Source organism: Lycium ferocissimum, chromosome 2, assembly GCF_029784015.1.
Source record: "Lycium ferocissimum isolate CSIRO_LF1 chromosome 2, AGI_CSIRO_Lferr_CH_V1, whole genome shotgun sequence".
Classification (NCBI taxonomy): domain Eukaryota; kingdom Viridiplantae; phylum Streptophyta; class Magnoliopsida; order Solanales; family Solanaceae; genus Lycium; species Lycium ferocissimum.
The window spans coordinates 54,121,210-54,193,298 of record NC_081343.1 but is presented as its reverse complement, the minus strand read 5'-3'; the positions used below and the strand labels follow the sequence as shown (position 1 = coordinate 54,193,298).

Genomic DNA, 72,089 nt, shown 5'->3' with positions numbered 1-72,089 from the left:
TGAACGTGAATATTCCCCGTGTTTTTCGAGGAGGTATGATTAAACTCACCAAACGAGCCAAAAAAGCTCCCTTTTCCAGTCTTGATGAAGATAGAGACCGAGGCTGGCAGGGCAGATTTGTCCGAGTCAGAACAGGGGATCTAATTCCAGCTTAAAAGTTATCATTCCCCGAGAAATGGAACCCAATCCGTAATTAGCTTTACTTTGGTATGGTATGGTCATATGTCCGAACCCACACTGGCCCTTTGATTTTACTCGTATGTTCATAACACTTGTTCGAACCCTCAGTGCGGTTTCAAACATTGATGAATAGATCGGGAAGATCTGTTCCCAACTTACCTAGGCAGACCGCAACAGGCAACATTTGTCTCGGTCCAGGTGGGAGGCCAGAAATCACGATAAGTCCTTCCACCAGAGTGTTGCTCCGTCTTCTTTATGTGCTATACCGCGCTTGATAAGTTTAAACTGTTCTTCTTTCCTTTACAGGTCTTTCAAAGGCCACCAAAATTCGGGGACAAGAGGTTGCTGAGGCCTCAGCCGATGAACAAAACATCGAAGCTCCTGACCAAGGAGACAAGGCCGAGAGGAGGAAAAGACGGTCCTCCGAGTCTTCTCGAGCTCCTTCCGAGACCAGGAAAAGATCGAGGCTCACAACCAGAGAGACCTCTTCGGAATATATCTCGGCCCGGGCCCTGGACGTCGATGTTGTTGGTCAACTAACAGATCATTCCGATGATGAAGACCAGGCGTTGGCCAGGTGCCGGCTTACCGATGAGGGCCTCGATCGGGCGCCGGGCTGCACAGAGATTACTCCACTCTTTGGTGGAAAGCTCAAGTCCGATGCCGGTGGGCTCGAGGGATATCCCGAGATCGACGGATGTGAGGAGCGTCAGGTTGAAGATCGGGACGTCCAAAGATGCTACTATCGAGCCCGCACCCACTCGAGGCACGGGACGGCTCCCAACCGTAGGATCGAAGACAGCTTCCTCCGTACCGAGTTCAAAGGTACTTAATATTTCGCCTTTGTATGGTATTGGTTCTGTCCTCCCGATACAAGCTGTGGTTCGGCTGAGATAATTATTTGTATACAGACTCACCCCCTCGATTGGTAGGTATTCTCACCGACGATGTTAAAGCCAAAAACAAAATGACCAGGGTCTACGAGCCGCGGGAAGAGACAACCAGTTATGGGAATTATGAGATACCCGCACCTGGCATGTCGGGCTTTGAACATTTATCTATCCTCGTGGCCAACCATTTCGGGGTGAATTCGGGTCCCAGATTGGAGAAAATCTTTCCTGCCCCAGCGCCGTCCTTAATCGGAAGAGGTTGATCTTTTTTAAGGTACCAACCGATATGAACATATTGTCGGGGCCGGTCGGGGTGGCCACCATTCGTACCTCGGTAGTGTCCCAGAGGACGGAAGAAGATGGCTGAAGTCAGCGAATCCTGCCTTTCAACGAGGCTCAGTAGGCTTTGAACCGAGTATGTCCTGTTCCTTCATTTTTTTCACTTAGCTTTATTTTCTTGCCTCATCTTAATAACTGCTCCTCTTTTCCTTACAGGCCTCTGTGCTTCATCATGAAGGCTTTCACCGATTTAGGTCAGAAGTGGATCGGCTCAAATAGGAGCTCAAAAGAAAAACTCAGGAGGTGGACGAGCTCATGGATCTTTTTGGGCAGAAATTGAAATATATCTCGACTCTCCCTGATCTCTCTACCCTTAAATCAGATTTGGCAGCTGCTCGAAATGAGGCTACCGAGGCCAAGCGGGAACATGACCAGCTGGCAGAGAAGGTAAGGGCTTTTGAAGTTTATAATAAACCTTTAATAGCCGATGCTAATGCCCCTCCCTCTCAGGCCCGGGCTTACGTTAGCCAGATTGATCAACTTCGGACGGAGCTTGATGGGATCAAACCCGAGCTCAATACCCTCCAAGAAATGACAATTGGTGCTATTACCGAGCGGGATGCTCTTAAAGAGCAGCTTCGGGTGATGGTGGAGCAAGTTAACGAACTTGGGTCGTCACTTGCTGCGGCCGAGGCAGAGCGGGATAGACTGGGCCGGGATATCACCGATCTGCGGGCTGAACATAAAAGAGCCCTTGGCTAAATCTCGAGCTATGATGATATGTTGGACCAGTATAAAGCCGACGTGACCGCTGCCGAGAAGGCTAGTGATCTTCGAGCCGGGTATGTGCGGTGTTTATCTCGAAAAGAGGCCCTCGAAGAAATTCAAGCTACCGAAGTGGATTTATCAGATCTTATTGAGGAGGCCAAGAGGCTCGAGGCAGAGGCAAAGGCTGTATTCGACCCTGAGGATTCGGATATTGACCTCGAGTTAGCCGAGGAAGAGACCGAAGGCTCAAGTGAAGATTAGGCTTAGGGGCCTTATGTTTCTTTTTGTTTTAAGGCCATTTGTTTGAGCCTTTGTAAATCCTCTATGTGTATAATATATATATATATAAAGAAAAGATTTTGATTCGACTTATTCATCGCTTTTCATTGCCTTTTATAAAGTGTTCCTCGGTTTGTCGTTGTCCGATTCATGCCATTGCTTTGGCTTGCATTATTATTTCAGCCAGAATAAAATTTAAGTGGTCATGATTCGTGATCAGATTTTTAGTCCATGTTGACTTTGATCATTGTTTTATTTATAAATGGCAAGATAGACCGGATCACAATATTTTTTGTGTTTTTAGACCGTAGTCTTTAACTGTAGACCGTAGTCTTTAACTGTAGACCGTAATCTTTAACCGTTTAGACCATAGTCTTTTAAGTTTGCGTAAGTTTTTTAGACCGTAGTCTTTAACCGTTTAGACCATAGTCTTTTAAGTTTACGTAGTTCGCATACTTAGGAGTCTGGTCCGGCGAAATGCAATATTGGCAATACTAGATTATCTTGATCGAGACAAGATTTTTATGGATGAATCGACCGGAGATGTAACTATAATCATTACCCATTGCCGTGGCAAGAACAAACTGGACACGATTTAATCGATCGTTTGGTCCTTGCATCTGGTCCTATCGTTCAAGCCTTGACTTTACATAGTTATCACTTAGCCCATTGCCGTGGCAAGAACAAATTAATTGGACACGATTTAATCGATCCTTTAGTCCTTACATCTGGTCCTATCGTTCAAGCCTTGGCTTTACATAGTTATCACTTAGCCCAGGGTATAGTAGTCCCCTAGTATTCGAGTCCGAAATGTGAGGCTCGTATACTATTAGGCTGATATGTGCAATCTCTAGTCCCCGATCTTTGATCGGTCTGCTCTATTCGCGTAGCACGCTGTTCGGCGCTGCCTCATTAATAATCTTGTCAAACGCCCACTTCGGGACAAAATGGTTGAAGGGAAAAAGAGTGCAGCACGTGCTTTCAGTCTTAAGTCTATGACTCTCCAGTTTCCATTGTGCTGCTCCCGATGCCCCTAAGGTTGTATCCCTGCGTGGTTAGATTGTGAGAGAAGAAAATCAAAAAAAAAAAAAGTTATTCGTGGCTTTAACAATAATACCTCTTTAGGTGTGCCACGTTCCAGTTATTTTTCAACTGTTTTCGTTTTTGTTCTCGAGTTGATAGGAACCTTTCCCGGTTATTTCGGTGACTCGATATGGCCCTTCCCAATTAAGGGCTAGTTTTCCTTCGTGGGGGTTCTTGGTTTGGAGTGTGACTTTCCTCAGTACTAAGTCCCCAATCTGAAAGTGCCTGAAGTTAGCCCTTCGGTTATAATATCTTTGCATCCTTTATTTTTGTGCGACTATCCGGATATGAGCAGCTTCCTTCTTTTCGTCCACGAGATTCAGACTAGCATACATTGCTTCACGATTCGATTGCTCAGTGACATATTGGAATCTTAAGATTGGTTCACTAACTTCGATCGGTATTAGAGCCTCGGCTCCGTATACCAGGGAGAACGGAGTTTCCCGGGTGCTTGATCTTACCGTTGTGCGATAGGCCCAAAACCTTAGGCGAACCTCCTTCCACCTGTCTTGAAAGCCTGCTAGTCTTTTCTTTAGATTCTGCAGTATAATTTTATTGGTAGATTCAGCCTGGCCGTTCGCGCTTAGGTGATATGAGGTGGACAAGATCTTCTTGATAATGTATTCTTCAAAAAAGTTGTTGACCTTGCTGCTTATGAACTGCTTCCTGTTATCGCATGCGATTTTTGCAGGTACCCCGAATTGACAGATTATATGGTCATAAATGAAATCAATAGCTTCTTTCTCCCTGAATTTCTCGAGTGCCTGTGCTTCAACCTATTTGGAGAAATAATCAGTCATAAGTAAAATAAATTGTGTCTTACCTGGGGCCCATGGCAAAGGCCCCACTATGTCCATACCCCATTTCATGAATGGCCATGGAGAAAGGACTGGATGAAGTTCTTCCCGGGGTTGGTGTATTGATGGAGCGTGCCTTTGGCATTCGTTGCACTTTCGAGCGAAGGCTTTGGCATCTTCCTCTATCTCGTTCCAATAGTAACCCGCTCTGATCAGCCTGTGAACCAGCGAGTCGGCTCCCGAATGGTTTCCGCAAGTCCCCTCGTGTCTCGCAAAGGGGCCGTGGAATGACCTTCGGTATAACTGGCTATCGACCAAACAAAATCTAGCTGCTTTGGTTCGAAGGGCCCTTGATTCCTTGGCATCGGACGATAGATTTCCTGTTTGAAGATAGTCTATGTATTTGTTCCTCCAATCCCAGGTGAGGCTGGTTGAGTTTATCTCGGCGTGACCGGTCTCTATGACCGATCGCATCAACTGCACCACAGCTCCAGAATTGAACCCATCCAATTCTACCGATGATCCCAAATTTGCAAGGGTATCTTCCTTATTATTTTGATCCCGAGGCACGTGTTCCAACATCCATTCCTTGAATCGGCGAAGAAAAACTTGCAGTTTTTCTCGGTATCTTCGTATTCGGTCGTCCTTGACTTCGAATGTTCCATTCGGTCTCTATGATTTCGGCTCCCAAGCCTTTAGCCAGTTCTAAACCTGCAATCATAGCCTTATACTCGGCTTCGTTGTTAGTCAAATCAGTAGATATAATATATTGTCTTATTATGTCACCCGAGGGAGGTTTGAGAACGATCCCTAACCCGGACCCTTTTATATTAGAAGCATCATCTATGTAAAGGGTCCAGATTCTCGAACTAGTCCCCGAGGCAAAAAGCATTTCTTTATCAACCTCAGGGATTATGGCCGGTGCAAAATCGGCTATGAAGTCCGCCAGTATTTGGGATTTAATAGCAGTTCGTGGTTTATATTCAATATCATATCCGCTAATCTCCACAACCCATTTTGCTAATCGGCCTGAGAGTTTGGGTTTATGCATGGCATTCCTTAAGGGTATAATGTTACGACGCATATGGGATGACATTGAATGTAAGGTTTTTAATTTTGTAGATGCGCTCAATAAAGCCAAAGCAGGTTTTTCTAAACACGGTAGTTCGGTTTCGGTCGTCACCTAGGGTTCGCTTACATAATAAACCGGGTAGCTGCGTACCTTCCTCCTCTCGAACCACAGGGACATCACTTACCGCTATCTTACACAGCACAAGTACGTATATAACCGGCCGTTCGCTTTTGGGCGCGCGGGGATAAAGTGCGCTTGATAAGCACTTCGAGTTCGCTGGGCGTCATCCGACATTCCTAGGGTCCAAGCAAAGTTGATTTTTTTCTTTAGCAACGAGAAAATTGATGAATTTTATCCGAGGATCTGGAGATGAATCGGCTTAGGGCAGCCTATCCGGCCTTGGGCAATAACAGAATTTTCGACGTCGTTTATCGCGGCGATGTCTTCAATTGCCTTTATCTTATCCTGATAGATTTCGATCCTTTGATTCGATGTACTACGAATCCGAGAAACTTACCCAAACTAACACCGAAGGCACACTTTTTCGGTTCAAATTTTCCATGTTGTACTTTCTTAATATACTGAAAGTTTCCTGCAAATACTTTAAATGGTCCTCTGCTCGCAGGGACTTAACGAACATGTCATCTATATAAACTTACATTGATTTCCTTATTTGGTGCTCAAACATGCGGTTGACTAGCCGTTGATAGGTGGCACCGGCATTTTTTAGGCCGAAGGGCATTGCATTATAACAATACGTGTCAGACCTAGTTATGAAAGAGGTTTTTTCTCAATCCTCCGGGTCCATTTGTATTTGGTTGTACCCGGAGTAGGCATCGAGGAAACTCAGTTTATTGTGACCTGCGGTTGCGTCGATCATGCGATTGATGCTGGGTAAAGGAAATGAATCCTTCGACAAGCCTTGTTTAAATCTTTATAGGAAAAATTTAATTCTTTGAATCCTTCGATTTAACAATGGATCCTTGTGTTAAATCTTTATAGTCTACGCACATTCTAAATTTAATTCCCTTTTTAGTATATCCCGCTTTTTCGCATAATCGGAAAATTCGAAACAATTGTGATTTATGAGAAAGGAGGCCATGTTTGAATTTTTCTTAGTAAGTGTATGGCAATTATGGAGATTTGTATGTGAAAACGCCGGAGAAGGCCTAAGGGGCAAAATTGGAATTTTGGAAATTTGTTTCGGAAATTTTGAAATAAGAATTCTAGCTTATTGGGCCAAGAAGACAATAAGCAAATGAGGCCCAAAATTTGAAGGGTGGCCGGCCAACCTAAGGCCCAAGCCCACCCCAATTAATAAATTTTTCCATGTGCCAAATATGTGGCCACTTAAGGGGATAAATATATAGGAATCCCTCTCTAGAATTTTCAAGAGAAGTCAAAAGAAATCAAGAGAAAAAAAAGAAGGCCCTTCGGCCTAGAAGAGAAAGAAGAGAAGAGAAAAGAAAAAATTCTAGGAACTTGGGTGTTGGTTCAAAAATTGTGTCTTCTTGAATTCTTGCTAAGTTCAAGGCGCTTAACAACGTGGCATAATTAGCTAAGCAAAAGAACTACGTTTGCGGAAGATTGGAATTTGGAAGAAAGGTAAGGAATTCATGCTTATGTTATATTATGCTATGGAAGTTTATGTGTATGTTATTATGTGTGGAATTGAATGGAAATCATGGAGTGGTGATTGGTAGTGTGCAAGCCGTGCATGTGTGTGAGTGTGTTGTAGGCCGTGTGTATATATATATAGATTTGGCCGTGTATGTGCATGGTTGTGTATGGAAGATGTGTTGGATTTTATGTTGTATTTTAGTTGTGGCTATGATGTAATTCATGTTGGAAAGGGAAGTTGAATGAATTAGGTTGAAGGTAAGAAAGTGGAGGTTGGCCGTGAGCCATGGTGAATTGGAAATAATGATGAATTGTTTTATTTGATATGTTAGATGTGTTGTTATGATTCTTATAATCTAAACGAAGGAAAATGATGTAAGTTTGTATTGATTTGGAAATGTTGGAAGAATTATGGCCTTATGTTGGAAAGTTGTATATTTTGTATATTTTGTGAATATTTCGTAATATGTTATGGAATGTTTCCGAAGTGATCTTGTTGGGTTGATGAATATGGAAATGTCAATGTTGGATTGAAAGTGTGAAGTTAGAACGGAAATTATTATGTTATGTAGGAAAATGGCTAGTGGTGCCATATTGTGCTTTTTGCAATACTTGTTGTTGTTGTTGGATTGTTAGGTTGTTGTTGTTGATGTATTAAGCCGAGCTACGTCTCGGGGGTGTTGGATTCATAGGGGAAGTGCTGCCGAAATTTCGGTAGCCAAGCATAACCCCAAGTTGAAATATTAGCTTGCATGAATAGTAATTGGTAAGAATGACCATTTGCAGATTTCTGACGAAATCGGAAGTGAAGCCAAGCGAGCATAAGGCGTAATTGAGGTATGTAAAGCCTTGCCCTTATTCTTTGGCATGTTCCGAGTCTAGCAGTTTTGAAAGCGAGCCTCGGTTATGCTTCTCGCTTCTCGGAATTCAAGATTGAAAATAGCGCCAAATCTTTCAAAAGAAGATTGAACCAAATTCTTCTAAACTGACCTATAAGTATGCAACTTCCATAAATGGAGTCGAAACACTCAAAGATGATTATGGACGACTCCCTAAGGTTCATTATCTATAATTTACGTACTTTATTATGGTTGGGTCCGAGGTGGGCCCACAATACCCTGATACTCCCGGTAGGGTTCAAATCGATCTGTTTCTGTCTGATTTTCATAAGTAACTCTTAATTATGTTCTGTCCGCTAACTAATAAGTATTATGACTGTCTTCCTGAATCTGAATATTATTCCGATCTCTGGAACGATTCTGGATACTCTGTTCTGATACGATCTGCTTACTCTGATTTGACTTATCTTCGAACTACTTCGCTTTGATTACGTACGTATGTCGGTCCGTATGTGTATGGTTTCTCATGGATCTGTTCGTGGATGTCTCAATGCTTCCTTCACTGCGCCCGGGCCAGGTTCTGTGATTCGTGCACTTCGCTGCATTGTTCACCGCGTCCCTCGGATGTGCGGGCCGGGATCTGTCTGTATCTGATCCGGATCCGATTATGATTTGATTATGATCTGATTATGTGATATTATGGGGATGGCGGCCAGGATGGCATTTGATCTGATTCTGTCTGTCCACCGCGTCCCGTACTACGAGGGCCGGGTTCTGTTACCGCGTCCCTTATGAAAGGGCCGGGATCTGTCTGTATGTGATTGGGATCCGATTTTTGATATGTCTGTCTGCATATGATTATGACTCTGCATGCATGATTCTGTCTGTTACAGTTCTGTATGTCCGATTTGGAATATGACTCTGTCTGTCACATTTCTGGAAATCTGATTCGGACTCTGATTCGGTCTGTCATACCTTTGAGTTCTGGTTCTGTCTGAGAGTCTGTCTGTACGCTCTGTAAGTCCGATTCCGCTTATGATTCTGTACTACTCTGCTTACGATTCTTCCGTATGCTAAAGTCCGACTCTCGCCCCCCCCTCGTCCGTACGCTCCGTAAGTCCGACTCCGCTACGAATCCGATTCTCGTCCGCCCTATTTCGTATTTCCGTCTGTTATGATTTTATATATCTGATTCTGGTTACTTTGATTATGTATGCTATGTTCCGCTTTACATACTCGGTACACTTCCGCATCGACCCCTCGCTTCTCGGGGCCGTGTTACATGCCCGCGTGCACGGACGCGCCACACGGTACGCCGCCGCTTAGGTTATCGGTCTCGTCGTCCGGAGAGCTCCTTTCGATCCGAGCCGATACTTTTGGTATATATCTTCCGTTGTCCGTTTGTTCTGTATATATGATCATCTGGGTACGGCGGGGCCCTGTCCCGTCTTTTGATTCTGTTCTGTATGTTAGAGGTCTGCAGACATGTTTGTGGGATATGGGTTGTCACTGTTCGGTAAGTTGTGCGAGTTTGTGACTTTGTCTAATATCCACCGGCGGCTTCTTGTCGTACGTATATATATGTATATATGTGTATGTATGTTCGAGCGGTGCACCTTATATCCGTATGGATTTAAATATGTCGAAAAACGCATTAGCTATTTTTTTCTATATATGGATCCGTTAGGTAGGTACGTACGGGTGTCCGGTAGGACACCGTCACGGCCCACGGGCCGGGTCGTGACAAAAGTGGTATCGAGCGGTCGGTTCTCGGAATGTCTCGCAGCCGTGTCTAGTAGAGTCTTGTTTATCGGTGTGTTGGGCCCCACATCTATAAACAGAGGCTACGGACATCTAGGATGTTATGTTACCCTTTCTTTGAATCTTAGATCGTGCGTTAGAGCGTGGAATAAGGATGGGTCCTTCTAACGAATTTTTCGCCGATGCCTCTCCGATATACGCGAGGCTCGGGCAAAAGAGCGACAACGGGAGAGACATTTTGGGAAATTACTTCGACCCTCCCGGACCCATGCCCGTGTGATTGTAGGTTGATAAAGATGAAGAGGGCAGGCCCCTCGACGAGGGGGGATGGGGGTGCCAAGAAGGCCCCCAGATGTCACCGGGGACCAAGTAGACGGAGCCCCGACCTATTCGATTGAGATGATGACGATCCTTCGAGGATCCGGCGACGATCCCTCCCGGACGAGGACCCGCGACCTCGGCGAGGAGGATCCCCAGAGAGCCGACTACGACACGGATCCGTCCGAGTATGGAGCGGGGGCACCGGAGAGGAGCTCCCCGACACGCGTGCCGCTCCTGGCCTTGGTGGAGCACTATGTTCCGCCGCCTTCTTCGGCGAGCGTTACGCCATATTCCGGTACCCTTTATCCCGGTCATCGGTGAACCCGAGAGTCGTCGGACCACCTATACCCCTCGATATTCGGACGAGGTGGGTGACGAGGAGGAGCACCCCTCGCTCTATAGCTTACTAGATCGGATGCCGGGAGGCGGGCTCGTCCACGGTATACGAGTATTTATTGAAATTTGTTCTATATATGTGCGTGTATTTGTTGCATAATTGTGTAGTTTGGACCGGTGGGACCCGCTACAGAAATTTCTGAAAAATTTATTAAGGCGCTGAACTGCCCTAAATTACGTGGCAAAGATCGTGTGGGGCATTTGACGCAAGGATATTATCGATAACGCGCCAGAATGCATAAAAGTTTTGAAGTTAAGCGTGCAAATAGACCGGAGCCACTCGGGATGGGTGACCTCCCTGGGAAGTACGTCAAGAATTTTTCACAATTATGGATATGGAGACTAAATGTGAATTTGGGGTAACTTAAGTTGAATTTGAGTATATGGAGTGATTAGAGATTCTAAAAATACGGCCGCTCGACTATGGTCGCAAATATGGACGTACGCAATTAATCTCTTTTTTGCAAAATATGTGCATCGGTGAAGCCGTGTTGCTACTATATTCTCGTATCCGATCGTGATCGTACGCTAACGTCCGATTACGTATCTCGTTTAATATGTCTCTGTACGTCCAACTCCGATCATGATTCTGTCCGAAAAACTTCGGTACGTCTGATTCTGATTTCAAATCTGTCTGATAAATTTCTGTACATCTGACTCTGATACGAATCTATTTGATATATTTCTGTATGTCTGCCCCGGATCACGGATCTGTCTGACACACGTCTGTACGTCTGACCTCAGCTGTGAATCTGTCTGGTGTATGTGTCTACATGTCTGACTCTGATTTCGAAATCTGTCCGATAAATCTCAATACGTCTGACTCTGATTATAGATCCGTCTGATGAACTTTTATACGTTTGGCTCTAATTTTAAAACCGCTTAAGACACGTCGGGTTATGCTTCTGTCTGTTGCACTTTCGTGCTTCTGACTCCGAATATGACCCCGTCTGACGTCCGTTTGCTCTTCTGGTTCTGGTTAAGATTCTGTCCGCCGTATATCCGATCTAAGACGGTACGAACAACTCTAATACGGCGATATCGAAGAAAGGTGGATGAAGTTGGGAAATGAAGGCCGTTACTGGCTCTTCGATCAAGTGCAAGTATGTAAATGGCAAGTAGACCTCCCCGACTGATTTTGATCTACCATGAGGTTGAATTAACATTCGAGGACGAATGTTTTAAAGGGGGGGAGAATGTTATATCCCGCTTTTTCGCATAATCGGAAAATTCGAAACAATTGTGATTTATGAGAAAGGAGGCCATGTTTGAATTTTTCTTAGTAAGTGTATGGCAATTATGGAGATTTGTATGTGAAAACGCCGGAGAAGGCCTAAGGGCAAAATTGGAATTTTGGAAATTTGTTTCGGAAATTTTGAAATAAGAATTCTAGCTTATTGGGCCAAGAAGACAATAAGCAAATGAGGCCCAAAATTTGAAGGGGTGGCCGGCCAACCTAAGGCCCAAGCCCACCCCAATTAATAAATTTTTCCATGTGCCAAATATGTGGCCACTTAAGGGGATAAATATATAGGAATCCCTCTCTAGAATTTTCAAGAGAAGTCAAAAGAAATCAAGAGAAAAAAAGAAGGCCCTTCGGCCTAGAAGAGAAAGAAGAGAAGAGAAAAGAAAAAAATTCTAGGAACTTGGGTGTTGGTTCAAAAATTGTGTCTTCTTGAATTCTTGCTAAGTTCAAGGCGCTTAACAACGTGGCATAATTAGCTAAGCAAAAGAACTACGTTTGCGGAAGATTGGAATTTGGAAGAAAGGTAAGGAATTCATGCTTATGTTATATTATGCTATGGAAGTTTATGTGTATGTTATTATGTGTGGAATTGAATGGAAATCATGGAGTGGTGATTGGTAGTGTGCAAGCCGTGCATGTGTGTGAGTGTGTTGTAGGCCGTGTGTATATATATATATAGATTGGCCGTGTATGTGCATGGTTGTGTATGGAAGATGTGTTGGATTTTATGTTGTATTTTAGTTGTGGCTATGATGTAATTCATGTTGGAAAGGGAAGTTGAATGAATTAGGTTGAAGGTAAGAAAGTGGAGGTTGGCCGTGAGCCATGGTGAATTGGAAATAATGATGAATTGTTTTATTTGATATGTTAGATGTGTTGTTATGATTCTTATAATCTAAACGAAGGAAAATGATGTAAGTTTGTATTGATTTGGAAATGTTGGAAGAATTATGGCCTTATGTTGGAAAGTTGTATATTTTGTATATTTTGTGAATATTTCGTAATATGTTATGGAATGTTTCCGAAGTGATCTTGTTGGGTTGATGAATATGGAAATGTCAATGTTGGATTGAAAGTGTGAAGTTAGAACGGAAATTATTATGTTATGTAGGAAAATGGCTAGTGGTGCCATATTGTGCTTTTTGCAATACTTGTTGTTGTTGTTGGATTGTTAGGTTGTTGTTGTTGATGTATTAAGCCGAGCTACGTCTCGGGGGTGTTGGATTCATAGGGGGAAGTGCTTTGCCGAAATTTCGGTAGCCAAGCATAACCCCAAGTTGAAATATTAGCTTGCATGAATAGTAATTGGTAAGAATGACCATTTGCGATTTCTCGACGAAATCGAAGTGAAGCCAAGCGAGCATAAGGCGTAATTGAGGTATGTAAAGCCTTGCCCTTTATTCTTTGGCATGTTCTGAGTCTAGCAGGCTTGAAAGCGAGCCTCGGTTATGCTTCTGCTTCTCGGAATTCAAGATTGAAAATAGCGCCAAATCTTTCAGTAAGATTGAACCAAATTCTTCTAAACTGACCTATAAGTATGCAACTTCCATAAATGGAGTCGAAACACTCTAAGATGATTATGGACGACTCCCTAAGGTTCATTATCTATAATTTACGTACTTTATTATGGTTGGGTCCGAGGTGGGCCCACAATACCCTGATACTCCCGGTAGGGTTCAAATCGATCTGTTTCTGTCTGATTTTCATAAGTAACTCTTAATTATGTTCTGTCCGCCAACTAATAAGTATTATGACTGTCTTCCTGAATCTGAATATTATTCCGATCTCTGGAACGATTCTGGATACTCTGTTCTGATACGATCTGCTTACTCTGATTTGACTTATCTTCTGAACTACTTCAGTTTGATTACGTCTGTATGTCGGTCTGTATGTGTATGGTTTCTCATGGATCTGTTCGTGGATGTCTCAATGCTTCCTTCACTGCGCCCGGGCCAGGTTCTGTGATTCGTGCACTTCGCTGCATTGTTCACCGCGTCCCTCGGATGTGCGGGCCGGGATCTGTCTGTATCTGATCCGGATCCGATTATGATTTGATTATGATCTCGATTATGTGATATTATGGGGATGGCGGCCGTGATGGCATTTGATCCGATTCTCGTTCGTCCACCGCGTCCCGTACTACGAGGGCCGGGTTCGTTACCGCGTCCCTTATGAAAGGGCGGGATCCGTCCGTATGTGATTGGGATCCGATTTTTGATATGTCTCGTTCGCATATGATTATGACTCGCATGCATGATTCATTCGTTACGCTTCGTATGTCCGATTTGGAATATGACTCGTCACATTTCGGAAATCGATTCGGACTCGATTCCGTCCGTCATACCTTTGAGTTCACAGAGTCCGTCCGTACGCTCCGTAAGTCCGATTCCGCTTATGATTCGTACTACTCGCTACGATTCTCCGTCCGTATGCTCCGTAAGTCCGACTCTCGCTATGACTCGTCCGTACGCTCTCGTAAGTCTGACTCCGCTACGAATCCGATTCTGTCCGCCCTATTTCTGTATTTCCGTCTGTTATGATTTTATATATCTGATTCTGGTTACTTTGATTATGTATGCTATGTTCCGCTTTACATACTCGGTACACTTCCGTACTGACCCCCTGCTTCTCGGGGGCTGTGTTACATGCCCACGTGCGTACGCGCCACACGGTACGCCGCCGCTTAGGTTATCGGTCCGTCCGTCGTCCGGAGAGCTCCTTTCGATCCGAGCCGATACTTTTGGTATATATCTTCTCGTTGTCCGTTTGTTCGTATATATGATCATCCGGGTACGACGGGCCCCGTCCCGTCTTTTGATTCTCGTTCGTATGTTAGAGGTCCGTACACATGTTTGTGGGATATGGGTTGTCACCGTTCGGTAAGTTGTGCGAGTTTGTGACTTTGTCTAATATAACGCCTTAACGGCTTCTCGTACAGTGTTTTAGTATGTATATATGTGTATGTATGTTCGAGCGGTGCACCTTATATCCGTATGGATTTAAATATGTTAGACGCATTAGCTATTTGGTATATTGATCCGTTAGGTTAACAGATTTTTCAACCGCGAACATTTTCTTTGGGCCGTTTTTCACTACGAATGGTCGTGATCCCTCCGGGGTCGGGAATTTCAACGCCCGATGCATAGTCGGGGACAAGCTTTTCACGAGGGCGAATCCACTCGTCTTCCCAACAATGCATTGTATCCCATGTCTCCCTCTATCACATAAAATTTGGTCTGCTGTGTAGTTCATGTAGTGTTGATCGATAAAGTGATTTCACTCTTTGTCGTCTCGCAAGCCATGTTGAATTTGTTAAGGACTCGTATTGCTGGTACGATCTGATCTAATAGTCCCAGCTGCTCGATAACTCTCCATCGGATGATATTAGCCGAGCTACCTAGATCAATTAACACACATTTAATTCTAAGTTTATTGACAAGGACAGATATTACCAGTGCGTCGTTATGAGGCTGAATGATGCCTTCCATGTCGTCGTCACTGAACGAGATGGGACCGTCGGGGTCATCATTCTGAATATGCTTTTCTCTTGTTATGGAAACTTTGGTGCGTTTCACTACCATCCCTAGGGGAATGTCCGTTCCTCCCATGATCATGTGTATCACTTACTGAGGCTCTTCCGGTCTATCTTGCTTGTTGGCGTCCACGTTCTTGAAGTGAGTTTTTGCTCGTTCACTTAGAAATTCTTGAAGGTGTCCCAAGTTAAACAGACGGGCAACCTCCTCTCTCAGCTGCCGACAATCTTTGATTCGATGGCCGTGAGTGTGATGGCATTTGCAAATAAGGCTTTTATCTCGCTTTTCTGGATCAGATTGGATTGGCCTTGGGTGCCTCGTTTCTTTGTTACGGATAACGGCCGCTGCTATGGTCGCTATATCGATGCAGAAATTATACTCGGATAACCTGGGAATTTCTCTATTTCCTGAGGTTCTATTGACAACATTCTTGTTCATCAATCCACGATTACTTGGGCCTCGATCGCTCCTTCGACTATTTCTTTTATCGTTCTTGCTCGATTCACTGTTGTGCCCGTTATCCCTTCGATCAGGTGGATAAAGTTGATACCTATCATATGATGGTCTTGAGTCTCGATACGTCGTTCTCTTCGATCGATCATTCCCTTTACCGGAATACCATGATACTAAGGCAGCTCTCAATCTTATCATCTTCGACCCTAATTTTCGATTGATACCTGTTGTGTACATCAGCCCAGGCGATTGCCGGGTATTCTATCAGATTTTGCTTTAGCTCCATAGATGTGATCGAGCTTCTTGAGTTGAGCCCTTAAGTGAAAGCCTGAACGGCCTAATCGTCAGTGACCGGAGGTAAGTCCATAAGTTCCATTTCAAATCGGGCCATAAACTCGCGGAGGGTTTCGTCATCTCGCTACTTAACGTTGAACAAGTCCGACTTTCGGGTTTCGACCTTGATGGCTCCGGCGAGAGCTTTGACAAAAGCATCCGCGAGCATGGCAAATGAATCAATCGAATGCTCGGGCAAGTTGTGATACCATATCGTTGCTCCCTTGGACAGGGTTTCCCCGAATTTCTTAAGCAGCACCGATTCCCTTTTATTGTCAGCGAGATCGTTGCCTTTAATAGCACACGTGTATGCAGTCACATATTCGTTTGGGTCCGTTGTCCCGTTATACTTCGGGATATCGGGCATGCGAAATCTCTTCGGGATTTTCATCGGTGCCGCACTTGGCGAAAAAGGCATTTGGACGAATTTTTTCGAATCCTGTCCCTTCAACACCGGAGGTGCCCCAGGAATCTGGTCGACCCTCGAGTTGTAGTTCTCTACCTTCTTATTGTTCGCCTCTATCTTCTTTTCTCTAGATTCGACTCGTTTCGTCAATTCTTCGAGCATCCTTACTAGCTCACCACTCCGCCCGAGATGATTCTCGTTATTCTGAGTAGCGTGCCTTTCTTCCATTTTTCACCGTCTAATTGTTACGAGCAACATCGGTGCTTGATTTCGCCCGAATTGTGCTATGATCTCGACAAGTACGAAGTGGGCCATAGCCATGTCCAACTACTAAGTCGTCAGCAAAGATGGCTCCATTATCCCCGTTCTACCGCACGTTGCCCACCGATGACCCGACTTGATCAAGATTAACTAGGGGTACGTTGTTGTTAGGTATGCCTCATCGTTATGCTAGTGATGGCTTGACTCAACTTGAAAATTGACAGAATGGGAGTCCAAAGATGTTTGGTAGACCTGAAATCAAACCTTAAAGAACAAGTGTAAAATATCGAGTGTAATCAAAACTTTGTATTAAACCACCACTATTATCCCTGGCCCCACAGTTGGCGCCAAACTGTTTACCCTAAAAATGGATAACAATTGAATTTATAGACGAAGCCAAGGATATGTAGTTTAATTTAATACAAAATCAGACTACAAATCTAGTTATGGAGGGCACCGGTTGACGTCGAATACCGGGGTCGAGGTTAATGCATGGGGCCGAATGGCTAATTCTGAAAAGTGAAATAAGTAAGACGAACAATGCTGATAATATTATTGCGTGTTTGAAATATGAATATGTTGCTCTCTTTGTGGGGGGAAAAACCTAGGCAAAATAAAGGGGGGTCTCTTCTTTATATAGTAGAAGAGTCCCAACCCTAGTACAAAACTAAATAAGGAATAAAATCGAATAACATCTGTTGACAACTGTTGGCGTAATCGGTGCCGAAATATCCGCCATCAGCCGGATATTTTGATTTTCTTATCATGATGACTAACTGCCTCTTCAACCTACCTCAATGCTTTGATTCTGCTCGATCCCCGATTAGATTGGTCTCATATCGATCGAGCATAGTTTTCTTGTTGGGAAACCGGGTATATCAGTTACCTCGGTTTAACCCGTGTATAAATGTAATATCAAAACTAATTTTTTTTTAGTTTTAGTTAACATGTGAAAAGACTTAATTGAGTAACGCGACATCTGCAAGTGATATATCCTACAAAAGAATTGCATTGGTGAGTGTTGGGTTAAATCAGTCAAAGATATTCCTAATTTTCTGAAAATGTCTCACACATCGTCTGAATATTGTGTGCGTCTCTAAGCTCATAAGAAGTAGTAAATCGAGCCCCAAGCTATCATCTACCTTCGTCATACTTGTCCCGCTGAATCTGGGCTGGTCTCTAATACCAATTGTTGGGCTAAATCAGCCAAAGATATTTTTAACATGGTATGGTATTGATATTTTTAACATGGTCCGCTTTGGACCAAACCCGCACGATTTTGCTCGAAAGACCTCATGCCATTAAGAGATTCTACACTTTATATGTAGCTTCCCATCCAAAAAATGAGCTCTTCATTTAAAAAATTCTCTTTTAAAGAATATTCTCATACCAAAGATTAGACATTTCACTAGCATTTTAATATTTAATCCAATTTTTTTTTTTTTTTAATAACTCAAAATCTCATCCGTACCTACTATTCATTCACTTGATAATGTGAAATCATTAAATTCATTCGAAATTACCGTGAGCCATATTTGGCAAAAACCTAGCTTTCACAGTGTATTCCCGTGTTATGAAAAATAACTCTGATTTTATCCAATGTTTAAGGAAAGACTACAAAGTTGAATCCATGTCATAAAAACTTTACCTTAATTGAAAATAGGACCCATACAGCATGAAAGTTCATGCTAATAAATTGTGGCATTCCCACCATTATTGCAGCAGAAAATGAATTAACTAAATTCTGCATCATTAATTCAAAAATGTTTAGACAATTATTCGGAAGTACTAGCATACTATTCCCATCCCATGTAAGATAAAACCCAGATTTTTGTTCAATAACAAAAAGGAAAAACAAGCAAACAAAAAAAAGAAAATTAAAGCACACAATCATTTCCACATTCCAAAAATATTTTAAAAAAGGACAGAGTCCATCTCCATATAGTTCACTCTATATATAATAATTACTTAAAACCAAATACACTATAAATGTCTCTCTCGAAAAACAAACAACCTGTCTTAGTCAGCTTTTACTACTTCCTTTTCCCAAAAAGAAATTTTCAGTCTTTCCTTTCTTCTTCTTCTTTCTTGATCCTCAGACCATTCTTTTGAAAAAAGCAAGAACCAAAAATGACACTTTCAATTTCAATAATGTTTCTTCAAATCTTAGTTACCCTTTTGTTGCCAACTTCAATTTTCTCACTTAACCAAGAGGGTCTCTATTTACACAATGTAAAACTCGGATTTGATGACCCTGATAATGTTCTTTCAAACTGGAACGAACATGATGATACACCATGTAACTGGTTTGGTATATCATGTGACCAAATAACTCGTTCTGTTACATCCTTTGACCTTTCGAACGCCAACATTGCTGGTCCTTTTCCGACACTTGTTTGTCGGTTAAAGAAACTTCGTTACATTTCATTGTACAACAATGAAATTAACTCCACTTTACCTGAATCTTTTTCTGGGTGTGAATCAGTTGAACATCTTGATTTAGCTCAGAATTACTTAGTTGGTACACTTCCAGCAAGTTTAACTGAACTCCCAAAGTTGAAATACCTTGATTTGTCGGGTAATAACTTTACCGGTGATATTCCGGTGAGTTTCGGGTATTTTAAGCAACTTGAAGTTCTTGGGTTAGTTGGAAACTTGCTTGACGGGACTATACCAGCGTTTCTTGGAAATATTTCAACGTTAAAGCAGTTGAATCTGAGCTACAACCCGTTTTCACCGGGTCGGGTCCCGCCTGAGTTGGGAAATCTGACAAATCTTGAGGTTTTATGGCTTTCGGATTGTAATTTGATTGGTGAAGTTCCTCACACATTGGGCCAGTTGAAGAATATTGTGGATTTGGACCTTGCTGTGAACTACTTGGATGGGCCGATTCCGGGTTGGTTGACTGAGTTGACTAATGTTGAGCAAATTGAGCTGTATAACAACTCGTTTACCGGTGAGTTACCGGTGAATGGGTGGTTGGAAATGAAGGCGTTGAGGCGAATCGATGTGTCGATGAATCGGGTTGGTGGTGTGATTCCCAGGGAGTTGTGTGAGTTGCCACTTGAGTCACTTAATCTTTATGAGAACCAGATGTTTGGTGAATTGCCAAAAGGCATTGCGAATTCGCCCAATTTGTATGAGTTGAGGCTTTTTCACAATAGTTTTAATGGTAGTTTGCCTAAAGATCTTGGAAAGAATTCACCTTTGTTGTGGATTGATGTGTCAGAGAACAAATTTTCTGGTGAAATTCCGGAAAATTTGTGTGGGAAAGGGTTGTTGGAGGAGCTTTTGATGTTAAATAACTTGCTTTCTGGTGAAATTCCGGCGAGTTTGAGTGAATGCCGGAGTTTATTGCGAGTGAGGTTGGCTCACAATCAGTTATCCGGTGATGTTCCGGTGGGGTTCTGGGGTTTGCCACACCTTTCCCTGTTGGAGCTCGCGGATAATTCACTCTCTGGTGATATCGCGAAAACTATAGCCAGTGCTTCAAATTTATCAGCTCTGATTTTGTCAAAGAACAAATTTTCAGGTTCCATTCCTGAAGAGATTGGTTCTCTGGAAAATCTTCTTGATTTTGTGGGGAATGATAACCAGTTTTCTGGGCCTTTACCTGCAAGTGTAGTGATTCTTGGACAATTGGGAAGGCTGGATCTTCACAACAATGAGTTAACTGGTAAGCTTCCAAGTGGGATTCATTCTTTGAAGAAATTGAATGAATTGAACTTGGCAAACAATGATCTTTCTGGAGATATCCCCAAGGAAATTGGGAGCTTGTCTGTTTTGAATTATCTTGATCTGTCAGGTAACAAGTTTTCAGGGAAAATCCCAGTGGAGTTACAGAATTTGAAGCTCAATCAGCTTAACTTGTCGAACAATGACCTTTCGGGTGATATTCCCCCTGTTTATGCAAAGGAAATGTATAAGAGTAGTTTTTTGGGGAATGCTGGTCTATGTGGAGACATTGAGGGGTTGTGTGAAGGAACAGCTGAAGGTAAAACTGCTGGTTATGTTTGGTTATTGAGGTTACTCTTTACCCTCGCTGGATTGGTGTTTGTAATTGGGGTTTTTTGGTTCTACTGGAGGTACAAGAATTTTCAGAAAGCTAAAAGGGCTATTGATAAGTCTAAATGGACTTTGATGTCGTTTCATAAATTGGGTTTCAATGAGTATGAAATCTTGGATGCTCTTGATGAGGACAACTTAATTGGCAGTGGCTCTTCTGGGAAGGTTTACAAGGTTGTTCTGAGCAAGGGTGACACTGTTGCGGTGAAGAAGATTTTGAGAAATACGAAAATAATGGATGAAAATAGTGATATAGAGAAAGGTTCTAGCATTCAAGAAGATGGATTTGAAGCGGAGGTTGAGACTTTAGGGAAGATTCGGCACAAGAATATTGTTAAGCTATGGTGTTGTTGTACAACTAGGGATTGCAAACTTCTGGTCTATGAGTATATGCCTAATGGAAGCTTGGGTGATTTGCTACACAGCAGCAAAAGTGGGCTTCTAGACTGGCCTATGAGATATAAGATAGCTATGGATGCAGCTGAGGGACTCTCTTACTTGCATCATGACTGTGCTCCACCGATTGTTCACAGAGATGTTAAGTCAAACAACATCTTGCTGGATGGTGATTTTGGAGCTCGAGTTGCTGATTTTGGTGTAGCAAAGGCGGTCGATGCCAATGCTAATGCCAAGGGAATCAAGTCCATGTCTGTTATTGCAGGGTCTTGTGGTTACATTGCTCCAGGTCAGTGGATTAATTTTTCACTTTGCAGCTTCAGTTTCATGAGTTTGTTCATATTGATATCATGTTGAGTTATACTTACAAATTGTTATGCCTTTAATTTCTGAATTCTTGCCTTTCAAAAATGAGATCTAGTAGTATTACTTTAGTAGTGTTGCATCTATTGAGTAGAAGGCTAGATCTATGTACTGCAATATTTCCTAGATATCCCACATTTTGGTAAGTAATAAACCTCTGATAGAAATCGGCTCATATCTGGACTACCCTAATATAGTAACAGGCTAACAGCGCATCGTTGCTCTGGATAATAGCTTTTGAATAGTCAAGTAGGCTCCACAAGTTTGTGTATCCAAGTTATAAACGGCTTTGATGATGTTGTTCTTAGAATAAAAGACTGTATTAAGACTCTAGAAAAAGTCAACTTATGATGTTTGAAATCTTAATAGCTAGCTATATTGGGGGGCAGCTGTTAAGGTTAATTATCAACTACCCATATTTTGGGTTTCTTGTGGTCATTCTTTGTTTAGATTTGCATTGTGGTTTCCTTGTAACTGCTGAGTGGATTGAATTCTTTTTTTACATTGCAGAATATGCATACACACTGCGGGTGAATGAGAAGAGTGATATATACAGCTTCGGTGTGGTCATCCTAGAGCTTGTGACTGGGAAACGCCCCGTGGATCCCGAGTTCGGGGAAAAGGACTTGGTGAAGTGGGTTTGCAGTACATTGGACCAGAAGGGCATAGATCATGTAATTGACCCTAAACTTGATTCTTGTTTCAAGGAGGAGATATGCAAGGCCCTAAATATTGGCCTACTCTGCACTAGCCCTCTCCCGATTAACCGACCCTCGATGAGACGGGTCGTTAAAATGTTGCAAGAAGCGGGTGGTGGGAACCAGCCCAAGGCTGCTTCAAAGGACGGGAAATTGACACCTTATTACTATGAAGAAGCATCAGATCATGGAAGTGTAGCTTAAGGATGGCTTAACAAATTTTGTCACGAAGGATGAAGTTGAAAAGTGAGATTCATTAACTTCGTTGTTCATCTGCTAACTACTCAATTCTTTGTCCACTCAAGTACCCACTAGATGTTTGCTGTTATTTTGGGTTGAGGGGGAGAAAGAATTGAAATTAAATGAAAAAAGGAGAACAAAAGAATATTAGGAGAAGAAGTAAGTTGGAAGAAGTTCGTTTCTCATTGTAAATTTCATCCAACTACCAAAATTATTGCAGTAATTACTACTATCTGGCATTAAAAGATCTTTAATATGCTACCTGTACTCCATTTTCTTGACAGTGTTTTTTCTTCAATCCCCAGCATCTTTCTGGTGAATTCTCAGTCTAATCAAGCAATTTTTAAAGTTGGTTGTTGCAATTGAGCTACTGCTTTTAATGGTAACTAATAGAGCATGTACCAGATTTTTACCAAAAGAAGGGGAATATTTCACCTTCCTCTAGGCTTATTCTTGAAAGATGTTAATACTATTTTGAAATTGTTTACTGTGTAAACGTTAGAGACTGTGATACCAATTATTATGATGTGCTAGAGTTTGGTGAGTTATTTATGGTCCTCTTCTCATTAACCTTAATGGGTCCCTTGGCTTCATTTCTACCTCATATTGCATTAGTACATACTGAAATATTTCACCAGAACTATGGCCAAGGGAAGGAGAACAGGTCATAAATAGTCCTTTATCTAAATTTACACATCAAACCAAACCAATTAACTATACACTTTTCGATCTCAGTTTTTCCTTTTTCCGCTATTCAAAAAACTTATCAAATTTAGTTTCCGTTTATTTTATATAAACAACAAGATAAACCCATAAACCTCCGTGAGATTCTTAAGTTAAACCATTCCTCAAAATGTTCTCTCTCTCTCTTTACTCTTTTCCCTCAAGTTCATAAAATCTTTAAAATCAATTTTTTTTCCTAATTAACAAGCCATAAACCGAAAAGTTATCGATTTTGTAAAAAAGTGCGGCTAAAAATAAAATAATAATAATTAAAAAACTTACTGACCCCCGTTTTTTTTTTTTTCTTGAAAATTAAAGAATGAAATATAGGAATTTGAATAGAACCCGGTATGTTCTAACATTAAAGGCTTTACCATCAGACCACCGATATTCTTTTGTTCATATGTTGACAGGTTTAATTTATACTTTTTTTCGTTCTAAAAACCGAAGGATATAAAAAAAAAAAAAAAAAAAAAAAATAATATGATAATAGATTAAAAATAATATAAAAAATAATTATATTTTTATTTTTACATTACAAATAAATATTTTTATGTATAAATATTATAAAAATTGAATACATGTAATGTCTTTTCAATTTCGTAGGTTGAGTTTGACTTTTTTTTTTTTTTAAACAAGCAACTAAAAAGATTAGAGAGAGAGAGAGACAGGTTTGAAGAATGGTTTAACCATTAATCGAGTTTTTATAGATTTGTACAAAAATTTATCCAAATCGTTTGGTGCCGATTTGTCAGAGTTTACTTCATTTTAGTATCTATTCCTCTAACCAAAACTATGGCCAAGGGAAGAGACAATCCAGAAGGACAGTAGAGTATTTGATAGCCAACATGTGAGACTTCTTCCACGTGTGCTTGTTTGTTTCCTGATTTATTTATTTGAAATATTAGAAAACGACTAGCAAAGAAAAAAAAAAAGAAGAAGAAGAAGAAGAAGAAGAAGACCAAGAGATAAAATACTGGGATTAAGAAAGTGAAAGGGATTTAGACAGTTGGATCAACTTTATCAAATCTGGAACACGCCTCATTTGTGTAAAACATGCACTGACCACATAGATAGAAAATTAAAAAAAAGGGAAAAAGGTTAAAAATACTCCTCTAATTTGAAAATAGGGGTAAAAAATATCATTGAACTTATTTTTGATTAAAAATATCTTTCATCCTAAAATTTTCAAATATACCCATTGTCTTGATGGAATTATCATAAAAGCAATCCAAAATCATTTTTTAAACACATTTCCCCATCATTTAAACCCCGACAGTAAATAATAACCCATAAGATCCCCTTATTCCCCAATATGTAGGTTTGAAGTTTGAGGGAATTGGGGGAATAAGGAATCTTATGGGTTATTATTTAGTTGGATCGGATTTAAATAATGAATGTTTAAAAATGATTTGAGATTATTTTGGGGATAATTTCTATTATGATAGGGTATATTTGAAAACTTTAAGGATGAGAGGGGTATTTGACCCAAAATAAGTTCGGAGGATATTTTTAGCCCTTTTTCCAAAGTAGAGGGATATTTTTGACCCTGTTCCCTAAAAAAATGGGTGTGTATTTGGACAGACATTTGGCGGGTAAAAAGTTCCAAGGAGGGATATGTAAAATGTAAAAGGGATTTGGCTACAGAACTGAAGAGGTAATCTACTCTACTTCAAAGTATCTAAGCTTACCTTTTTTGTTAAATCATCGGCTCCACCAATAACGAAAAGTCTAGAATTGAAACATCGGAATGAAAAATCTATTTATTTTTCTTGGTTTATCAAGCGCAAATTCGGATTAGTTAGACAAGTGATTTCACATATTTTTCCTAATTTTAAATTTGGGGATTGAATCACTCCATTAACGTTACACATTTGATGCAAGACACGTAGAATCAAATCTAAAGGCTTGAAATTTTCTTAGGGCATTCTCCAATAGACTTTTGTCCTTTGTCAAAGGGCATGGTGGTTGGAACAACAATTCCTAATATTCATATCTGTTGTCTTTTGGAAGAGTAACTATTTTTGTTTCTTCTCTACTTTTTTCTCTTCCCTATTTCTAGCTAAGTACAAATATTCTTCAAGGTGGTCACTATATGGAACTTCTCATCCTTCAAAATGAAAGCATACAATAATATCTGAGGTGGGTAAAGTTTGGGCCTTCATAATAAATTGGAATAATCTTGGGTATTAGAAATTGAGAAAATTCAGATACAATTAATGTGGCATATTAAAGGGGGATATCTTTTAAGAAAGACAAATAAATGTACAAGAATTAGGGGTGAAGTGGGTAATATGAACTTATGAAATACTAGTACTTGAACTTTATCCAATATGTTTGTCTATTGGTGAAGGAATGGTGGTTGGAAAAATAATTCCCAATTCATTACTATCATTCAATTCAGTGCCCCACCTTTACTAGTGGGTGAGCTTAGCTATCATCTCTTGACCCTCAAAAGAGTAAATAAGTTAAAAAGAAGAGAGGAATAAGCTTCTTTAGTACAAATTAAAAAAAAAGAAAAAAGTGTCTCACATAAAATGAGATAGAAGGAGGTACTAGGAGTGTGCAATATATAAATAGAGGCATCAAGGTAGAGAGCACTTACTTTTTAATAAGTCATACAAAATGTGAAATACAACTATTAGACTAAGTTTTAAATACCGAATGATAAATAAAAATAGTATACAAACGGAAGGCTAGAAGAGAAAGAAGGATTTTGAGCGAAAATCGTCATCTTATATATGTTCTAATCAAATAATTTAAAGTATATAAATTGATCAATCCAAGAGTTAAGCGTACACGATTTCCTTAACACAGTTTTTCTTTTTTTTTTTTTTTTTTTTAAAGAAGAAATTGCACGAATTTCCCTTGAAATAGGCTGGTCTTCAATTTTTCCCCTTTAGTATGCCCAGTGGGGCATCAGTTTGTTAGTTACGTTGGGCATAACTTGTGAGATATTATAATGTGAAAGTATAAATTCATGCCCCGTGAAAAAAATATTTGTTATGAGGGACAAAATAGCCCATTAGTGCCAATGACCCTCTTAGGAAAGCAACCACAGAAAAGACATTTTTTTGCACGGATTGCCCTTCAGAGGCGCTGGTCTTCAATACTTGCCCCTCAAATTGCTGGTTTTTAACTTTTACCCATCGCTTAAAAAAGTGGCCGAAAATACCCCGAGGTTTTAGATTCAATCCCCGCTCAGTAAAAAAAAAAAAAACAACAATTTCGCAAGGCAAGGCTTTGCTAAAAATTCTGCCGTAAGGCAAAAGTTTGCCTTGACAATTTTTTTTTTTACTTTGCTGGAATTCTATAAAAGTTAGGCCTCTGAATAAGCCTACTTTTGCTCCAAATTCTGTCTTGTGAATTTGTTTTTTTTTTTTTTAATTGAGCCGGGATTCGAACCCAGAACCTCGAGATATTTTAGGCGAAATGACAAAATTTAAAGACCAAAGAATTTGAGGGACAAAAATTAAACACCACCCCCGGATAATGGCAATCGTGCAAATTGTCCTTTCAACAAGAATGCCATGTAAAACCTGTGAATTGGGATCACATTCCATCTCTTTAGGCCCAAGCACGTGTGCGCATTGACGAGGAAACAGGCCCAAAATATCTTTTTTTTTGCGCGGATTATCCTTCATTTGGGGTGCTCTTCAATTTTTACCCTTCAAATTGGTGGTCTTTAAGTTTTTCCTTCGCTCTACAATAGTTGTGAACTTCAAACCCTTCTCGAAGAAAAATAAAAATAAAATCTGCGAGGCGTGGTTGCGGGTGCACAAATCTGTCCATGCGAGAGCGGGGCCTTAATTTGCGGTGGCAAAAATTTGCGGCATTCTACCTGTAAGGCCCAAATTCTGCCTTGCATGGGAGAATTTTGCCTTAAGGCAGCTGAAATTCTGCCTGAAGGACAAAAGTTAGAGACCACCATTATGAGGGACAAAAATTAAAGACCACCCCCAGCGAAGGGCAATCCTGCAAATTGCCCCCAAAATATAAATCCGCTTTTTTTTGGTGGGTCGTTTCTTCACATATATGTATGATGGTCTTTAATTTTTGGCCTTCACCTAAAAAAGCAATCAAAAATATCACGAGATTTTGAGTTCGAACCCAGCTCATTCAAAAAAAAAAAAAAATCGCAAGGCAAGGTTTCGCTAAAGTTATGTCTTATAAGGCAGAATTTAGTTATGCCTTAAGACAAAATTTATGCCTTAAGACAACTTACCGTTCGGACATGGTTTGAAACCACGTTTGAACATGCAATTTGAATTTTTTAAGTTGTATTTTTTGTTATAGAACTCCCACAAGTTGTGAAAACTATCAAAATATTCTCAATTCTTATACAATCTTACTAAATGAGCAAGTCATAGTTCATAACAAAATTAATACGCTACTAGAAAGCCTTTCTAATAAATACAACATCAATTAATCAAACTTTAGTTGAATAAAAAAGAAAATTTAACATGAATAGTAATGTAACTACTCTTTAATATAATTTTTTCACATGGTAGACATAAATAAAGATTGGTGGGAGTAATTGTTAAAAATATCTACCAACTGATGGGTCATTTTTTTTTTTTTTACAAAATATAAAATTATGGGTCAAGTTTTATATTTAAAAAATTTGAAACAATGGTTTGAAATCCCAAATCATGTCTTTTTGGATGATTTAGGATTTCAAATCATGGTTTGAAACCATGAGATGAAATGCATGTCCTAACGCTAATTTCATCTCATAATTTCAAATCGCATGTCCAAACGCCTACTTATGTAGTTCTAAGTTATGCCTTAAGGCATAACATGTCAAACTTTTGCGAAAACTTTCCCTTACAATTTTTTTTTTATTGAGTTGAAATTCGAACCCAGAACCTCAAAATATTTTCGGCCAATTTAAGACCAGCGCCTTTGAAGGACAATCCCGGCAAAAAAATGTTGTACATGTGTCGGCACTTAGGCTTTATTATAATAAATGAAGTGGCCCATCCTCAATTTCCATTTTGTTACTTGCACGACTCCCTTCAAAGGCACTGGTCTTTAATTTTTATCCCTCAAATTTGTGATCTTTAATTTTTGCATTTCGCCTAATACTATGAGATTTGGGGTTTGAACTTCGGCTCAGTCAAAACTCTGCCTTGAGAGTTTGCATTTAAAACTCTGTCTTACGAACTTTTTTTTTTTTTTTTTTTTTTTTTTTTTTACTGAGCTGGGGTTCAAACCCAAAACCTCCGAGTATTAGGCGAAGGACAAAAATTAAAGATCACCGATTTGAGGGACAAAATTAAAGACCAGTGATTTTGAAGGGCAATCCACACAAAAAAATGATTTCCATTTCCTTTCATTTTCAGCTTTTAAAATTTACTCAGAGACTACAGACTTTTGGTGCCTCTTTAATTCTTTCCATTATTATTGCTTGAAGAGCCTAACTTTTTTTTTTTTTTTTTTTTTTTTTTATTTTTTTTTTAATATCAAGTCAACGCAAAAACTTTTAATGATTTGCTCTTTCTTCTCCTTTGTGGCTGTTCCTTTCATCCTATTCATTCATCAATTATCTTTCATAATTGAACGAAATGAGTTTCTCTCTTTCTATTTCGTAACTTAATATGTAAACTCACGTCGAGCTAGTAATTTTTTTTTGTAAATTTACTTGGTTCATGGAAAAAGAATTTTATAATGAAAATCATTATACCCCATGAGGGGATAGTCTACAAATAGTACGATTCTTATTTGTTCTCTCCATCTCATTTCATGTGTCCGTTTTTAATCCAAGATGGATATTTATGAATGAATTAAAAGTTGTTAGTTAAAAGTGGGATAGAGCTTTAAAGATACGTGACTTGAGATGGATAACAGTTATGGATAGGGGTGGGGTGCGGTATATCAAACTTCGGTTCGGTAATACTATATTGACGTCGAAATTCACTGTATTACGTCACAAGAACTTCACTGCTTAAGGTATCAAAACAAGAAATTGATTAGGTTGAAGCCTTCATATACACACATTTTAGTCCAGAAAGTAAAATGTGAACTTAGTTGTGCAAAAACAGAACCAGCCTAATCGAGAACTTAGTTTCTTTCATTCCATGGTACAAAAAGTGTCTCTTAGTGTATCGAGAAACAGATTTCATAATGCAGCAGCTTCCAAACAGTAGCTACTTATCAATACTTAGCCCAAGATCTCAATCTCATAATGCAGCTTCGGAACTTTGCGGTAGTCGACTGTGGATTTGTGTTGGTGGGAGAGAGATGACAAATGTTCTAATTGCTAATTGCTAATTGCTATTGACGGCAGCTGAACTGATGGGGGTGGTCCACTCTGGATTTTTAGACCAATTGATTGAAAGTAATAAAATGAGGTGGAGGAAGAAGATTACAAAATATTCTTTATGTAAAGGGAAAATTATATATATATATATATATATATATATATATATATATATATACATACATTTTAAGGAGAAATATTTACGGCTTTAAACGTGTGTTAGTTTTTATTTACAAAACATAACGATATTTTACTTTAAACATGACGGATTTTCATATATTTTTGTTTTTTATTTTATTTTCAGAAAATAAATTATTTTTTTTAAAAATAATTTTTATATTTTTTAAAAAGAAAATTTAATTTTTTTTTTGTTCAAAGGCTTAAAGAATTACCTCAAATTTTTGTGTATGAAAGCTGTATGAAAAATGTATGAAATATGTATGTGTGAGCGAAATTTTTAATATAATTTTTATACACAAAATTATGAGCGAAAACTTTAAGCCTTGAATATTGTATGAAAGTTGTTACAATGTTGTTGTAGTTGTATTAATTTTTTAGAAACCTAATATGAACTTTAGATACTAAAAATGTGAATGAAATTCTAAGTCTTGAGCGAGATATACACATTTCATACCATTCTCATGCAGGAGATATACACATTTCATACCATTCTCATGCATAAAATTTTGAGCATAATATTTAAGCCTTGATTGAGATATACACATTTCATACGTTCTTCATACATAAAATTTGAGCGAACTTTTTAAGCCTTGAGCAAGATATACACATTTCATACACAAAAGTTGAGCGATTATTTTAAGTCATGAAAGTTGTATCAAAATTGTATACAATATAATGTTGTTGTAGTTGTATTAATTTTACAGAAATCTAACATGAACTTTATACACGAAAATGTGAGCGGAATTTTAAGACTTGAGCGAGATACAAACTTCATATTTTTTTCATACACACAATTTTGAGCGGATTTTTTAAGCCTTGAACAAGATTTACACATTTCATAATTTTTTCATAAACTAAATTTTGAGCGAATTTTTTAAGCCTTGAGCGAGATATACACATTTCATACAACTTTTATACATAATTTTTTTTTTTTTTTTTTTAAAAAAAGCATGTTTTGTGTAGGGTTTGTCATGCTTTGTTTTGTAAATATAAAACTATCGTCACGTTTCGTAAATATTTCTCCTTAAGATGTATATATACATAGTTGTCCCGTAATGTAAATTACCTTGTAATAACCTCCATGAAATCCCTTTCATAGACTTGAAAATACGCACACCACAATTTTGTGGACTGCAGAACTTTCTGTTGTGTTGGAGTAGGGAGTGAAAGATTAGGGATTTTAGGTAAGGGCCAAAAACATATATGTACATGATAAGGGGTATATTTATAGAACGTGATGATATTTTTCAGTTTACAAAATATATCAATAGACTTGTTATAAAATCTATACGAATTAGGTAAATTAAAAAGAAGCAAATAAAACACATTAAATAAGGTAAGGAAATCGTTTTACTTATTTTATCCCGTTTTCTCTCTCCATTCAAAATTTAGAGATATAGTTTCCTGATTTTCTCCAACTTTTGCTTCCTTATTTCATCCACTTTTCTCTCCCATTCAAAATTAGAGATATTGTATTTACCTAATTTTCTCCAACTTTACTCAAAAAGTCCATTATAATCGGTAATTTATGTACAAAGTTCATACACCAAAAAACATATATGTATAATATTCGTATGCAATATGTATAACTGTATAGATTCTTATAATTTTTATATATGAAATATGTTTAATATGTATAAAAATTATATGAGTATTTTGATTATTATAAAGTACATATAAATTGTATAAAATCTAATCAAAGATGTATAAATTTTGAGAAAAATATGTATAATAAACTTGTAATTGATACAAACCAGATTCCATACAAAGTTCATACACCAGAAAATAAATATCTATTAATTTTTGTATGCAATATGTATAAATGTATAAATTCGTTATAATTTCTACGTGTGAAATGTGTATGAAAGTTGTATGTATTTTGTGATTATGATAAAGTACATATAAATTGTATAAAATCTGATCAAAGTATGTATAGATTATGAGAAAGTATATACGTATAATAAGTTTTCTGATTGATACAAATCAAATTCCATCCACTTTTCATACACATATCCGTTTCCAATATTTTTAAGACTAATTGAAATCAAATTTGTTTGCATTTCATACACATTGTGCCACATATATCTAAAAAATGACATATAGCAAACTCCATACACATTTCATTCACATATTAGTTTTCAACGTTTTTTAAAGCTACAGTTTATATAATTTATATAGATTTTCAAAACACACAATGATCATATATATCTCAAAACGATACAAATCAATTTTTATATGCAATTAATACACAAGTTAGTAATCAAAAATACTTTGTAATATTGGTTTGAAAATTTATACTAAGAGAGAAGATGGACTTTAGGTATGAAAATTGTGTCTATCATAGAGGGAGAGGGAGGGAGAGAGAGAAATATTTTTAAAAAGAAGAAGAAGCTGAATGGTAACTATACTAGAATCAAGTCCACATTTAAAATCAGATTTTCTTCCTTAAAAAAAGGCTAAAATCGTGGGTATTCCGTTAAGCCCAAATTTGGTATACTTTGTAATTTTGTTGTATGTTTTGTAAATAAGGAAAATCATCTTTATGTTTTGTAATATATATAGAGTCTTAAATAGGTATTATTAGGTCATTTTCCCTTTAGGTAATGTGTTGAACCGATGGCAATGGGTAATTGCTAATGGGCAATTTGCAGGATTGTCTTGGGGTGGTTTTTAATTTTTGTCCCTCAAATTGGTGGTCTTTAACTTTTGCCCTTTGCTAAAAATTCCTTAGTTTTGGATAGGAACCCTCGCTCAGTCAAAAATTTACTGAGCTTTTTTACTGAGTTGGGGTTCGAACCCACAACCTTGGGTTATTAGGCGAAGGTCAAAACTTAAAGACCACCAGTTTGAAGGGCAAAAATTAAAGACCACCCTAAATGAAGGGCAATCCGCACAAAAAAATGATTGCTAATTGCAAATAGGATTTTAGGATTGGGCTGGACTAAATTAATGGGCCTTTATTTGGTATACCGAATACCAAAGGGTATTTTTATTGCAAACCAAATACCATATTTCTTAAGTTTATTACCGAAATACAGAATTACCGATATCCTCGGTTCAGTTCGGTAATTCGATTTTCGGTGTTTTATGCCCAGCCCAAGTTATTGAGAGGCATAATACATAAACATGTCTTTAAACTTGGCCTTAGCTGGCAAGTGTGCCCTCCAACTTTGGGTATGCGCACCTCGACTTGTATAAAGTTGAACATGTAAACACAAATACTAACGTGGCACATAAATTTGGAGGTGCCTCGATGATCATTTTGTAAGTTGGAGTGTTCAACTGACAAAGTGGAGAAAAATTGAGGTGCTAACTTGTGCCCACCCAAAGTCGGAGGGCATAGTTGCCAGCTGAGGCCAAGTTTGAGGGTCTGTTTATGTATTATGACTTATTGATAAGAAAATGAACTTTGGGCCTATAACTTAATCCCCAGTCTTAGAGTCCGTTGTCCTTTTCCACTTCGCCTAATGGCATGCCTGAAGGCTCAATCCCTGATAATTTGATATTGCTATTTCTTGATCTATGCGGAGAAAATTAGTTCAAGAGGTGAAAGTTGTCCAAGAACATATAAAGAGATCAAAATTACCCTAAACCCACTGACGTGGGAATTCAATGGATATAATTTTATTGAGCTTTAAAAGATCATACGTACACTGTGACGGACAATGAAGAAAACTGAGAGGAAATGATTTCTTATGAACCAAGTAAATTTACAATAAAATTACTACAAGGATTTGCAATATTACGTTTTATTTGCCAATCTCATATATTATATTTTATCGATTTCTTGCTGAAAATGATCATATAACTTAAGAAAAATTAACATTATAAATGGCCATAAAACTATTACCAGGAAATCATGAAGGAAACAATTATTGCAATTACATGTTGATGTGGCTATGTCAAATACCTTACGACATAGAAGTGATGCAACCAGATACTTTAGAGTTGACATTTGAAAGTCAAATTTGAGCAAAAAATATTTTATGCATAGTGATAGAGTAGATGCTCTAAAATTAATAATGGAATTGCATGCAGAACTCATCAAGCCTTTAGAAAGAGAGAAGAATCTCGATGAAGGAGAAATATTCAATAATAAAGAGAAACAACAAGGATGAAGACCTTGTTTTAGCTTAGAAAATTTGAGACAAAATACTATCGGCCAACAATAACTAGAGATCATTTTTAAGAAATAATAATTTCCTACCTGAATATTATAAGAGAAGATTAATGCAAAAATCTTAGTAGTAGTTCAAGAAAGGAGTTGACAATCTTTTGTCATTTACAGTACCGAACAATAAATGTTTCTTCTAATTCAATCTCCAAATTGCAAGGGCTGATGAAACAGATCTTGAACTGTAAAAATAATCAGTATTAGTTTTCTCAATTTAGATGGATTAAGGAATTTGAAAATATTTGAAGTAAACGACTTTAAGTATATATCTATTTTTTCAAATGCTTCTTGATTAACTTCAGTATTTGATTGACGTATACACGATAAATTCGCAAGAGAAGTAGTAGATATTAAAAACACTGATGATTAAATTAAACAACTTCAACTATCTCGGTCACCTTATTTTTTCCCAACAATTATCAAAGTCTATTAACACAATTATTTCCAAGCACAACGACATATATTTATAAAGCTTTATAGATAACGTGCAAAGACATGGACAATAGATATAATTTGATAGAACATTATTCGTGCATTTTACTCGTCTTCTCTATATCATGTATAGTGAAGTTAAGATGATGCTATAACCTTATTTAAACATTTTAAGATTCGACTAGTTGACCTTTTTAAAAAAGAAAAAACCACTACTTTCTTTGTTTCATCTTATATGCCTGTGTCTAACTTGAAACGCACCAAGAATACTCATATATAACGGATCGTTTGGTATGTGGGATAAAGATAACAATTCCGAAACAAAATGCAATTATCTCGCATTAATTGGTTTATAGATATTAATTCGTCCCGGAATATTTTATCTCATCATTTATACTAAAATGGTGAGTTATTTGTTATCCCATATAGAAGATGGAAAGCTAATCCCATGAGATATTTTTGCCTTAATAAAAAAAACTTGCAGCAAAGTATATATTTAATATATCTAAAATAAGGCATGGAGAGATTCTTGGTGACAAAATATAAGTTCTTAGTAATTCTTCAATAATGATGAAGCTTGAAGTAGATATACAAAGGCACGGTAAGTCGGTAACCGGGGCATTCATGATTCGATTTGGGTCAGTTTTTTCACGCCCCGACCTTGGTAAGGCGTGATTGACACCCGACACCTTACTGGGGTCGAGCGAACCAAGCTGTAACTTGCATCTTCTATGTCTCGAATGGCAAAATAAGGCCTAGGAGGCTAACTATGAATATAATATCATGTATATGTATATGTACAATGGGCCCACGAGGCTGACATAACCACTGACAAGACATAACTAAGCTATATACAAGAAACTGTCTGCAAAGCCTCTATGAACATGACTGAAGTATACAAGTCGAGACAGGGCTCCCGACATACCCGTAACACACAAAAATACATATACGAACCCAGACTCGACAATGCTCCCGGATGAAGTGGAGCCCACCAATCAAGACTAGTACCTGGAGGCAGCCCATTGTGAAAGGTCCTCGTCTCGTCTGTCTATACCTGCGGGCATGAACGCAACATCCCCAAGCAAAAGGACGTCAGTACGAATAGTGTACCGAGTATGTAAGGCGGAAATGTAACATAATAAACATATACTGCAAGAAGAAAGGATAAGAATCAACCTGGCACTTCTGACTTACCAATGAGAATCTAGTATGCATATCTCTCTATACTCTCATATATTTAACTACATCTATGTACAATACTGTGTCTCTAACTTACTTATCATCCTGGTGCTAACTGCCCAACTGATCAGCGGTAACTGCCCGACTGGCCGTAGCACGGTGGTAACTGCCATCCGATTATTACCCGATGGTAGAGCGCAACCGCTCGACTGATCGATGGTAAGCGCTTCCTTGCAGGCCGTAGCTCGGTGGTAATAACTGCCCAACTAACCGCATGGTGGTAAATACATATCTGCCCAACCGGCCGTAGCTTGGCGGTAATAACTGCCCAATTGGCTGTAGAACAGTGGTAAATATGAATGCATATGCTGCGGAACGTGCAGTCCGATCCAAATATCATCTATAGGTACCTTTTATATACTTCTAGTACTAATTCTTTACCTATTAGCTTCTAAGCGCTTTTCATGGTCATCACTTATCCGTTAATGCCTACATGATCACATAAGACTTATAAGTATATTTCTTCCTGATTAAGTAAACCTCAAACAAATCCTGAGATACATCATAAACCGCTCTTCTAGCATTAAATACCTCATTAGGGATCTTCTACTAGCTCACTATTCATGTCCTACAAGGTATTCCTTAAGAACACATTTCTAAATTCATCGAAGTGATGTAAGTTCGGTAAATCTCCGATTTATATTATGGAGCTAACATCATTGGCATATCTCACCTTGAAGGAACAATAATCATAAGGTGAGACCAACATCAATAACATCTTAAGAACATCAAGAATGTACGCTTCTAGCATTTCTATGAGAGGAATCATTATGGACATCATTTGTAAAAGTTCGTAACAATAGGATCACGCCTTAAGAAAGAAAGGGATAGCCTTAACATACCTTTTCGGTCGCCTTAACTTTAACTACTTAATGCTTTTCCTTCCAAGCTCATAAATCTACATTCAAGAGAATTCATACTATTATTAGGCTTATCGTCATATGCTTGTCTTAAGCCTTCAAATTAAATCCTCTAAGGATCTGCCGGAATTCGGGCAGCATCTCCCCTGTTTATATCCCTAGCCCGAAATCACAATACCAACAAAACAACAACAATAGCAACACCAATATCAACAACATCATCATCAACATCAATATGCTCAATAAAACATCCCACACGATGTTTTCCCAATTTCTCAACCAATCACTAGACTTTACGAAGCTTTAACAACTAAATTTCCATGATACAATTCATAATATCCATAGTAAAGAATATCCTTACCTCAATCAAGGTTGGTAGAGCTTGAAATCTTATTTATCTTCGGCGGCTTCTTTTGATTCATCGAGATTCGTTGTTTAGAACAAGAACTACAAGACCTTATATGCTTCCCGAGCCTAAATCCCGGTTTTCACTTAATTTGGGCTAAAATTTTATGGAGGAAGTTGGGAGAATGTTCTAGGAGGTTAGGGAAGGTTTGGGGATGGGGAGGTGGTTGAATGAAAATAAGGGGTAAATCCCCTTTTTATATTGTTCTAGGGTCGGTTTGCACCGACCTAGAACTTTCCGCGCGGTGTAGCGCGCGTGTCTCGCACTGTAGCTGCGCATGTCGCGCACTGTAGCTGCGCATTTCTGCTCTGTCCTCCTGACTTGTAACGTCCATAATTCTCTATTCCAACGTCATATTGACGAACGGTTTGTTGCATTGGAAACTAGACTTCATTAACTTCAATTTAGGCTTTTTGATTTACTTCAAAACTCCTAGTATATTAGGAGATATTCCTTCCTCAAGTTGGACCAAAATTGTCCCCATCTTTTCTCCAAAGTTCCAACAAACTTAATTTCCTTAATTCACTTGTTCTCCAATCCTTCCATAGCTTACTATATGAACTTAAACCCTCATAACCATAAGATAGGCGCATATAATCTCATATATCCTAGAAGGTAACTCTAATGTCCACAATTAAAACAACCAACACCTAACGAATCTCAACGTACAAAATTACAAGGTGTAACAGGTTTTGGATTAAAATCGAATCAATTTAGTTGGTTTTTAAATTTCTAAAACCAAAACAAATAAAATAAAAATCACCAGTTTGATTCTTGTAGATTTGGTTTGATTTTTGATTTATAACTGGCTAAATGATAATTGATAATAGTAAAACAACACAACTGACATGAGACAACTACTTCAAATGAGCAAACCCACAGTGGTGTCCACAGAAAATCACCATTTTTATTTAAGGTGACCCTACTTTAGGAGTACTGTTCCGACTACCATATTCGATAATATCATTCCGAAGAACTATTCTGATCGTTCATTTTTTTAGCGATTACTCATCGAACAGTTGTAACACTTCGTAAATTGGGGTTAGGTGTGAATATGTAAAAATCTAGTGTTAAGATAATATTATATCTATATGAATCCATTCTTGATGAATTAGGGTGGAAGATGGTCGTTTTGAAGTCAAACCAACAATTGAAGTTCTTAAGGGCTCTTAAATTCGCATAAGTTTTGGTAGGTCTATTTTCCGGGCGATTTTCATAAAAATTTGTTGCGAATTTGAAAAAACTTCCTTGATAAAAGTTGTAGATCTTTGAAATAGATTTCCAATGGTAGGTCGCCCAGCCCGAGCAAAGTTGTGTACAAAAAGTTATGTCAGTTTCTTGAAGGGCGCAAAGCTAGAGATTTCGCCCAAAGTACGCCCGGAAAGTACGGGACGTCCTTTAAAGTACGGGACGTGTAATTCTTCCGTTTCTAGCAGAAAATGGGGTTTAAAATGCGTATGGTCTTATTTTGTTCCCATTTTTTTTCATTCTTCCAAACCCTAAGGACTAAAATCATCCCTCCAAGTCTTCAAATCAAAGGTAAGAACACCCTTAACATTACTAATCTATTCTAACATCAAACTCATGATTCTTAACATGATTCTTGTGACCAAAACCTAGGGTTTAATAGCATAATTCTTCCCAAAGTGTTCAAGCTAGTGTTTGGGTGTTCTTCATTACAAAAGTGAATTGTTAAACTTTGTTTAACGTATTAAGGTATGTCTCTTTTAAAAATCACTTTGACTATAAAGGTGATTTGTATGTCTTTTTTTAAAAATCATTTTTTGACTATAAAGGTGATTTGTATGTCTCTCTTTTGAAAACTTATTTTGAATGAAAATCACTTTTTGAACCTATTATTGGAAGTATAAATTTTTATTCAAGATTCTTTAACGAATGAAAGGAAAAGTAATCTTTTCATGTTTCTTGAACTCTAATTCATGTCTTAATAGTGGTTAATGTATGTGAGGGGACAAACCCACATTAAACCTAATTTGTAACAAACCCTAGTATTTTGCTGTAGAATTTCCTCCGACCAGCCATATTAAATTGACGTTTTCCGCTAATATAACCGTTGGACCGAGCCCAAATTTTAACTGAGTTGTCCCAATATATAGGTCTTAAATGTGAACGGAAAAGATCGGATTTCGAGGTCTGTAACCGTGCGTTTCAAGCTATGAACAGGAGCTGTGAATTTGGTGAATATCTATAGTTTATTGGTCATACAAACCTTAAATAGATGTAGAATGATTCTTTGAAGTATGGAGCTTACGTTTGAGATATTTTAACGGGATCTAAGGTATGTATCTTTAAAAATAAAATCCTTTTGAATACAAAGGTAAAATTATATGTCTCTTTTGCAAACTCTCATGAAAGATTGACTCTTCATAAAAGTATGTTTTGAATGATATGATGAATTGGTTTTACACTTTTGAAATCAATTACATATTTTGATTAATGGTTACTCTGCGTGAGGGGACAAGCCCACATTAAACCTTGATTGTATTATCCTCTATATACGTATATGAAATCATAATCGTTTTCCTCTATAAGAGATGATCAGTGATGATGGTTGATTGTTGGTATTGATGATTTTTACAAAGGAACTATGACAAAGGAATCTTGTTTGAAGAAGTGGAAACGTTTTCAAGATTATCTATGAAGTTATGGATTTTCGTAATGGCATCATGAACTTTAATGCTATTTGATGGTGTGACTACTTTGAGACAAATTGTAAATCGGCTTCTATGCTATGAACTTTGTCGTTGTGTTTGGCCTAGCTACTCGGGAGGAAGGGTAGCCACTATGGATCCTAGTGTGGCAATTTCCTAGCCATTCAGGAGGAAGAGTGGCCACTACCTGGTTCACTACCCGGAGTGTGGTTTATGCCTAACTATTCGGGAGGAAGGACAGCCACCGAGAATTACATATTCCGGTGTGGTGCGATGTGTTTAGGGAACCTCTACGGTCATCCCTTCGATGTGATTAATTCTTGGGCCTTGGCATCGCCGAGATTTGAAGTTTCGGGCCATACGGAATCATTTTAGGCTTTGGGTCGGATAAGGATTATTCATTGTTCGGGCTTTGGTTCGGGTTATTCGTCTTTTCCGATGAAACATTTGTTTATAGCACTATATAGAAGAAAAGCATAAAAGTTCCTAATATTACTAATATCATAAATATCCATCATTCATTTACAATTGTCCTCGACGAGGTTTCATCTTACGAAAATGATCAATGATGACATCATTACTTATATTTGTAAATACATCACGCTCTATGTAACATACTAAACAATCATTCAAATATTGATCACCAATGCTATTCATACTTGATTTTTGATCTGCTTCATGGATGAGAATGCTCTCCAGTTATTTGCAGTAAGATCGAGTTAACTTCACAAATAAACAAGTGAATAAGTATCCACAAGATTTGCCTCAACCAATGCTTTTGCCAAATCACGAATTCCTTGCAAGTTGGAGAACTTGGGATTACCACCGCATATGAAATATGAAAGTATCAAGTTGGTAACTCGAATCTCGAATTCGTACTTCATCAAACTCATCGGATAACACTTTGCTAAAGTCATGATTCTACCTTTATCAAAATTAGCAAAAGAATTGATTGGATTCAAGCTACCCATCCCAAGAAGCAAATCACTACCGATCAAAACGATCATTAAGCTCTTGAAGTTGCACATCAATCACGGCCAAAAGATTTCAATACGCAAGTGGTGTGAATAACAAACACCGAGAAGACTTACGCTTTGACTTTCCGGAAAATAAGACTCATCTAACCCAGGAATCAAAATATCATGTTCATCACAAAATGAGGAAACATCATCCAACAAAGGCTTCCATCCAGTTTCCCTCATATCTTGCATCTTTCTTTTGCAATCTTAAGAAACTCCACCGTTGATAATATCTTGATCCTTTTTTTGTAAAATCTTGCTCAACTCATTTGACATTGCCAACACTTTCAACATCAAGTGAAGCATAAAAACAAATTTGAATGTTTTAATCTCAATCAAAAGATATTTTTCACGATTTCTATCATTGAATGGAACCTTCATGTTTAATCACTTCAGAGCACATGAACAATAGTTGAAAAATAACAATAAAGTTATCTAATGTTTTGAAATGCGATCCCCAACGAGTATCACCTGGTCTTTGAAGTCAGCGCGTTTGATTTAGTCTCGTCCGATATGAACTTCACACGATTCAATATTTTCAGCTTGATGATGGCGAATTAAATCTCTATCCTCCATCATTCAACACATTAGTAACATGATCAAAGAAGTCTTCAACATCCCCGTGTTTTTTAGCAATAGCTACAAGTGTTAATTGCAATTGATGAGCAAAACAATGAATGTAACATGCCGATGGACTATCTTTCATAATCAAAGTTTTGAGACATTTATCTCTCTACTCATATTACTAGCTCGTCATAACGCTTGTCCCGTATTTTAGATGGACTTAGTGAGTGATTGGAAAGCAAAGAGTAAATTTCTTTCTTTAATGAGCATGCCGATGTATCACTAACATGGACTAGACCGATAAATCGTTCTACCACCTCACCATTCTTATCAACATACCGCAACACGAGCCATTTGTTCTTTGTGTGAGATATCTTTGGACTCAAATCCACTAATATACCAAAGTAATCTCCATTCAAGTCTCCAATTATAGCTTTCACGCTTTTTGCACAAGCATTGACAATGTCTTTTTGGATCATAGGACAAGTCAAAGTATCATTTTGTGGAGCATTTTCTAGTATCTTTTCCACATCCGGATGTTTGTCCCGAGATCGTAAAAATCCTAGAAAGAAGCCTTGATTTGTTGAAGATTCACTTTCGTCATGACCTCGAAAAGGCAACCCATGATGCAAAAGAAGTCTTGCCACATCAATTGAGGCTTCCAAACGCATTCTATAATCACTTTTTTCCTTCTCCGAATGCTTTTCAAGAACAACTTGAATTGATTGATGATGATTTGACAAATCTAGCATCTTCTTGAAACATTTATCATGGACTATTAACCTACTCAACATGCAAACGAAATCTTTCAAGAGCCTATTCCAACTCCTAAAACCATTTTTCGTATAAAACTGATTTATTCATTTTTGAACAAATAACAACATAGGCAATATGCGGCATCTGTCTTCATGCTATACTCCAACCATTTAGAATGTGGACCTTTGTACCAATTTGAAACAAATTGACGACCTCTATTTCCTATTTGAGTTGAAGGAAATTTTTTAAGCAAAGGTTGACAAGGCCACATTTGAATATAATGTCTCCTCACTTCATCCCGTTCGAGGGTTATATTCGGCAATCTTATCGAAGCGATCCTAAATTGAGATCATTTATAAGTTGAGAAGCTCCTCAGTACTAGAACTTGGTTGAGAACAATTGAATTTTGTGAGAAACTTATCCATCGCAATTCACAAAATCGGAGCACTTCCTACAAAATAAAATTTATATTCAACTCACAGTTATGAAGCACAGAAGCTGTAAGTAAATTTTCTCTGTAAACATGAAGGAATCACTTAAGTGCTAGTTTTGTATTTCTATTTGCACAAAGTTTTAACAAGATATATATCAGATGTAACTCATTACAAAATCCAAAATGGATAAAAAGTACTTTATGAACCTAAAACTCAAAGCAAGCCTTGATGGTTGATATCAACATTCAATGTCACATTCAAATAAATGCATATTAGTTTCCTTCAAGTCCATTTGCACACAAATCCCATTTTCACATTCGCACCATAAATCTTCTTTTAATGTTTATTTCTTTCAAATTTCCAATAGACAAAAAACAAGTAAATAACTAAAAGAAACAAAGAAAGAGAGACAAACAGAGACATACAACAATGGAATTTGGAGAAAGGAGATGAAGGTTCTTGGCAATGGAATTGGAAGGTTGCCGTCGATTTTGATTTGGAAAGGGGAACCCAAGAACTAGGTTTATGTTTCTTGATCGATGAGAGAGAGAGAAGTTATCTTTGTAAAGTTTATATACCTAAACAAAAAAGTAGTACTAAACGAAATAAAAAAGCTAAAAAGTAGTAACTAAATTACTAATAATTGAAACTAAGTCAACACAAATTATTAAAAAAGAAAAAGAAAGAGATTAGAATAGAACGTGCTTTAACGCTGATTAGAATAAGAGGATTTGTACTCGCGTGGTTCATTTATTCTTTGTGTTGTTATTTAATTTTCTAAAAAAAAAATTGTGTAGTTACGGGGGTTCGATCCCGCGTATTGAAGGGCGATACGGTTCATACGGCATGCCTTTGTCGGGGGTGCCACTTTAATATTTATCTATACATTATGTATATATACCTATATATATATCTTGTTTCGTCGAAGCTTGCGGGTGGCGTGGCATCCCACAAAATGGTAGATCCGCCATTTGGCATGTGTGATATTGTTATTCTCTCATGGAGCTTGGCATCATGATCAATTTGAAAGGCATAATTGAAAGTTGTAACTAGACAAAAGGCTTTATAATCGATTTTGATAATTCTTATTGAGATACACAAAAATTTGAATAGTCATTGTTTATATTGATTAATGGCTTTGTAAAAGTACTTTTGACAAATGATATTAAGAATCATAAAGTGGAGTCACTATACTATCTTTTCGAAAAACATTTCTTTATGTATTATTATATTTTATTTTCATATTACTTGTTGTCCCTGAGGCAAAAAGTACTCGGCATACCATTGTTGTTTTGATGACATGTTAGGTAACGGAGAAGAGCGAGGTTCGTGATACTCTCGACGCTTAGGAGAATTTCTTGTTGTTGTTGATTTGGTGAGCCCAATCCTTATCCGTGGACACTTCTGTTTGATTTATTATTCTAGATTTACGGGCTGCGTCCGAAGTTAGATGATTGTTGTGTCTCTTAGAAGCTCCATAGATAGTTGTCGAAATGGGTAGATTGTCAAAGTCTCGTACGACTTAATGGGTGTTTGCCACGTTTATGACTATGGGTGTTTGCCACGTTTATGACTATTTACTTATATTAGACTTCCGCTGATCTTATTTCATAATTTTGATCCTGATATATGCAGTTACTTATAACTTTGTTTAATTTAATAGGGAAAGATTATTAAAAAGGAACTTGATGTTACATTTATTTTGTAAACTGTTGGAGGCGAATATTGAACTTGGCGGGTTCAAGTGTTATTATTGTGTTGTTTAGGTTCTTCCGATATTGTTCATGATGTCGGATGCCAATCACGTCTAGGGTGGGTTTTGGGGCGTGACGACAACAATAACTTTCTTGGCATACTCTACTAGTTTGCAAACTCGGGGCTATCCAAAAGAAGAGTCACTACTAAAAAAACACGTAAAATCACTCTCAAAAACCGAAAGTAGGAACAAATCGACCTCTAGGTCTATTTTCTTAGCGCAAAAATCGAAAAGCGTGAACCGGATCCTTTTTAAATTTTAAAAATATATTTTTAAAAATTGACCTCTCGAGGTTTTCTTTTTTTACTAATTTTCTTCGCGAAATTCCGACCTCCGGAGGTTAGTCTTTGCAAAAAAAAAAAAAATTCTTAAAAAGAGAAGCCGACCACCGGAGGTCGATTTATTTTTTGGAAAAAAACGGAATTTGAAGAGTATAAATAAAAAAATCATAGTATTAAACTAATTACAATCACCAATAGTCTAGTAGTCCAGTTTTAGAAATATATCCTACCACGGTAAAAATGGAGTTCGATTCCTGGATGGTGCATTTTAAAATTGTTTAATTTTAAAAACCGATCTCCGAAGATCGTTTTTTTTTTTTGCCCATCAATAACACCAACCTCCGGAGGTCGATTTTTTACGTCGATTTTTGCTATTGTTTTAGTAGTGAGTATTGGAGATGGTACCATAAATAAATGTAGATGTTGGAGACCATAATACAACATAGAAAATAATAATATAAGAGCTAATGTAAAATTTGAGATAAGGATAATATAGTATTAAGAGAGTAATGTATCTGTCGGAATAATAAGATCATAATCATCAATTGTTGCTCATTTACACATAAGATGCAGTTAAGTGTATACAAATAGCTTCATCAATTGTTGCTCATATACACATAAGATGCAGTTAAGTGTATACAAATAGCTGAGTGCCAAAAAAACTATACAAATTATAAATAATAAAGTTAGTTCCTCCATTTGTCCATTAAGATTTGCACTTTTGTCCCTATTTGTGCTGGTCTCTAATTTTGCTTCTCAAAGGCAAATAGCTTTTTCGCGTGGTATAAGTTTTATTTTCTTATCATAATATCTCACAAGTCATGCTCCACGTCCTTAAAAACTTATGCTCACTAGACATAAGTTCGATTTTGTCTGGAAAAAATTAATAACCAGCCCATTTGAAGGGCAAACGATGCAATTTCTTCGTATTTCAACTGTGTTGGGCTTATCTTTTAAGAAATGTGCTTTCACATTGCAGAAATAAGTAGAATAAAGCCAAAATAATGATTAAAAGGTATAAAATATTATAATTATTTATGAAAAACTAATATCATATATATAAATAGTTATAAAATTTGTATATATAATTTATCGACTTGGTTAAGTTATTTTTCCGATTTTTTAATAGAACATAAACGAAACCAAATATTATCGATTTTTAAAATTCAAAACCAAACAAAAGTAAATATCGGGTTTTTTATTCGGTTTGGTTCGATTTTCAATTGGGTTCGATTTTCACCAAACCGTGAACACCCCTAGTTGTAACCAAACTTGATCAACAATTATATAATTCACGTACTGCGCATCCCGTTGAGAAAAAAATATTTAATTATTTCAGCTTTTTAAATAATAGTACATGTACGTGGAATCCTTCTGTGATACATTTAAAATTAGCGTAGACTTTCAACTTTAATTCAGTGTTTCATGTTGATGACAACAAACGATGAGCTAAGTAGGATCACGTCATATTTAAGCATTTTCTCCCTCCGTCCCAAAATCAGGCTATAAATAATTTATTAAAAATCTAGTAAGCTGCGTTTTCTAGAATCCAAAACCAACAAACTTTAAAAAATTTGAGTAAATTAGAAATATGGAGATGCTGTAATTATTAGCGCTATTGCTTGGTCATTTCAATTATTGGGCACTGAAAGCATGTTAATTTCATGCATGAGAAATCCCAAGAGAGAAACGATTTTGCTTCACTATAAATACATGGTCTAAATGATAAGCACATACCAAAGAAAAACAAAGAGAGAAAGAGAGAAAAAAGGCATAAAAAGAAAAAGAATGGCTAACATGGCTGAGAAATGGGAGGAACTTAGTGGCAAAAACAATTGGGATGGGCTATTAGAACCATTGGATGTTGATCTCCGTAGATATCTCATTCAATACGGAGAATTGGCTCATGTAACTTATGACACCTTCATTTCGGATCCAATATCTAAGAATGCAGGAGCTAGTAGATACTCGATGGAAAATCTTCTTGCTAGGTGTGGGCTTGACCCGCTCAAGTATAAAGTAACCAAATACTTCTATGCTACCTCATCCATTTTACTTCCTCGTGATTTCCATGTGAAATCATTGTCATGCGATTCATGGTGGAAAGAGTCAAATTTTATGGGGTACATTGCTGTGGCTACTGATGAGGGGAAAGTTTCACTAGGAAGGAGGGATATTGTAATTGCTTGGCGAGGAACAATTCAGACACTGGAGTGGTGGGAAGATTGTAAATTTTTACTTATTCCAGGAATAGAAGTATTTTTGGGTGCATCAGCACTTTATTCGACACCTTTGTTGCATCATGGCTTCTACAGCATGTATACATCAAAAGATTCACAATCAAAGTTTAATAAAACTAGTGCCAGAGACCAGGTACATATTTATTTGCTTACTTGCATGTTTTTCTTCCGGTATTGTTGCATGTTTTTGTAATTTTGATTGTTGAAGTGTATAACCATCACACTTAAAATTTAAAGAGTGTTTGGATAAGTTTAGAAGCTGGTCAAATTGATTAATAAGCACTTTTTGGCTTATTTATGAGTTCGGTAAACATAAAAATTGTTGCTCATAAGTCAAATTCAGCAAAAAGTCAGTAGTAAGTTTTTCATCCGCAACTTATGATTTTTCAGCTCATAAGCACTTTTAATTTGATCAATTTTTTTACTAATTTATACATAATATTTTTTCTAATTCTCGAAATAACAAATCGCTAACTTTTTCTTCATTACGTATATGTTGTTCCTCTTTTCCTTTAAAATATTACTATTAGAATTTATAATTTCTTGTGAAAATTACGCCTATTTTAGCAATAAATAAATAAATAAATAGCTCCACTCTTTTTACCATACATTTTAATGTACTCGTTTTCAGGTCATTGAAGAAGTGAAAAGATTGGTTGAGGAATATAAGGACGAAGAGGTAAGCATAACCGTGACTGGCCACAGCCTCGGTGCATCACTTGCAACCTTAAATGCAGCTGATATAGCTTACAATGGAATCAACAAGTCAAGCACTGGCAAGGAGTTCCCAGTGACAGCTTTTGTATTCGCAAGTCCTAAAGTTGGGGATTATCTTTTTCAAAATGCAGTTTCTCAACTGAAACACCTCCACATCTTGAGAATTCGTAACGAACCTGATATTGTTCCGAAATTACCAAATCTAGATGTCTATTTCGAAGTTGGGAAGGAAATAATAATTGACACCACAAAATCCCCCTATTTGAAGCCTAATCCTGGAGACCTACACACACCACATAATTTGGAGGGTTACTTGCACGGAATTGATGGTACCCAAGGATCAGGAGATTTTAAACTAGAGGTGCATCGCGATCTCGCACTTGTCAACAGGGTATGGGACATTCTAAAACATGAATATCTTGTCCCCTGGGGGCTTGGTGGATCGAGAAGAACAAAGGAATGGTTCAACAAAAAGATGGAACTTGGCTTCTCATGGATCGCGAGGATTATGACTTCTGAGAGAGAGCTATGGTTTTATTTATTTCTTTTCATGTAATGTGTGAATAAAGGGGCTCTTTCGTGTAAGGTTACCCTAATAATACGGGATAAGGAATATCCGTACGCCTAAAGCTCGAAATGAGGTTGTCCGATCCTTCGGCTCCCGAGGTGGTCAACCTTATAGTCAATTTATTTGCTAAACTTGTCAACTTATTTTAATTTATGTGTCAATTTTTGTTTTGTTTTTGTTATTATTTTGAGAGATATGTAATGGATCTTGAGGCTTGTTGGGATCGTTGTTGTATCGCGTTGTTATTTTAATATAATATTTATTTTATACATATTTGTTGTAATACTCAAATTTGTATCTTTTAGTTATTTTGTTTTCCACTTACTCAATTAAACAACTTTTATTTGATATGGTACGTGCTTTTCAATTTTGCAGAAGCCATCAACACAGATACAACAACAACTCGGTGACGGTGACAAGTTCGGTGATGATATCGGGGCGGGCAACGGAAGTGATGACACCAATTATGGCAGAAACAGGGTGTCCAACTTAAATGCAATGAGAAATTTGCAGTTCTCCCAAAATACTGATCACATAACAGGCGTACGTATCCTTCTAAGGTTGAGTACTTATTGAAGTCAAAGTAGTCGGGATTGATAGTTTCAACACCCGTATTGTCAAACAAGACAACCATATAATCGTCAACTATATGAGAAATCAGATGTTTTCACACCGCTTGGTCTATCCTAAACCCATGAACTAGGACTAGGGTTCGATCCCCTGTTCTTAAATATTCGCGTTGTGCACTTCTTCAACTATTTCCATCTCATATTTCCTTTGGTTGCCTCTGACGTTCTTTCTACAGATGAAACAAGTGCGCAAGGGGAAAAAAAAAGGTGTGGACTTATTGTTACCGCTTTTGGCTTTCCTCTCGGCCTTGAGAATGAAAGCAATGATGACTATAACCGCATTTTTTTGTGCTTTATTGCTATTTGTTGTCAGATATTTCACTTCTTTGCACATTTGGCATTTGATGGCTATATTTTAGGGGAAAAAGTTTGATATGAACTTATTTAATCCTTTTTCTCGATTTTTTTAATATTTTCTACTCAATTTCAATTCAATATGTTACAAATTCAAAGTTCATGTTGGAAAAAAGAAGTTATTAAAAGTCATTACTAAAGAAAGAACTGGTTCGTGCACTTAAGAACTCAATTAACCCAATCAAGAACAACAGTTTCATCCATTAGAGAAAGAGGCTATACATATCACTTCTTTATGCTTATCGGGCACTTTTGCAGAAAATGAGAGGTCAATCTTTTCTCATCTTGTTGGCATGAATCTGTTAATATTTCTTTTGCTAGGTATTATTTTCCGGTTCTATGCTCCTTCATATATCTCTTGTCCGTTTCTATCAAAATTTTGTATTGATTGATTTATGAGATTTTTATGCATCAAGATCTATATTGATAAATTCCTCACCCATTTAGTTCACAATTGTGTAATTGGTTCTTTCATCTTACTTGGATTTGTGGGAAAAATTATGAGGTCCTTAAGACTTGAGAGATATGAAATATTAATAGGCATTTTGATGTTCCTATTCGTTCTAATATATTATTTGTAATTTCGACCCAATCCAAGTTGGTTTTCGGAACTAATTTATTTGGTTTCAAAACTATATATGTATAAGTAATTGATTCTTATTATTTTAGGTAAGTCATTCTGCACTTCCTTTGATAATCCAACCTGCACAAACTTGAGTTTTACAAACTTCTCTCACTATTTGCAGTAATACAACATTATTATTTATTTGGTTTCTCACCGGAGTTCAGTACCCGCATTGAGGATCTGACTAATCGGGGACCAACTCAGCACGGTAATACAATATTAATAATGCATTTTAAATGTTGAATTACTAACAATTTGATTTCTTTTACTCAAAGATATGATATTGTTTTCTAAATAGCATTTGCTTGTGAAAAATTAATAATTATATGTTTCTAAGCATATGAATGTTTTTGTTCCACTCTTTGTGTGAATCTGCTTATATGGAAAGTGCTGGAGCTCATCAAGAAAAATGATTATGTATGATAGAGTTAATTTTTATACACATATACAAGAAAAGTTATTTCTATATTGATTAAATTTATAAGAAAGACATTTACATTATTTAATCAATATTCATAAAATTAACTTTTATATGCATATACATGAAAAGTTATCCTATTTGAGTCATGCTTTTTATCAATTGAGAGTACTATTCCTTGAGAACTCTATTATAAACTTACAAGAAACATATGAGAGGCTTCAATTTGGAGTTTACTGTTCATTTGTATCTTTTCTCTTTTATAGTAATTTTTCTAAATCACATTTGTATACGGCATATATTTGTTACTTTCAATTTTTCATTTGCATGTATTAGAAGAAGTTTCACGACCGCGCGAAGCGCGAATAAATTTACTAGTGTCATATAAATTGGGACGCAGGGAGTAATTAACTTCAGTATTTGATCGAGATATACCAAAAGAAGTCGCAAGAGAAATAGTAGCCTTTAATAACTCTGATGATTAAATTAAACAACTTCAATTATCAAAGTCAACTTAACACATACATTTCGAGCACAACGAGATTTAACTAAAGAGCTTTATCAATTCGTGCAAAGAGATGGAGAGTAAATATAACTTAATAGAGCATTATTTGTGCATTTTAATATTCCACTAGTTGACTTTTTTTTAAAAGAAAAAACTAATGGTTTCGTTCATTTTATATGTAGTATCAACTTGAAACGTACCAAGAATACCCTTAAAACTTGCAGTACATATGCCATAACATTTCACCAAACCGTGAACACCCCTAGTTGTAACCAAACTTGATCAACAATTATATAATTCACGTACTGCGCATCCCGTTGAGAAAAAAATATTTAATTATTTCAGCTTTTTAAATTATAGTACATGTACGTGGAATCATACGTGATACATTTAAAATTAGCGTAGACTTTCAACTTTAATTCAGTGTTTCATGTTGATGACAACAAACGATGAGCTAAGTAGGATCACGTCATATTTAAGCATTTTCTCCCTCCGTCCCAAAATTAGGCTATAAATAATTTATTAAAAATCCAAGATCTTTGTGTTTTACAATCCAAAACTAACAAACTTTAAAAAATTTGAGTAAATTAGAAATATGGAGATGCTGTAATTATTAGCGCTATTGCTTGGTCATTTCAATTATTGGGCACTGAAAGCATGTTAATTTCATGCATGAGAAATCCCAAGAGAGAAACGATTTTGCTTCACTATAAATACATGGTCTAAATGATAAGCACATACCAAAGAAAAACAAAGAGAGAAGAGAGAAAAAAGGCATAAAAGAAAAAAAGAATGGCTAACATGGCTGAGAAATGGGAGGAACTTAGTGGCAAAAACAATTGGGATGGGCTATTAGAACCATTGGATGTTGATCTCCGTAGATATCTCATTCAATACGGAGAATTGGCTCATGTAACTTATGACACCTTCATTTCGGATCCAATATCTAAGAATGCAGGAGCTAGTAGATACTCGATGGAAAATCTTCTTGCTAGGTGTGGGCTTGACCCGCTCAAGTATAAAGTAACCAAATACTTCTATGCTACCTCATCCATTTTTACTTCCTCGTGATTTCCATGTGAAATCATTGTCATGCGATTCATGGTGGAAAGAGTCAAATTTTATGGGTACATTGCTGTGGCTACTGATGAGGGGAAAGTTTCACTAGGAAGGAGGGATATTGTAATTGCTTGGCGAGGAACAATTCAGACACTGGAGTGGTGGGAAGATTGTAAATTTTTACTTATTCCAGGAATAGAAGTATTTTTGGGTGCATCAGCACTTTATTCGACACCTTTGTTGCATCATGGCTTCTACAGCATGTATACATCAAAAGATTCACAATCAAAGTTTAATAAAACTAGTGCCAGAGACCAGGTACATATTTATTTGCTTACTTGCATGTTTTTCTTCCGGTATTGTTGCATGTTTTTAATTTTGATTGTTGAAGTGTATAACCATCACACTTAAAATTTAAAGAGTGTTTGGATAAGTTTAGAAGCTGGTCAAATTGATTAATAAGCACTTTTTGGCTTATTTATGAGTTCGATAAACATAAAAATTGTTGCTTATAAGTCAAATTAAATGAAAAGTCATAAGTTTTTCATCCGCAACTTATGACTTTTTAGCTTATAAGCACTTTTAATTTGATCAATTTTTTTACTAATTTATACATAATATTTTTTCTAATTCTCGAAATAACAAATCGCTAACTTTTTCTTCATTCTGTATATGTTGTTCCTCTTTTCCTTTAAAATATTACTATTAGAATTTATAATTTCTTGTGAAAATTACGCCTATTTTAGCAATAAATAAATAAATAAATAGCTCCACTCTTTTTACCATACATTTTAATGTACTCGTTTTCAGGTCATTGAAGAAGTGAAAAGATTGGTTGAGGAATATAAGGACGAAGAGGTAAGCATAACCGTGACTGGCCACAGCCTCGGTGCATCACTTGCAACCTTAAATGCAGCTGATATAGCTTACAATGGAATCAACAAGTCAAGCACTGGCAAGGAGTTCCCAGTGACAGCTTTTGTATTCGCAAGTCCTAAAGTTGGGGATTATCTTTTTCAAAATGCAGTTTCTCAACTGAAACACCTCCACATCTTGAGAATTCGTAACGAACCTGATATTGTTCCGAAATTACCAAATCTAGATGTCTATTTCGAAGTTGGGAAGGAAATAATAATTGACACCACAAAATCCCCCTATTTGAAGCCTAATCCTGGACCTACACACCACAAATTTGGAGGGTTACTTGCACGGAATTGATGGTACCCAAGGATCAGGAGATTTTAAACTAAGGTGCATCGCGATCTAGCACTTGTCAACGAGGGTATGGGACATTCTAAAACATGAATATCTTGTCCCTGGGGCTTGGTGGATCGAGAAGAACAAAGGAATGGTTCAACAAAAAGATGGAACTTGGCTTCTCATGGATCGCGAGGATTATGACTTCTGAGAGAGAGCTATGGTTTTATTTATTTCTTTTCATGTAATGTGTGAATAAAGGGGCTCTTTCGTGCGAGGTTACCCTAATAATACAGGATAAGAAATATCCGTACGCCTAAAGCTCGAAATGAGGTTGTCCGATCCTTTACGCTCTGAGGTGGTCAACCTTATAGTCAATTTATTTGCTAAACTTGTCAACTTATTTTAATTTATGTGTCAATTTTTGTTTTGTTTTTGTTATTATTTTGAGAGATATGTAATGGATCTTGAGGCTTGTTGGGATCGTTGTTGTATCGCGTTGTTATTTTAATATAATATTTATTTTGATTGTTACTTTAATTTTATTATATCGGATCGTTAAGTCCGATGATTGTTGGCTGGATTTTTCAAGGTATTGATTTATTTTATGTAAAGAACGATTTGGTGTGGTCATGATGTTATTACAATTTTTTTCTCTTTTTGACTTTGCTTCCTATTTTATAATCCTGTTTTTATTCTTGATCCTACATTTTTCTTATAATAATTAATTCTACCCCGTGTCCTCGTTTTTTTTTAAAATATTGTAAGTTTATTCTTTAGATTGTTGATATATGTAACGACGGACAACAATAAAATCTAGCCAAACATTATTTCATCAAAAAAACTTCGTACAATACAATATATTATGAATTACGTGTAACAACCATCCAAACGAACTGTCAATGTATTGATGCAAATTATGATAAAACAAATATCATAGTAGTGTTAAATATGGTGGGTAAAGGAGCCCCAGTCGATAAATTAAGATCTTATTAAGATTGAAAGAAAGAAGAACAATGGTGAAGAACCTTAATTACACCATTAATGGTGGTCGGAGCAGTGGAGGAATCCAAGGAAGAGATACGAGTAAATGAAATGCTCATCTTCTATTGCATTGATCAAAGCGTTATATACAAGTACAAATTGAAATATCCAGCTAATTGACAGCCAAGCAATCCTACAACTAACTAACTAACTAAAGGTGTTACTAACCAACCACCTAACAAACTAATAAGCTAACTACTTTGCTGACTTGGATCTAATTTAACTAATGAAGAGTAATGTATAAATACATTAAATCTTAATATCCCCCCAAGTTGGAGGTGAGGTTCTCACAGCTAAGGGTGTTCATGAGTCGGTTTGGGTCGGTTTTGGATTAAAACCAAAACTAAACCAATCTAGTCAGTTTTAAAATTATTAAAACCAAATCAAACCAAATATAATACATATCCATCGGTTTGGTTGTAGTCAGTTTGGTTCGGTTTGGATCGGTTTTTCGATTTCTAAGAAAATTAACGGTATTTCTCTCTTTCATGTTTTTTTCCCTACAATTAGGAGAGAATTTTCTATCCTTTTTCAACTTATAATCCATTATTACCCTTTTATTGTGGTAGCTATAGTTTCTTGCATTATGGAGAAAATGTCTTAGGATTTATGATTTAAATTAGGTGAATAAAGTTTATAAGAAATACAAAAAATAAATCTAGGTAAAACTCATATAGTTGTTTCTTTGAATAAATGAGTTTGAATTCATGGATTTCTTTTTTAAAATCGGCTTAAGGTATAAAGTTCATTAGCCTATTAGAGATAAAATAAACTTTTGCTTAAAAATTATATAAATTATTTAAAAGTATTTATAAAAATTAATATATTGTATATATAATTATAAAAATTATGTATAAAATTTGTCGGTTCGGTTCGGTTCGGTTCGGTTCGGTTTGCTTTTAGTAAAACCAAAACCAAACCAAATATTATCAGTTTTTAAAAATTCAAAACCAAACCAAACCTAACCTAGGTAAATTTTGATTTTGGTTTTCGGTTTGGATCGGTTTTTAACCAAACCGTGAACACCCCTACTCTCAGCCGACTTGCTCATCACAGTTGAGTGTTTCAAACTAGTGAGAGCTTTTGTGAGTACATAAGCATGTTGATCAGTAGTGGCAACATGGTGCAGTGAAATAAGACCTTCTTGGAGCTTGTCTCTGACAAAGTGGCAGTCAACTTCTATATGCTTTGTCCTCTCATGAAAAACTGGATTCCTTGCTATATGTATAGCTAAATGACTATCACAATACACTGCAATAGGCAGGGGCGGATCCACCCTTTAGGGTGGGGGTGGTATGGCACCCCCTAGATTGATAAATTTTTTATATACATATGTTGCAATTTGTTTAAAATAGATTAAATATTTGATCCTGCCACCTCCGGTCGCAAATTAGACAAAGGTGCCATGGCTGGGAGACACAAGTTTGAATCTTGAACATTTTTTGACTTCCGTTTTCCTTTGTGCTTTTTAGTTCATTTGTACCGGTCATTTCCCTTTTCGACTCTCCCAATTTTCTATTTATCTTTTTATTATTTATATTGTCTATTATTTTATCTGTGATCACTAGGGAGAAGACACAAAATAGAAACTTCAAAATCTCTTAAATTAAGCATTTTTCTTAATCTCAAATGCTCGAGTATTTAAATCGAAAAACTTGGGTCTCAATGAGAATTTTGGGTTGAGATCAAAAGTCAATCTTTTTATAATTTCTTTTGTTGATTAATCCCTCCGTCCATGTTTATTTGTCTATATTTGATTTGGGACACTCTTAATAAGCAATAAATAAAATGAGAAATGAATTTGAGTACTTAATAATAAGGGTAAATTAGGTAAAAATGGTAAATATGTCTTGAGTTTTAAAACTATACAACTTACATGTAAAAGTAGACATCTATTTTAGTATAGTGGATAAATAAAAATGGACGCAGGGAGTGCATTATAAAAATTCGTGCTTTTCTATAATTGTTAAATTCAATTTAAATCACTTTACTACTTAAATTGTGATGGAAATTTCGTAAGCATTGCTTAGAAAAAACATGTAATTTATGATTTATTTTTGAGAACTTGTAGTTATCTAATTCTACATTTACTTATGGGGTGTAATTTACCTATTAAAGAGTTTTTCTTATTTTGATTGGTGTAATTCCCTTATTGAAAATGTTATTTTACTTGTGCAAGTTCAGTTTTTAATATACATAAAAGATGTAAGTTCCTTGGTGAAAATGTTGATTTTACTTCTATTGTTAATGGGTGCGATTCCTTGTTTAAGATTCTAATTATGTTCCTTTCTTAATTTTTGATATATAATTTTCATATTTGCAAATGAAAAACGGCCTGTTAAGTTGACCTAAATAAACTCAAAAAGATGGACCCGGCCCAAATACACATTCCTAACAAGATATACATTAAAGAAAATTGTGGCACCCGTCGCCTTCAAATCCTAGATCCGTCTCCGGCAATAGGTGAAGAATAAGTGGTCAGTTCTGTAAATTGAAACAATCATACTCCTTTAATAAGTCTAGGACAAACTTTCTTTGAGAGATAATGACTCCATCATCTATCTGCAATATCTCCATTCCCAAGAAATAGTTCAGTGTTCCAAGATTTTGATTTTGAACCTGTCATGCAAGTAGTGCTTCAAATTTGTGATTTTCTGGTCATCAGTTCCAGTAAGTATCACATCATCCACATAAATAGCTACAAACACTACCAATGGTCCAGTTTTCCTGTAGAGTAGTGAATAGTCATGCAATGAATGGTGTACCCTCTGGATGCCCAGGCTTCTGTCAACTTGACATACCATTGTCTACTAGCTTGCTTCAAACCATTAGAGTGATTTGTTCAATTTGCATACAAGGCCTGGTTCGGTCACATCTAGTTCTTGTATTGATTAACACTTTCAATTATTGAATACACATTTCTTCTCTCCTTTCATTCTCTTCTTCTTCTCTCAATATCGTAACTGCTTTCTTCTTCTTTCAAGATCCTCCATGGTTGATCATGGAGTTGGTTTAAGTTCAATATAATTTTATTGAGCTTTAATGTGACGGACAATGAAGAAAACTATGAGGAAATGATTTCTTATGAACCAAGTAAATCATATATATATATATATATATAAAAGCAGGATTTGCAATATTACGTTTCTAAAAAAATTAGGAATTGCATTTTTCTTTTTCCACAATTTTTTTCAACTTTTCCTAATTCCTAGCCTATATTTTTTTTTTATATTAAAAAAACGAGGCGCCTCCACATAGAAAAGCCAAAATTCACGTCTTAATTGCCTAAATTCCTTTTAGTTGGTTCTATCGTCACTACCAATTCCTCCTCCCCCGAAACAGTGCTGCCGCTTCATCCTTTTAATCAGGATTTAGGCCTTCCTCTCTTACCCATTTTTCTTTCCATGTCAATTTGCGGCGCTTTTTCCTTTTCATTCGATCACGATTAAATCCTCCAATTATTCTTCAATGCTTTTCGTTACCCGACCATGGCCGTCGTTTTTACCCTTTTTGTGCTATACCACTGTGGCATACTACTATTCATTCAAAAAGTATGGTGTTGTTCCTGATTTTAAAGTTAATGGAAGTTGAATACTACTCTCCCAAGGGAAAATTTGACTCTCCAAAATAGGCTCAAACAGATTTGTATGTCATAGTCTCAAGAACATTAGGGAAGTTAAAATACTGAAGACAATTACTTTAAGATATACCTTAGATTTGCTGTTCATGTTATTAATCAATTATGTATTACTACAAGGTCTACTAGCAGATATTGATGGACATGAACAAGTAAGTATAACACTCAACAATCCTTGTATCCATTTCAAATATAGAATTCATATACATTAGCCTTACTTATTTTTTTATGAAACCTGTCCAAAAACGGATCCCCTGGCAAAGCTACTCGCAATAGGTATAATTTGATAGAACATTTTCTCCGCTTTTGAGATTTGTTTGGTTAGTATTTTCTGTTTCTATGTATCCATTATTCTGAAATTCTGCCCGAACTTTAGATTCGTTGCAGCACTCATAAATTATAACAGTTTGGCCTGTCGTTTCTCTTTTAAATGTAGTAATTTCTGAAGGAAAAATTAGTTAAGGAAATCTACTGCTCTAAACTTACACTCTATGCTCTCATTTTTAAGCCAGGGCCTATCATACATATCCTACTATAGCCCATGTTTCTCACTCAGCATATACCTTCTTATTTATCTATATTTATCTTTTTTCCCCTGATTTTTTGTGGATTAGACTTTTTTCTCCCCTAATATATATGTTTAAAATTATTATTAAAAATCAAAAAATGGTTAAATGCGTTACTTAATTGAATGAAAAGGATTCCTCGGAACATGAAATATGAAAAGACTTTAGTCCTCTCAAGTCTCTGCTTTAGAATTGTAACGGTAGAAAGTTGATTATTAGTTATATCATTGGATTTAATTAATGTTTAAAACGGATCTCATCGAATCTAAGGAGCAGAAGAAAGCCATGAGGGGAGGAGAATTCTTCTAGGATTCTGAATACCAGGCATAAAAAGGTCTCTTCCTTTTCTTTCTTTTCATCAGCTTTCCTCCATTTTGAGTTGTAGTTTAGTTCTTGAACTTTGGGAAGAGAGAAAATACAAAAGGAACATAAAAATAGGATCTTTAGGTGGTGAAGTCTCAGCACAGAATAAGAAGGTAGTGTTATCCAAGAATGATGGGTTTTCATATTTCATTCTTCTGAGAGATGGGGTCATTCTCCTTCTTACTCTAATGGCTTTGTGTATGCTTTCGGGGTAAGTTTGAGAACATTCTTTCATGGATTTTTTAAAATAATTTTCAGCTCATCTATTAGTCTTTTTTGTTTCTATTTTTGCTTATTGAAAAATGTTCCTTGCAACTATTTCTCATTTTTCACGTCTTTTTTGTACTTTCCTATTGCAGAACTAGATTTTGTGGATTGAAAACTTCTGAGCCTTAATTCTTTCATGTTACTGTATCGTTATTTATTGTTATTAGCAACTACTCCTTCTACAGTTGTTGAAAGCTAACAAATGCCCGAAAAGAGTAAAAACCATGTGAGAAGTTGTTGATATTTGCAGGATTTTGGGATTAAGTTAAGCAAGATAGATAAATTACGAGAAAGATCAGAAATTTAAGGGCCTGGCTCGGCATGAGCTCTGAGTTCCTCAACCTCTTAGCTGTGTGAATGGAGCTGTCTTTTGTTACTATGTCGTAAACTAACATGGCTCCCACTCTGGTATGCAATTGTCACTGGTCGATATTCTTGGTTCAACGGTTTGTTCATTTTCATGTGTTTGCACTTCATATCCAATCTCTCTTTTAGATTACTGATTTTGTTGGTTAAGCAATCACTGCTTAATTCAAATCATGTTGTAGCCTCTATTGATGTTTTTTGAATTATTGATTCTTTTTAAATGGTAAGTTTGATGAAATATTCTGACTGGATACAAAAATTGTTATTATCATAAAATGGCTATCATGAGGGTGATAAAAGCTGTTGAGAAGGGTACAATACCAAACATTTCCAACCTCCGGTTAATAATTTAAAATAGTTGAGAATTTTGTGTGTTGTAGATAATTGCAAACTCACATGTCAACTATTTTAGAGGATTCAACTCTACTAACAATTTAGATGAGTGCAAGTTCTAATCTTTATGAGGAAAAAAGGACCTAAAATCTTTTCCAGAGAATAATATAATTGAGTTTCCAGTGAATTTAAGTGTTTTCAAATTTCTTTTTTAATGTTAGGCTTGTACATGCTTTGCCCCGTGCAAATGCCAAATTCTAAAATACAAGTATGATATTTGTATAGCTTTTATTCAATGAGATATACAATATATCGGACTGTGGGAAGTTCTCAGGTTGTATTCAATCAGATATACAATACATCGGACAGTGGGAAGTATTCTTTTGCACCAAACAAAAGGAAAAACCGGTGATGTTGTGTTTGCTCAGGTGCAAAGACGAGTTTGTTTAAATTTCTACTTTAGCTTTATGTTTTATATTTGTTTGTGCTGATACATGAGCACACTTTGTTGGTTTGTAAGGTGAGTATGTTGAAGTTTCTAATCTTTTATTGTGCTTTATAGTATTTTAGCGAGTTAATACATGCGCAGGAATTAATTTCGTCTTCTGATGAGAAAAAGTTGTGCTTTGTGACCCCCGATAAGTGTTGTTGTTGTTCGAGGTTAAAGAACTGATGCATTACTTTTTGCGTCTTTTGTGAGTCGCATGAAGGAAGCTTCAACCAAAGTGCAGTTGTATCAAATATAGAAGTTTCTGTGAAACCTCTTTTCTAAGTTCCTGTCATTGCAGCTGTATCAAAGATTATAAGTTTCTGTGAAGCCTCTTTTCTATGTTCATGTCATTGCTAAAATTTATGTCAAAGAGTCGAGATTGAAAGGCATGTGAATTGATAAAGAAAAGAATTCAGCATACAGAGTTTGGAGTTATGTGAACCAGCCTGTGGCATTTGAAATTTTCATACTGATATTCTTGAAATCAAGCAGCTGAAAAGTATACAACTATAAGCCTTTGTCATTCCTTTTTTCCTGTTTGGGAGAATCATGTTTAATTTGATTCATTTCTTAATCATAATATGAAAAATTCAAGCATGCTTTGGTTCATCATGTGAAAGTCCACGCATGCAATGTCTTGGAAGATTGTTGATAGGCTTCAGATAGAGAGACTTAATGTGAATCCTACTTGTGTGCTTTGTCAAGTTGCACCTGCATGAATCAAGAGTCACTTCTTTGGAGAATGTGCATTTGCTAAGAACTTGTGAGCCAGGCTACTAAATTGATGCAGATACGAGTTGTTACTGGTACATGGAACCAACACTTCTACTGGGTCATACGACATGTTAGGGGGAAGACAAAAATAGCATAGACCAATCAAATTGACCTTTGCAGAATTCATTAATGCACTGTGGAGAGAGAGAGAAACTATAGAATATTCGACAATACAGCAAGAGACAGTGAAAGACTTGCAAGAGAGATAGTGTGCATATGCAATTTTAGTGTTATGGGGATCTGAAATAGCTACTGCAGAAGCTTATTTTCCACTTAATTTGTTTATATCTTTTTTTGTGCTGTAAGGTTAAATTCAGGAGCTTACATACCAGCTTTTGTATAGGACGTGGAGTTGGAGTTATCCGAACTTGCTATGTTTTTGTATTTGTTCATTTGGTGATTAATTAAAACGTTTAATTAGCAACATAAACAAACTCAATAAGTGTAATTGTGTATTATTAGATGATAATCCATTTTATATTTTAAGGATTTAATAAAGTTTGATTTGGATATTTTGTTTCTTTGTAATCTATAGATAAAGTGGTATTTTTGGTATGGGTTGGTCTCTATAAACCGATACTTTCGGATTATAAACATTTGAATTTTTGAGATATGTAACAATGTCGAATCTCCTCATTTATGTTCGAAAAATTCTTATAAATATCATTACTTTTTACAAGAAATGAACCTTAAGTTACTTGAACCTTAAGTTACTTATTATATATTCGGATATTACCGCGAAGATCCAGTAAATATGAATGATATTTATGCGGAACGTGCGATCCGATCCAAATATGATCTATAGTTTACAATAAAATATACTACTAAGGATTTGCAATATTACGTTTTAGCTTCTACCAATCTCATCTATTATATTTTATCGATTTCTTGTTGAAAATGATCATATAACTTAAAAAAAAATTAACATTATAAATGACCATAAAACTATCACCGAGAACATCATGAAAAACAATTATTGCATTAAATACATGTGTGATCTTCTACTAGTCAAACTATTCACGACATAGAAGTGATGCCTTAGGATACTTTAGAGTTGACATTTGAAAGTCAAATTTGAGCAAAAAATATTTTATTCATAGTGACGGTAGATGCTAAAAATTAATAATGGAATTGAAGAACTCATCAAGCCTTTAGAAAGAGAGAAGAATTTCAATGAAGGAGAAATATTCAATAATAAAGAGAACATCAAGGATGAAGACCTTGTTTTAGCTTTAGAAAATTTGAGACAAAATTTGTAAAAGTTCGAACTAGAGATCGTTTTTAAGAAATAATAATTTCCTACATACCGAAAATAAAAAGAAGAGATTAAAGCAAAAATCTTAGTAGTAGTTCAAGAAAGAGAGTTGACAAACTTTTGTCGTTTATCGTCAATATGTTTCATCTAATTCAATCTCCAAATTGCAAGGATGTGATGAAACGATCTTGATCCCGTAAAATATATCGGCTAGCCTCAATTTAGATGGATTAGGGAATTTGAAAATATTTGAAGCAACACCAATTTAAGTATATATCTATTTTTTCAAATGCTTCTTGATTAACTCCCACAATGTTTTTGACATATACACGATAAATTCACAAGAGAATTAGTAGATATTGGAAACTCAATGGATTAAATTATACGACTTCAACTATCACGGTCACCTTATTTTTTTCCAACAATTATCAAAGTCTATTAACAATTATTTCCAAGCACAACGACATATATTTATAAAGCTTTATAGATACGTGCAAAGACACGGACAATAGATATAATTTGATAGAACATTATTCGTGCGTTTTCTGTCTTCTCTATATCATGTATAGTGATGTTAAGATGATACTATAACCTTATTTAAACATTTTAAGATTCGACTAGTTGACCTTTTTATAAAAGAAAAAACCACTACTTTCTTTGTTTCATCTTATATGCCAGTGTCTAACTTGAAACGCACCAAGAATACTCTTAGATATATAACGGTTCGTTTGGTACGCGGAATAAAGATGCGGGATAAAGATAACAATTCCGAAACAAAATGCAATTATCTCGCATTAATTGGTTTATAGATATTAATTCGTCCCGGAATATTTGATCTCATCATTTATGCTAAATCAGTGAGTTATTTGTTATCCCATATAAAAGATGGAAGCTAATCCCATGAGATATTTTTGCCTTAATAAAAAAAAATTGTCCCCAAGTATATATTTAATATCTAAAATAAGGCATGGAGAGATTCTTGGTGACAAGACATAAGTTCTTAGTAATTCTTCAATAATGATGAAGCTTAATCTCATATATAAAGGCGCGGTAAGTTGGTAATCCCAACATTCATGATTCGATTTGGGTCGATTTTGGATTAATATCAAAACCGAATCAATTTAGTTGGTTTTTAAATTTCTAAAACCAAACCAAATAAAATAAAAATCGCCGGTTTAATTCTTGTCGATTTGGTTCGATTTTTCGATTTATAACTAGCTAAATGATAAATTGATAATAGTAAAACAACAAAACTGACATGAGACAACTACTTCAAATAAGCAAACCCACGGTGGTGTCCATAGAAAATGAACATTTTTATTTAAGGTGACCCTACTTTAGTTGTACTTATCGACTACCATATTCGATAATTCATTTTTAGCGATTACTCATTGAACAATAACTTTCTTTTTTACTCGATTATAGTTTGCAAACTTAAAACTATTCGCCACCTCATGTTTGAAGAAGAGTCACTATGTAAAAAAATGCCTAAAATCAATCTCAAAAATGAATCCATTCAAGATGGAAAAAAATCGAGTCAGGAAGTCTATTTTATTAAGTCAAAAAATGAAAAAGTTCTAAACCCGAACTCCGGAGATCCTTTTTTTTTGGTAAAATTTAACAAAGATATTTTTAAAATTTTTTGATGAAAATTAAAAATTCCGAAAAGGTCGGTTGTTTCTTTTAAATCACTCGTATACAAGTCTTCCATTGATCACTGTAGAAACTTATCTGTGATAACAATGTCTCTTAACCTCATTAATTTTTTGCTTTAGACGACTAGATCAAAATGAGGGCCAACTAATTTTTACGCCATAGCAGGGCCTTTATTCTAATAGAATCATTGAGTATTGTGAAAAGGGTCAAAAACACCCCTGGACTTCTCGGAATCGCACAACTTTATCCTCCATTTCACTTTTGGACAGAAATCATCCCTCCAAGTGTTCAAATCAAAGGCAGAACACCCTTCTAATTTAATCTCCATTTTAACATCATGAACCCACAGACCTTAACATGATCTTGTAAAACAATTACTAGTATTAATCTTCTCAATTTAGATGGATTAAGGAATCTGCAAATGTTTTAAGTAAAAGACATGAAATAAATATCTATGTTTTTAAAAATTATTACTCAAGAAAGTGATTTATATGAAGGTGTTTGACTTGGCAAAAATTAAGAAATAATGAAATACTTTGACTATAAAATGAGTCATAGATTTATGTCTCTCATTTTATTAAGGGTAAAATGAAGATTTTAGATTTAAATTGTTGCTAAATGAAAATCACTTTTTTCGGAAGTATAAATTTTTTTTATATATATATATTTAACAAATCGAAAGGAAAAGTATTTATCTTTTTCCCCTGTTTTTTTTGCCTTTTTCATTTTATGTGCTTAATGTAAAATTAAAAGTCCGTCTCTTAATTTGTTTATACAAACCCTCTCTTAGTATCTCTTCCTCTTTTCCTTTTTCAACTTCCTTTCCTTTGTAACGTTTCTCCGAAGTTCATATTTTGACGTTAAAACGCAAATATAACCGTAAAAAACCGAGCATTTTTTGGTTTGGTTTGGTATATAGGTCTTAAATTTGAAAAAAGATAGTATTTGGTTTGGTTATGGTTATAGTAAAAAATAACCGAATAAATAACCGAATGTACTCTTCCAACGGTAAAATTATATACATAAAATTTATAATTATCTATGGTATAATATTAACTTTTCATAAATAATTAAATATGATATTTTATACCTTTTAATTATTAATTTAATTTTTTGATTATTTTTAAGGCCCATGCTTAAAAGAATATGTCCCAACAATCCAAACCTTGATTCTAAAAGATAAGGGTAAAAAGTAAAAATTCTATATCTCTTTTCTTCTACTTGCGAAAGATGATCGGTGTATTGGTTAATTGTTGGTATTGATGATTTTTACAAAGGAACTATGAGAAAAAAATCTTGTTTGAAGAAATTTGAAGTTTTAGAGAGAATATTTGAATTTACGGATTTTCATAAATGGCATAACAAACCGAACTTTATGCTATTTTACTGGTTTGACTACTTTTAGACATTTAAATCGGCCTATGCTTGGTTTGGTTATGGTGTTTAACCAATAACTCGAGAGGAATGAACACCCACTATGGATAACGTCCAATTATCTAGCCGGGAATGGCAATTCTCTCTTCCCTCCCACTCCTTACCGGTTGCTAAAATTCTTCTTTTCCTAGCTTCAATATATATATTTTTTCCCTTCATTTATACATATTTGTTGTAATACTCAAATTTGTATCTTTTGAACCTTATTTTGTTTTCCACTTACTCGATTAATTGACTTTTATTTGATATGGCATGTGTGATTTCTTTTGCGAAGCTCAACACGGATACAACAACAACTGGTGACGGTGACAAGTTCGGTGATGATATCGGGGCATAACGGAAGTGATGACACCAATTATGGCGATAACGTGTGTCCAACTTAAATGCACAAGAGAAATTTGCCAAAAAATTGATTAATGGCTTTGTACGTATCCTTCAAATGATACTTAAGAAGTCAAAGTAGTCGGGATTGATAGTTTCATACATCCGTATTGTCAAACAAGACAACCGTATAATCTTTATGTATATGAGAAATATTTTATTTTCATACCGCTTGGTCTTCCTAAACCCGTGAACTAGGACTAGGGTTCGATCCCATTGTTGTTAAATATTCGCATTGTTGTCTTCAACTATTTCCATCTCTCGATATTTCCTTTGGTTGCCTCTTTCTTTGGATGAAACCACATCCTTGCTTCGGGGAAAAAAAAGGTGTGATTTATTATTACCGATTTTGGCTTTCCTCTCGGCCTTGAGAATGAAAGCAATGTCTCTATAACCGCATTTTTTTGTGCTTTATTGCTATTTGTTGTATTTTCACTTCTTTGCACATTATTTGATGGCTATATTTTAGGGGAAAAAGTTTGATATGAACTTATATTAACCTTTTCTCGATTTTTTTAATATTTTCTACTCAATTTCAATTCAATATGTTACAAATTCAAAGTTCATGTTGGAAAAAAAGAAGTTATGTAAAAGTCATTTTAAAGTAAGAAGCTGGTTCGTGCACTTAAGAACTCATTAACCCAATCAAGTTTATTTCATCCATTAGAGAAAGAGGCTATACATATCACTTCTTTATGCTTATCGGGCACTTTTAAGGAACTTGGAAGGAAAATGAGAGGTCAATCTTTTCTCATCTTGTTGGCATGAATCAACGATATTTCTTTGCAGGTATTATTTTCCGTTCTATGCTCCTTCAACTCTTGTCCGTTTCTATCAAAATTTTGTATTGATTGAATGAGTTTTTATGCAAAAAGATCTATACTCTCATAAATTCCTCACCCATTTAGTTCACAATTGTGTAATTGGTTCTTTCATCTTACTTGGATTTGTAGGAAAAAATCAAAAGACTTGAGAGATATGAAATATTAATAGGCATTTTGATGTTCCTTTTAAATTTAATATATTATTTGTAATTTCGACCCAATCCTCTTTTCGAACTAATTTATTTGGTTTCAAAACTATATATGTATAAGTAATTGATTCTTATTATTTTAGGTAAAAAAATTCCTTTGATAATCCGACCACCGGAGGTCAACTTAGTTTTTGGACAAAAACTTCTCTCACTATTTAAATAATACAACATTATTATTTATTTGGTTATCACTAATTACAATCACCAATAGTCTAGTATCTAGTTTTAGACCAATATATCCTATAATACAATATTAATAATGCATTTTAAATGTTTAATTTTAAAATTTGATTTCTTTTACTTCGAAGATATGATATTGTTTTCTAATAGCATTTGCTTGTGAAAAATTAATAATTATATGTTTCTAAGCATATGAATGTTTTTGTTCCACTTTTTGTGAATTGTTTTAGTATGGAAAGTGATGGAGCTCATCAAGAAAATGTTATGTATGGAGACCATAATTTTTATACAAAATACAATATAAGAGCTATTTTTGATATTGATTAATATTTATAAGAGAGTAATGTATCATTATTTAATCAATATCATAAAATCAATTTTGCATATACACATAAGTGCAGTCAAGCTTTTTATCAATTAGAGTGCCCTTGAGAACTATTATAAACTTATAAATAACATATGAGTTCCTCCATTTTTCCACTAAGCTTCAATTTCCCTATTTGTGTTTGTCTCTAATTTTCTTTTATAGGCAAATCACATTTGTATCGGCATATATTTGTTACTTTTATTTTTCATTTGCATGTATCTCAAAGTTTGCTCCACGTCGAAAACTTATGCTCACTAGACATATGTTCGATTTTGTCAAAAAATTAATAACCAGCCCATTTGAAGGGCAACGATGCAATTTCTTCGTATTTCAACTATGTTGGGCTTATCTTTTAAGAAATGTGCTTTCACATTGCAGAAATAACTAATTATCAAAGTCAAAATAATGATTAAAAGGTATAAAATATTATATCATTATTTATGAAAAACTAATATCATATATATAAATAGCTATAAAATTTGTATGTATAATTTATCGACTTGGTTAAGTTATTTTTCCGATTTTTTAATAGAACATAAAAAACCAAATATTATCGATTTTTAAAATTCAAAACCAAACAATAGTAAATATCCTTTTTTAACCGGTTTGGTTCGATTTTCGATATGGTTAACATTTCACCAAACCGTGAACACCCCTAGTTGTAACCAAACTTGATCAACAATTATATAATTCACGTCGTTGAGAAAAAATATTTAATTATTTCACTTTTTAAATAATAGTACATGCACGTGGAATCCTTCTGTGATACATTTAAAATTAGCGTAGACTTTCAACTTTAATTCAGTGTTTCATGTTGATGACAACAAACGATGAGCTAAGTAGGATCACGTCATATTTAAGCATTTTCTCCCTCCGTCCCAAAATTAGGCTATAAATAATTTATTAAAAACCCGATGCTGCGTTTTCTAGAATCCAAACCAACAAACTTTAAAAAATTTGAGTAAATTAGAAATATGGAGATGCTGTAATTATTAGCACTATTGCTTGGTCATTTCAATTATTGGGCACTGAAAGCATGTTAATTTCATGCATGAGAAATCCCAAGAGAGAAACGATTTTGCTTCACTATAAATACATGGTCTAAATGATAAGCACATACCAAAGAAAAACAAAGAGAGAAAGAGAGAAAAAAAGGCATAAAAGAAAAGAATGGCTAACATGGCTGAGAAATGGGAGGAACTTAGTGGCAAAAACAATTGGGATGGGCTATTAGAACCATTGGATGTTGATCTCCGTAGATATCTCATTCAATACGGAGAATTGGCTCATGTAACTTATGACACCTTCATTTCGGATCCAATATCTAAGAATGCAGGAGCTAGCAGATACTCGATGGAAAATCTTCTTGCTAGGTGTGGGCTTGACCCGCTCAAGTATAAAGTAACCAAATACTTCTATGCTACCTCATCCATTTTACTTCCTCGTGATTTCCATGTGAAATCATTGTCATGCGATTCATGGTGGAAAGAGTCAAATTTTATGGGGTACATTGCTGTGGCTACTGATGAGGGGAAAGTTTCACTAGGAAGGAGGGATATTGTAATTGCTTGGAGAGGAACAATTCAGACACTGGAGTGGTGGGAAGATTGTAAATTTTTACTTATTCCAGGAATAAAAGTATTTTTGGGTGCATCAGCACTTTATTCGACACCTTTGTTGCATCATGGATTCTACAGCATGTATACATCAAAAGATTCACAATCAAGGTTTAATAAAACTAGTGCCAGAGACCAGGTACATATTTATTTGCTTACTTGCATGTTTTTCTTCCGGTATTGTTTGTTTTTGTAATTTTGATTGTTGAAGTGTATAATCATCACATTAAAATTTAAAGAGTGTTTGGATAAGTTTATAAGCTGGTAAAACTGATTTGTAAGTACTTTTTGACTTATTTACGAGTTTGATAAACATAAAAAATGCTGCTTATAAGTCAAATTAAGCAAAAAGTCATAATTTATTCATCCACAGTACTTATGATTTTTCAGCTTATAAGCACTTTTAGTTTGACCAATTTTTTTTTACTATTTCATCCGTAATATTTTTTTCTAATTCTCGAAATAACAAACTGCTAACTTTTTCTTCATTCTGTTATATGATGTTCCTCTTTTTCTTTAAAATATTACTATTAGAATTTATAATTTCTTGTGAAAATTACGCCTATTTTAGCAATAAATAAATAAATAAATAGCTCCACTCTTTTTTACCATATTTTAATGTACTCGTTTTCAGGTCATTGAAGAAGTGAAAAGATTGGTTGAGGAATATAAGGACGAAGAGGTAAGCATAACTGTGACTGGCCATAGCCTCGGTGCATCACTTGCAACCTTAAATGCAGCTGATATAGTTTACAATGGAATCAACAAGTCAAGCACTGGCAAGGAGTTCCCAGTGACAGCTTTTGTATTCGCAAGTCCTAAAGTTGGGGATTATCTTTTTCAAAATGCAGTTTCTCAACTGAAACACCTTCACATCTTGAGAATTCGTAACGAACCTGATATTGTTCCGAAATTACCAAATCTAGATGTCTATTTCGAAGTTGGGAAGGAAATAATAATTGACACCACAAAATCCCCCTATTTGAAGCCTAATCCTGGAGACCTACACACACACATAATTTGGAGGGTTACTTGCACGGAATTGATGGTACCCAAGGATCAGGAGATTTTAAACTAGAGGTGCATCGCGATCTCGCACTTGTCAACAGGGTATGGGACATTCTAAAAGATGAATATCTTGTCCACGGGGCTTGGTGGATCGAGAAGAACAAAGGAATGGTTCAACAAAAGATGGAACTTGGCTTCTCATGGATCGCGAGGATTATGACTTCGAGAGAGAGCTATGGTTTTATTTATTTCTTTTCATGTAATGTGTGAATAAAGGGGCTCTTTCGTGTAAGGTTACCCTAATAATACGGGATAAGGAATATCCGTACGCCTAAAGCTCGAAATGAGGTTGTCCGATCCTTTCTGGCTCCTGAGGTGGTCAACCTTATAGTCAATTTATTTGCTAAACTTGTCAACTTATTTTAATTTATGTGTCAATTTCTGTTTTGTTTTTGTTATTATTTTGAGAGATATGTAATGGATCTTGAGGCTTGTTGGGATCGTTGTTGTATCGCGTTGTTATTTTAATATAATATTTATTTTGATTGTTACTTTAATTTTATTATATCGGATCGTTAAGTCCCATGATTGTTGGCTGAATTTTTCAAGGTATTGATTTATTTTATGTAAAGAACGATTTGGTGTGGTCATGATGTTATTACAATTTTTTTTTTCTCTTTTTGACTTTGCTTCCTATTTTATAATCCTGTTTTTATTCTTGATCCTACATTTTTCTTATAATAATTAATTCTACCCCGTGTCCTCGTTTTTTTTTAAATATTGTAAATTTATTCTTTAGATTGTTGATATATGTAACGACGGACAACAATAAAATCTAGCCAAACATTATTTCATCAAAAAAACTTAGTACAATACAATATATTATGAATTACGTGTAACAACCATCCAAACGAACTGTCAATGTATTGATGCAAAATATGATAAAACAAATATCATAGTAGTGTTAAATATGGTGGGTTGAGGAGCCCCAGTCGATAAATTAAGATCTTATTAAGATTGAAAGAATGAAGAACAATGGTGAAGAACCTTAGTTACACCATTAATGGTGGTCGGAGCAGTGGAGAGAATCCAAGGAAGAGAAACGAGTAAATGAAATGCTCATCTTCTATTGCATTGATCAAAGATATACAAGTACATGTATCCAAATACATTCCTAAACTCTCAATATCTAACCAACCACCTAACAAACTAATAAGCTAACTACTTTGCTGACTTGGATCTAATTTAACTAATGAAGGTAATGTATAAATACATTAAATCTCAATATCCCCCCAAGTTGGAGGTGAGGTTCTCACAGGTAAGGGTGTTCATGAGTCGGTTTGGGTCGGTTTTGGATTAAAACCAAAACCAAACCAATCTAGTCGGTTTTAAAATTATTAAAACCAAATCAAACCAAATATAATACATATCCATCGGTTTGGTTGTAGTTGGTTTGGATCGGTTTTTCGGTTTCTAAGAAAATTAACGGTATTTCTCTTTTTCATGTTTTTTTCCCTATAATTAGGAGAGAATTTTCTATCCTTTTTCAACTTATAATCCATTATTACCCTTTTATTGTGGTAGCTATAGTTTCTTGCATTATGGAGAAAATGTCTTAGGATTTATGATTTAAATTAGGTGAATAAAGTTTATAAGAAATACAAAAAGTAAATCTAGGTAAAACTCATATAGTTGTTTCTTTGAATAAATGAGTTTGAATTCATGGATTTCTTTTTTAAAATCGGCTTAAGGTATAAAGTTCATTAGCCTATTAGAGATAAAATAAACTTTTGCTTAAAAATTATATAAATTATTTAAAAGTATTTATAAAAATTAATATATTGTATATATAATTATAAAAATTATGTATAAAATTTGTCGGTTCGATTCGGTTCAGTTTGCTTTTAGTAAAACCAAAACCAAACCAAATATTATCAGTTTTTAAAAATTCAAAACCAAACCAAACCTAACCTAGGTAAATATCGGTTTATTCAATCGGTTTGATTTTGGTTTTCGGTTTGGATCGGTTTTTAACCAAACCGTGAACACCCCTACTCTCAGCCAACTTGCTCATCACAGTTGAGTTTTTCAAACTAGTGAGAGCTTTTGTGAGTCCATAAGCATGTTGATCAGTAGTGGCAACATGGTGCAGTGAAATAAGACCTTCTTGGAGCTTGTCTCTGACAAAGTGGCAGTCAACTTCTATATGCTTTGTCCTCTCATGAAAAACTGGATTCCTTGCTAATGTATAGCTAAATGACTATCACAATACACTGCAATAGGTAGGGGCGGATCCACCCTTTAGGGTGGGGGTGGTATGGCACCCCCTAGATTGATAAATTTTTTATATACATATGTTGCAATTTGTTTAAAATAGATTAAATATTTGATCCTGCCACCTCCAGTCGCAAATTAGACAAAGGTGCCATGGCTGGGAGACACAAGTTTGAATCTTGAACATTTTTTGACTTCCGTTTTCCTTTGTGCTTTTTAGTTCATTTGTACCGGTCATTTCCCTTTTCGACTCTCCCAATTTTCTATTTATCTTTTTATTATTTATATTGTCTATTATTTTATCTGTTATCACTAGGGAGAAGACACAAAATAGAAACTTCAAAATCTCTTAAATTAAGCATTTTTCTTAATCTCAAATCTGTGAGTATTTAAATCGAAAAACTTGGGTCTCAATGAGAATTTTGGGTTGAGATCAAAAGTCAATCTTTTTATAATTTCTTTTGTTGATTAATCCCTCCATCCATGTTTATTTGTCTATATTTGACTTGGGACACTCTTAATAAGCAATAAATAAAATGAGAAATGAATTTGAGTACTTAATAATAAGGGTAAAATAGGTAAAAATGGTAAATATGTCTTGAGTTTTAAAACTATACAACTTACATGTAAAAGTAGACATCTATTTTAGTATAGTGGATAAATAAAAATGGACGCAGGGAGTGCATTATAAAAATT

At 35.8% G+C, this 72,089-nt stretch overlaps 1 protein-coding gene and 3 pseudogenes across 1 annotated transcript; all 4 read left to right on the top strand.

Moving 5' to 3' along the window:
- The first annotated feature begins 18,483 nt into the window (after positions 1-18,483).
- On the top strand, positions 18,484-22,543 carry LOC132044822 (receptor-like protein kinase HSL1). Its single transcript, XM_059435357.1, has 2 exons — positions 18,484-21,267; positions 21,852-22,543. The coding sequence occupies exons 1-2, from the start codon at positions 18,648-18,650 to the stop codon at positions 22,241-22,243; spliced, it is 3,012 nt and encodes a 1,003-aa protein (XP_059291340.1). The 5' UTR covers positions 18,484-18,647; the 3' UTR covers positions 22,244-22,543.
- A 23,249-nt stretch (positions 22,544-45,792) lies between these two features.
- On the top strand, positions 45,793-47,818 carry LOC132044813 (phospholipase A1-IIgamma-like; annotated as a pseudogene).
- Positions 47,819-50,861: 3,043 nt separating this feature from the next.
- On the top strand, positions 50,862-52,902 carry LOC132048202 (phospholipase A1-IIgamma-like; annotated as a pseudogene).
- Positions 52,903-67,514: 14,612 nt separating this feature from the next.
- Positions 67,515-69,619, top strand: LOC132048201 (phospholipase A1-IIgamma-like; annotated as a pseudogene).
- Positions 69,620-72,089: the final 2,470 nt, after the last annotated feature.

Excerpts from the sequence above, each read along its gene's own strand:
- LOC132044822 (XM_059435357.1), top strand. The coding sequence starts at position 18,648 with ATGACACTTTCAATTTCAATAATGTTTCTTCAAATCTTAGTTACCCTT. Across the intron at positions 21,268-21,851 it reads TTGTGGTTACATTGCTCCAG|AATATGCATACACACTGCGG; the intron begins GTCAGTGGATTA and ends TTTACATTGCAG.